Source organism: Periplaneta americana, chromosome 8 (assembly GCF_040183065.1).
Source record: "Periplaneta americana isolate PAMFEO1 chromosome 8, P.americana_PAMFEO1_priV1, whole genome shotgun sequence".
Taxonomy (NCBI): domain Eukaryota; kingdom Metazoa; phylum Arthropoda; class Insecta; order Blattodea; family Blattidae; genus Periplaneta; species Periplaneta americana.
This window is the reverse complement of record NC_091124.1, coordinates 20,158,114-20,213,948: the sequence shown is the minus strand read 5'-3', so window position 1 is coordinate 20,213,948 and position 55,835 is coordinate 20,158,114. Positions and strand designations below refer to the sequence as shown.

The following is a 55,835-nucleotide window of genomic DNA, read 5'->3' as shown; positions in this document are numbered from 1 at the left end:
CTTCGGCGACGCCAATATTAAAAACACAAATGATGAAATTAATCTCATAAATACCTTCCCCTGAGTATGGAATAGTGGAGATTAGATGTGATCATAGAAGAGCTGTGTGTCCATCCAACCCGCCTAAATAAATACCTTGCTTATATACCGAATTTGTAGTGCATGAAGAAGACCGCCATATTTCCTTAATATGACATAATATAAGAAAGGCAATGATGAGGTTTTCAGCATTACCAACTGTGGAGAAATATGAGGACTATGATTTTAGTGCAATGTATGGTCGGAAAAATTATGGGCGAATAATAATGTACACCTAATCTAATCTAATCTAATCTAATCTAATCTAACCTAACCTGTCACCAATATCGAATCTAAGTTACTAATCTCTAACGAGGTCCTACGTTTAGTTCTGTCCATCTATTTTGAGGTCTCACAATGAATTTATTCTCCTCGGTTGATAATTGAAAATTATTACCTTTGGAAACCTGCTGTTACTCATTCTGTTGACGTGATATTTACAGTTTTGATGATATCGCTAAATGTATTCCATCACTGGTCCAGCCTTGAGTTCCTCCATGATATCCTCCTTCGGCTTGTGGTCGAATTTAGTGTATCCCGCAGTCCTCCTCATGAATCTCACCTCACATGCTGTGATTCTGCTAATACCTTGGGCCCTTAAGGTCCATGCCTCACTTCCATAAGAGGGAGCTGGTCTTGCGAGAATATTATACAGGCATAAACGTATACATTTATGAACAATTGCAGGCTTGAAAACACTATCGATTATGCTCATAGTTTTAGTGCATTATTCTAGCAGTGCCGTAAGGTTGTTATAGGAACTACATTAAAAGTACGTGGAAGCGTCCGAAAACCCATGATATTATATCTAGCAGTATGGAAATTATTTTTATTTTTAAGTATGACTTTCGTATTTTTGTCATTGTTTTATTATGTATTTTACTACTAGTAGTGTGGAAGAGAAGGCCTTATGGCCTTAACTCTACCAGAATAAATAAATAAATAAATAAATGAATAAATAAATAAATAAATAAATAAATAAATAAATGTTGTTATAGAAACTACATTATAAGTACGTGGAAGCGTCTGAAAAGCCATGATGTTATATCATGTTGATTTTCTGGGAGATATCCCTTTCAGATTGAAAATATAGGTTGTACCTCAAGTAATTGAATTCATTAACTCTTTCCAGAATTTTATTTTCTAAACACATTTTACGTTGATTCTTATTTTAGCAGGTGAAATTTCCATGATATATTGACCAGAAATTATATGGAGACTATGAAGCAATCTTTGTAAATCATCTTCTGAAGAGACTAGTAGCGCCAGATCATCAGCGAAAAGTATCTTTAGAATCAGAAACAAAATAAAAATTAACATTGTGTAAAACAACAATAATTGGCAATTACATTATTCGTAATTTTCAATGTAAAATAATTTATCCATACATATAAGAATAATAAACAATATTCTACGTAATATCGAGCTAGCTAGCCTTATTAGAAATAATAATAGGCCTAGGCCTAATTTGCATTTCCAGTTTATAAAAAATATGCTTTCTATGTTCAGAAAAATAATATTTGTACTTTGAAAATGTTCGTTCTACGTTACAAGACGTAATTAGAGCAAATCTGAAATATGATACAGTATATAACCAAGTTAACAACAGCTTTGTGAATATAGGCTAATGGTGCATTTTGATATGGCACATCACATTAAACCCATAATTCGTTTCAAGAACACTTTTCATTTTTTGCTTTAATGTCTATTGGGACTTCTGGGGATTGGTGTATATATATATATATATATATACACACACACACACACACACAATAATTATTCTTCCACATATAACGATGTCAGTCATTTCCATATTTCTGGACTGCAGGAATTGTTTGAAGGGATATTGAAACATACCAACAACATACATATGTCGATAAAGCACAAAATTATGTCTATTGTGAGTCAAATTCTGAAGTAGAATGTTTCTCTTGATTGTTCTATCTATCCCTCACGCAAAGAAAAGTATTCCATATAAATATTTCGTAGTACAGTGTCCGTGAAATAATATTCCTTCTTTACATTATGTATACACATTGCATAATTTCAAGCAATATATTTGCTAATAGATTTGTATGATTACCAGTAAATCTTGAAATATTTCATTCAACTTCGTGTATTGTAAGATTTAAATTCTACCATGTTAAAAACCGCTCACTAAACTGCACAACTCCACTGAAAACATTAGCACGTAATGAAACTGCTTCTCTACTGTACATATTGCTGTAAGTAATTACGAAAGTCATCCATCCACACTCGAGGATATATTGTGAGTTGTTTATTTGAACTGACTGTAGTATACACAGAATATAGACCCCTAACTAATACAATAGAGCCGAGATTATCTATATGCGTGGCAGCACACAACCTGAAATCTATGTTTTGGTACGAACTTCCTATCTCTACTTATAACCTGTGCAGTATTCTAACCCATGAACATTCCTGCCATGTAACATCGGAGCTGTTGGTTAGGGCTACATCTCGTTTCATGTTTATTAAAAAAAATAAAACATCCGATTATGGACAATTTTCTTCATACTGAGCTGAGATTACAGTAATGGCTGGCTCGGTCAAGGTTGAACGCTCTCAAGAAACCTCTACCTGTTCCTGTAGTACTGATCGTGTCAGATATCTGACTAGGAAGCAGCAGCTCACATAGAGCCTAAATTCAACATTCATCGTCAATTGATGTTTATAAGTTATAAATTATAACAGTAGCAATTCATCTAAAATTCTATACTTTATTTGTCACGCTATTATTATTATTATTATTATTATTATTATTATTATTATTATTATTATTATATATACAATTATATTTTCTCTATATACAACGCTTAAACAAGGGGTTTCGTGTATATAACTACTGCAAAGCAATTCCCATTGTATAGTTACAGCCTGTTTATACGTCCATAGCTTATTCACGGTTTATTAGTAACGTTTTCTGTCTCAACTCTGCATAAGTCTCGTATAAAAACTATACACGGTTTATTAGTAAGACTGTTCAGATAAACCGAAAAGCATTAAGTCAGACCCGTGAACATTATAATAGTGACAGACTACAGTCACTAATAGCGATTTTCGACCTAATCGCGATCGTGGTTGTAGTGTGTCAACGTCCCGATCGTGATCCTATTATTTAGGAAGTTGCTGCTGTGGAATTTTGTTACCCCTTCCATTGTATTATGTGGAGGAAAAAAAAAGAAAGAAGTGATTGGCTTGAAAATGACATTTGGCTACTATTAGACGTATTGAAGAAATTTAATGCAGATGTGAGAAAAGTAAAAGGGAATATATTACAAATGGCAAACGAATTCTTCATATATGAAGGGCAACAGAAGTCTGCTGGAAGATGTTTCATTTGAATAAATCTTGGATTACGAAGTGTAACTGATTTCTTTGGCGGATTTTTAATTTCAGTCTCTATTACGACGATATCGTTGAGGTTAGCGTTCATTTTAAAATAGGTTTTATTACAAAATAAAAATAATATAAATCGTAGGCCTAATGATATAGGCCTAAATTATTCTAGGTTATAAAATCTCTTTCCAAAATAATATAAATAGTAATGGTATAAATTGTATGTATAAATGTTAACAAATAAATTCCCGTATCAAGCTGCAAGAAACAATAAGAAAAAATAAAAGTAATGAACAAACATTGAAGAAAGTATGAACTTCAGATGTTGTCCAAAGGGAAGTAAACGTATAAGCACAGTCTAGTATATACAGTCACAAAGTTTGAGTTGTGAGGGTGCTAGGAACAATAGACTGTGCCGGTACTATTTCGCATTCTCTGTAATGAGGCGATATTAGCGATCCTAGTGGTTAGCAACTATCTATGGATGCATATTTACTACGTACTGAGCTTCGTGACTGTATATATTAGACTGTGATATAAGCACACAACATTAATTAACCAATCATCACAAATATAAAAATACATCAGGACTGTCGCTGGGCAGTAACCTGAACACACGTTTCAGCGTCACATTGTTGACAAGTAACTCCATCTGTTAGCACAACTATAAAGCATCTAATCGATGCTATAGAGTTACCAACAACGGGGGGGGGGAACTTGTCTAATTGGAAGCTTTTAGCTCAAAATCGTGAGTAATTAGAACTTTTCCCGCAGTCCCTTAATATTTCTATACAACTCAATGTTAAAAAACGTCTAGAATTCGATTTTTTTTTGGAATTCAACGAAATTGAGTTCCAAATTACGAAAATGAGTCCCGCAATAGAACGCGAATCATAGTGCTTTGGATCAGAAAGAATTCAAAAGAAATGCATGTCTCCAGTATCATGCGTGCCTATCCAAGAATTGAAGGTGCTGTGTTGAGGTGCCGACCACACCACCTCATTCTAGTGCCGAGGTCACGGAAAGTATAGGGCTCTACCTCCATGCCCCTCAAGTGCCTTCATGGCATGTGAAGGGGAAATAATTTTCCAATCGCTTAATAAACTAGAAGATGCTAAAAAACGAACAAAAGTATCAACTTTCTAAAAACAATAAACTTTAAATATCCTATATTTTGACAATGTTGTAACAAATATTTGAAATGAATAGTAGACATATTATTCTTACTATATTGTATTGAATGCTATACAATAGGAAGCGGGTACGATTCCGATGGCAACTTCATAAATTTAGTTCGCTGGTTTGGACCGTTTCTCTCGGAAACGCTAGTACATTTAAATCAAAATGCCTCTGGCGTAGAAAGTAAGAAAACAATTCAAAGATATCTTGGATAATTGTATTGTTTTAATTGTCCCCGAATTAACCAAGTACGAATGTGTAGGTATATACATAATGTATTTGAAGGTTAAAAAAAAACAACCATAGTACAAAAATAAAAATTTTCAGGAGAAACAAAAACTATCTGGAATGGGAAACTTGACACTTCAAGTATGAAATTCATCATGCCATTTCCAAGCTTTGGAAAACTGAAGTACATTTATAACTTAAATTGCCTCATATAAATACGTGTGTAAATGCAGGTAACTGTGGACAATTGTTGTTTTAAGAAAAATACTCTGTTGTGGCTGAAGTGTGCCTCTCCTTTAATCTTCATTTTCTTTATCATATCCTGTTTCTTCTCCTTTCGTTGCTTACGTTTCTTCCATGGGGTTGCTTCTGCAACTAAAGATGACTCCATCACTAATACAACAATTCATGTGCTGAAATACTTTTCACTGAGTTGAATTTTGCCGCGTACGTAAGAAGCAGTACTGCTATACTGCCAATCTAATAGGGATAAATGTTTCAGTCTACACCTGTGGAGTAATGGTTAGTGCGTCTGACCGCGAAACCAAGTGGACCGGGTTCGAATCCCGGTTGGGACAAGTTACATGAGTGAGGATTTTTCCGGAGTTTTCTCACAACCCAATATGAGCAAATGCTGGGTAACTATCGGTGCTGAACCCCGGACTCATTTCACCCACGTATCACCTTCATTTCATTCAGATGCTAAATAACCTGAGATGTTGATACAGCGTAGTAAAATAACCCACTAAAATAAAAAAAATAAATGTTTCAAGATGGTATGAATGGGATATTTGTAAATGCTACCATCATCCTGGCCAGACAATGACTTTTCAGAAAAAAAAAGTCTTTGGACAATGGTTGTTTCATGAAAACTACTGAAATTTTCCACTCTTATAATATAGGCCTGTGATGTTTTTTTCCCCCTAACAACTAATTCAGTAGATGGCTGCTGCAATACGCTCATCATATGCTTAATTTTTTTAATTGACATTTTTTGGACTATGGTTCTTTTTTTTAACCTTCATTTGATCTAGCTATTGATTGTAGACGATTAATTGTAAGCTAAAATATTACGTGAAATGTAAGAGTGGCGTACAGTTTTTCCAAACTTGAGTCGAAGGTAAACCTAACCATAACTAACATTACTAAGAAGAGCGATGCGATGTGAAATTTATTAGTTTTTAATAAACCAATTATCGGATTCTTGAATAAGCAGCGTCACGGTCTGCTGCTTGCTTCTTGGAAAACAGAAATAATGTATTTTCTATAGCGAGAAATGCAGGTGAATTATATTGCAGTCACTTCCCAGATAAAACGAATGTTACCTTTCTGATGAACTATTAGTGAGTAGGATGTATGAGCGTAAACAGTCATGTGTAACTGTTGTATAAAATTGATTTATGTCAAAATTAAGGAAAATTATTATTGTAAATATAGTCATCATTGCTTTATTTGCTCTTGGCCGTTTTGACCTCTTCCTTTTATAGCGCCGAGTTTCTGATCGCCCATATTGAACAGGGATACCTCTAACATTTTAATGAAAAATCCCTAACCTATGTAATTACAAGGACGGGAATAACAGTAATAAGATTTCACCTGCGTTTTTCTTCTAAGAATTTCCATCGAGATCGTTTCAAACAGACATATAGCTGCTAGGATTGCCAATATACTGGGTGTTCATTTCAAAGTGTGTCATGACGTCACTGTTGTGAATCAGCGATTTGAAGCGAGTTTCAGCTTTTATGTCAGAGAAGTTGCCTATTAACCAAGGCGTTCAATCTGAACTTGAGAACGTGTACGGTATAACTTGAATGTCGTAGTAACAGATGGCGGTGTGTACTGTCTATGTGCTACCATAACCTCTTTCGAACTGTGTTTTGCGCGGGAAAGTCGTACGCAGGGTATTTGTCATCATCGGTTGCGTACGGCAACGTTCCACAATACAAATCAAATGCTCCGTGTCCATGTTGACCGTCCAAGTTAATGTCAACAAATACGCAAGAAATCGTCTTAACCCTCTCCACATATCCTGACAATAAGAAAAAAACTCACCTCAGTAGGCCTACATTTTTCCAAACAGTTCACATTCCTGCCACTACCGGCGTTACCGTACATATCAGTAAATACTCTTCAGAATGAACGCCGTACTTGCTATGCAACTTTTCTGACACATAGGTAATACACCTCTGCGGAAGTGTAGGAAGATTGAAGTCTCTAGGCTCATCGACTAGCCATATGACGGCATACAGCGAGCCATGACACACTTTGAACTGAACACCCAGTATTTGCCTACCACGTGCAACTTTAAGACAAAAGCCAAATTTACTTCATTGTTTTTTTAATTGGCTATTTTACGACGCTTCATCCACAGCTATGTTTATCTAGCGTCTGAGTGAGATGAAGGTGATGATGCCAGCGAAATGAGTCCGAAGTCCGCGCCGAAAGTATCCAGCATTTGCTCTTAATGGGTTGAGGGGAAACCCCGGAAAAATCTCAACCAGGTAACTTGTCTCAATCAGGATTTGAACCCGAGCCCGCTCGTTTCATGGTCAGATACGCTAGCCGTTACTCTAAAGCGGTGGATACTTCATTTTTTCCGTTGCAATGAAAACAACCTGTAACTAAAAGGCAATATATTCTCTTCACACTGATATTGTAATATCGACACTAAAAGATACGAATACTCAACATCAAGTTATAGTTCCTTTACTCATTCGTTTGGAGGTTGAATTAATTCTAAACCCTTCCTAATAAAATGAGATTCTAATTTTCTGCCTGGTATTAAACCGATATCACTTTTATTATATTTATTTTGTAAGCATTAAAATTTAATCAACTAACTTAAGCAAATCACTTTCATTACAAACTCAAAACAACTGAAATATAACTACCCTACCTAACAAACAATTTCATCACAAAATTAAGAGGGCAGGTACAGCTTTCGCTAGAATAATTTTCCTATAATTCAAGATTTTTTTTTCTCAGAATCTCTAGATCCTTTGGAAATAAAAATTAACATGCTTAATATACACTATCTTCAAATCACTAAGCAATTTTAATGTTTTTTTTTCAATTTCAATATTTTTAAATTTAGTTCCTATTTTATTTTATTTTCTACATTCCTCTTATATTAATAATACTATTGGCTTGTACAGCAAATGCTGCAAACCAAGTTCATTAGACGTTGAAATAAAAATTTTTCAGATTTATTTTTAATGAAGAAAACTAGACATTTTGAAAGTTATTTGCTTCCATAATAATGAAAAATATTCTCTCTGAACGTTTTTTTATACCAAATACTTTTTATAGAACTTATCCACCTTCAGGTTTTGAGTTTCAACGCGAAAACGCAAGTAACAATGTCAGGACGATCAGTGGGTTTTTCATGTGGGAGTAAAGCAGTAGCTATTTCAGATCTTAATGGATTGTAGGTGAAAGTTAAAAAAAAGTCAGGTTTGCTATGCTTTCGAACAAAAGACATAGCATCTTGGTATAGCTGCTGCATGTAGAGCTTGAAATGTAGAGGGTAAAATCATTTTATCCTGCTAAGAGATCTTGCTGAAATGAAAGGGAGACTACAAAATTTGGTGAATGTTACTTATGTCCCGACCACTATAGGAGACATAGGCCAGTTTTACACTAGTCCTAAACATATTTAGTATAACTTGTTGCTTGTGAGCCGTCTCAAACCCCGACCTCTACCCGTAAGAGCGCCAGTCCTTATATACTCGTCAGTCAAGGCCTACTGACATAAATAAAAGCATTTAACAATAGATATTTCAGTCATAACCACCTTATAAAATATCCTAAAAATTGAATAATAGATCGATCTTGCTATGTGCAAGATAATTATATTATAATAACTAATTTTTCTTTGCATTTTTTAAGTCCTCATATTAAACAGAGAAGTGGAATAACTTCACAAGGCACAGATAAATAAATATATAACGTTTAATAAATTAAATTTACACAATTCTACTCAGTAAAAAATTCGCATACAAAAAAAATCTCTGGTTCCAAAGCAAAAAATGAATGTTAATTTTTGGACACAATGAAAAATTTTGTAGACCTCTTATTTTATCAGTAAGTAATAGTATCTTTTGGTCTTTCCTTAGGAACTGTAATTTTTGCGTTCTCTCGAGCCAATACTGAAGAGAATGACGCATATAAATATCTACACCGCACCATCATTAATATATGAAAAAGACTCAACCCCACGCCCCCACTCAGTAAATTATAGTAATGAAGATCTAATTTAAGATATTCTCTACATCTACTTGTTTAACCTAAAAAACGTTTCACTTTCATATCATCAATATATCATTAATTTGTATAATTAATGAAAAACAGTCATATCATGGCATTAACTATAATATTTCATTTCTAATGGTAATAATGTCATCAAACCATTTAAAGTTTTGTACTCAGAAAATTACATACCGCAAAATCAGACCTGTAAATTATTTTTCGTAAGTCTTGAAATTTTTAATAACCAATTGAATTTGAACTCTAAATATGTCAGCAGTCTTGCAGGTCATGGCCTTCGTGTAATAGCCTATTATTTATTGTAGTGTGTGTTTTGTTTTATTCTGAAATGCAATTAGTTCTCAAAACTGACGAAAGATGGATTTTGGAAAACAGGAAAATTATGTAGGAAAACTAACGCTTCACTTTACTATTTTTCTGAAAATCCATGGATGCCAAGCTTTAAAATGATAGGTCATTCATTAAAATCCGTTCAGCCGTTTTCCCGTAATTTCCATTACCAGTTCAAATTATACACCCTATATAGATATTATATTATACGTATAATTTCATTGTAGGTGTAATTTTAATTTTAGTTCCTATTTTATTTTATATATTCCTTTTATATTAATAATATATTATCTGAACTGCGCCCGAACACGAGCGCTGCTCACTCGGTCCTCAAATTTAGTTAATATTATTATATTGTATTGTATTGTACCGAGCGGGCTAGCGACGTGGTAGAGGGCTGACCTTGCATTCGGGAGATCCGGGGTTCGATCCCAGGGGCCGGCAATCCTGAGGTTTTTCATGGTTTCCTCAGTTATTTCCAGGCAAATGCCGGGATTGTACGTCTCGAAACCTCTTGAAAGTCCGGCCATGAACGGCGATCCTTCCCTTAATCCTTTCATATGTGTGAGTGAATGCTGTGTAATGTCTTAAATGTTTGTGTTGTATCGGAGGTGCCCCTGGCATTGAACTGATCCCTCATCCGGGGAGGCCCTCCATGTCCTTGTGTGGTCATGTGTGATCCTTGTGTGGTCATGTAGGCCTATGTGATCCATAGATTAATTCCTCTCCCGACAGGTCGCGGCCTGTAAGACCCGGGTGGCGTGGGTCGTATAATAAGAACCTAAAAGGGAGAGGTTAAACTAAGGGAAAGAAGAAGAAGAAATATTGTATTGTAAAATAGAATGTTTATTTCTTTTATAAAGCTTTTTTTTTAATTATGAGCTTTGTGTAATATTTTATTCAATCGTCTACATGATAAATTACTGGTACATTTGAATTTTTATGTAATTCTTGTTTTCAGTTATTCGTAATTAACAAAGTCTATCTCTAACATTTCACTTCAATTTATTTTCATTTCTCAACTTTTAAACTATTTTTTTAAATAAAGGATTTGATCAATATTATTTTTAGAAAAATAAACTCTACATTCTACATTAAAGGTTTTAAAGTCTTTCACCTGTGAAAACTACACATGCATGGAAGATTTTATGAAAGTATTCGGCTGAACAAAATACTTCACAAATTTTTAATAATTAAACAAATAATTAGACCTATTAGTTTTCTTAAAAAAAAAAAAAACATTAATATTGCTTTGTGAGGTACAGACGGTGTATATCAAGCGCTCTAATTTTATCTGCAATGAACTTACAGATTCGGAGAAAAAATATGTAAAATGCCAAAACAAAACGCAATCAATATAGTCTTATCATAAACCCCACATACACTACATACTCAATTCAAAGAAAATCAAGCAACACGGTTTCGTTACAGAAACTCAAAGCGGTTAGAATACACGCAAGTAATAGAAATCTAAAGTTAAATCATTAAAATTGCAAACACAAAACTCAAGCGTTAGTTTCATCACGAAATTGAAGCAACATAAATATACCATATAGGGGAGAGTCGGGTAGTATCGGACATCGGATAATATCGGACAGTGAGTTTCTTTCATCTACCACACGATGATATTACCTGATTGACATGGTTACGTTTCAGTAATGTCGCATAGAGAAACGTAACCATGTCATTCAGGTACTACCATATGGTGGTAAATGAAAAAAACGCACTGTCCGATACTACCCGACTCTCCCCTACTCGTACTTAAGTTTGAATATCTTCACAGAATTAAAGCATTACAATTTCATCGCAGAATTAAGCAAAACAATTTTAGCAAGCCAACTGAAACAAGTGAAATACACTACATGGCCTACTTAAGTAATGAAAACTCATCACAAATTAAAAACATAAAAAAAATTCATCACAAGACCAAGTAAAACATGTCCCATCACGAACCTGAAATAATACACACTCAGACAAATTGAAATACACCACAAACTCAATTAATTTTTTTATATTAAAAAGTAGTAAAAACAAGTGAACAAAATATGAATGAAATGAAACATTTCATAAATTAGATCTGGATAATAAAGGATTGCAAGGTACAAAACAAAGTTGTCACTAAAAATTTAAACAGCTGTATTACATGTTTTTCAAGTCTTTCTCTGCATTCATACATAGATAAAAATTTTTCCCTTTCAGTCTTCTTCCATATGTTTTGTTATAAATTTTGTACCAGGGACGTTTTAAGATTTCCATGAATTATTACAAGTTCATTTCACTCTTGTAGTCCATAAGTAGAAATACTGTGTTACTGGTGGGTCAGATTACTGCATTATGTTACTGTAATGTTAGAAATTGAAAATCACGAGGATAAGTAGGCTACATTAGGCTGTATGGACGTGAGGGGCGTAGAAGTTTTTGCCAAATTTAGTGTACTTTATTACATTCCGTATATGATGAATGATGGTATCTCTCTGTGCACATATGGAGCATAGGTTAGTTCGTGATCTCTTTATTTTGTGGTCGGAAATTCGTCGGATTTGAACCGTAATGTTTTTATTATAGACTTGTCTAATGGGGCTGTTATTGGCGTTTCGAGATATTGCTATATTTCCGTCATTCACCCATATGAAGCCACTTGTGTAAACCAATTTACCGACAGAGTCGTTGCCCAGGGTGCGCCTTAGAAGGCTGGTCTACGCTACACCCGCGATGTGATATAGTGATGGAGATTTGTTGAGATGCCACAGTGGGACAAGAGCCCCGGAGAAAACCCTTGTGTCATCTTTGTCCAACACAGGTTATAAATCGGGGGTAGACCAGGAATCGAATCCAGGCCACAGGATTATAAGTCTTATAAGTCCAGTGTTCTAGTCATTAGACTCTGTGGCGATATCTGCTGATACGAGTATATTAGTCTTGTTGATATTAAATTCTCAGAATTTTCTAGCTGAAGATTGTCAGCACCTTTGTGATTTACGTAGACAAAATCTGTAGCTTATTGGGAATAAGGAGGAAGATGTTTAGGTAATGTTGTTTTATATATCGAGATACGCGTACAAATAAAGAGGAACACTTAGTTGGAATATGTGTAAAATCCAATCCTCCTTCATCTCTTCTCTTAAATGCTGTGGAGAGGGGTACCTAAATCTGGCACCTTTCCATAGATATCGGCTTGTATTTGTTGGGAGTAATTCGTTGGAATTGAAATAACTTGGCCCACTGACCATATGAAAGAAAGGATGTAAGTTTTAAGTATTAGGATTAGTTATGTTGTTTAAATAATTTTCTCGCGGATAAGTTGCCCATAGTTGTCTCTTAATTTCTGTTAAGGCTGATTCACAATAAACCGGGAACGGAAACGACAACAAGAACGAGAACGGAAATATTGTTAAAATAAATGTATTCAAATGTGAGCTTCACAATTAATTATTGCGAATGCTCACATTTAAATACATTTATTTTAACATTATTTCCGTTCTCGTTCTCGTTGCCGTTTCCATTTCAGATTTATTGTGAACCAGCCTTTACTATGGGGTTCCAATTCAGATCCCGGATTTTATTCCAGTTGGATGTATATGTCACAACTATAATCTTTATCTCGTCTGCTCTGGAAAGCACAAGGGCAGTGGAGAGGATTAACCCATCTGCCCACAGGTAGAACATGTGATTTATAAGCATTGATATTGAGATTAAACACTTTCGAAGTTCTGTAGTATTTGCTTCATTTGAGGTATTTCTGAGTCATTGTATAATAATACATTTAGGTCTACATCATCAGAGTAGGATACTGTTGTTAAACGAGTACTTTGCAATGTTAAACCCATTAGATTTTGATGGAGATATTCCAGCAAAGGACTGAGTAGAGTAGCCAGTGCCAGCGCGTTCGCCTTTCTGGCAACCCGAGTTTGTCAGGTCTGGGTGGAATTTGTGTTGGAAAAAAAACATGTTGTAGAGATTTTTTTGGAAGTACTTCTGTTTCCCTCCTTCATTCTACCTACTCTCTACTTTCCCCTCATTTCATCTATCTTTAAATTGACAGTATATCCTATAGGATACAACAGGTTAATAGGCTATATGCTATAATTTTAAGAGAACAATAGAAAAAAAATGATAGGAAAATTAAAATTTCACAATACTATAATATTGTACAACATATAAAATATGGACATTGCGATAGTTGTTTTCTTTACGGTCCGACAAGGTTTAACAAACTAGTGTGAGAAATGAAGCTTTTCCAAGTTAAGGGTTAATAGTAAAAATTGGTTGGGTTGATGTCTGGGAGTAGTACGGGTTTCTGATGCTGATCTAGGTTCTGAGGGCTTGGGACTCCGGTCTCTGAGTTCGGATTCGTTAATTGGTGGAACCCTTACCTGCAGGATCCAGGAAGGATGGCCCGCGTATAGGGCGTACAATGGGCTTAAACGGCCTAAATGCAAATATCAATCCTGGATCAAGCCCTCGTAAAATTAACCAATCAATCAATCAATCAATCAATCAATCAAAGTATTGAATGTCGTTATGAAAAATAGATACAGGGCAACCTAGCCGAACTGAATGATGTATGAGGATCGACTTCGAATAGTGTCCATTAATTTGTAGAACGGATGTTATATTTATGTATTGAAGATTTACCTTATTGGCAAAGTCTATGTAAAACCCGTATCGATGAAGGATAACACAGCTTATAGGGAATTATAAGTATGGACATTTCACGTCGGTACCTTTAATTTAGCAGTAACTGATTTCAATGACCTTGAAACCAGCTCGAGCGTGAGATTCTGCCTTTTACCTAGAGTTGGCGCTGACATCACACCAGCTAGCAGTCGACAAAACCATACAATTAATATATCTAATGCACTCAAATAAAATAAATTGGACCGATGAAATAATAAATCCGTCATTAGCTGTAATGTCTAAATTTTTTAGTTCCTTTATATTGAGAGTTGAGACGTTGATCCCATCAACAATTAGGTAAGGATTCATACCACTGACAATGGAAAAACGAAACTCCTATGAGAAGTAAAACCATATACCTATATATGTATTGTATACAACTTATGTTAAACGAATTTGATACATAATTTTATAATGTATTATATTATTTTATAATATAATTTATTATATATAAAACATGAATATTATTATTACAGCTAGTTATGACTGAGAAATAAGGAAAAGCTGTTAACTTGAATTTATTGGAAGCCGTTACTGTATTATGCAACAGGCGATGATTGGATCCTGTGTCTTAGCTCTTACATTCAATTATTATCATCGAGAAACTCTAGCGTGTGCTAGATTACACTAACCTCTAGCGCTTGAAAGTGAAACTACACGCCGACGGAGCGCATGCGCACAGAAAAACTGAACAGGAAAATTCGCTCAGTGTCCATTTTATATAATCCCTATTCGCTGGGTATCACCTCAATCTTATGAACGTCAGAATTACGGAAATACTGAAGGGTAAATAAATATGTGCTACAAAATAGAAAATGCTCTTTGAAGGAATTATATTGGAGAATCCTAAGGGTGTAACGAGAGGTGCAAATCGAGCGTCCAAGAAAATGTATTTCGCTTTCTTTTGTGAAGGAGACGTTTACAAGGGGCGCTGTGTCATCTTCACTCTGAAAGGCCTGGCGCAGAGTACGAGGCCGCCATCAGGTTCAGCGCTAGGAGTGGGATCCCCGTCAGGTGTCTTCATACTGAAGTTCTGCATGAAGGATGTGAAAGTCAGGAAGATATTGTTCCTCGCCAAGGATTCCCCCACGCAGGAGCGTTTGCCTGTGAAACAGTGAAAAAAATGCAATTGAAAGTTACGAGCACATAGCAATTAAGGCTGGTTCACAATAAACCGGGAACGGAAACGACAACGAGAACGGAAACAATGTTAAAATAAATGTATTTAAATGTGAGCATTCACAATACTTAATACATTTATTTTAACAATATTTCCGTTCTCGTTCTCGTTGTCGTTTCCATTCCCGGTTTATTGTGAATCAGCCTTTAAGAACTCCGCAAATGGTAACCTGTTGCTTCTAGAAAATAATACTAGTAATTACAGTAATTTTGAATTTGTTCTGTATTTACAACGTGACTATGAAAATATCAACTGAAAATTTATTTCAGAGTTGCATTCAATTATTTTCGCTTCTTTGGATTGTTAATGTGTGTCTCAAATCATACATAGTACTGACCGGAGGTGACCTTCGTATTTGAAAGAAGACCGAATTTTTTAATGATGCTTCTCTTTGTACTTTCAATTAGTTTATTCGTTTTCTTTTATTGTTTCATTTATTCATTCATTTGTTCACTCGTTCATTATTCATTGTCCATTCATTCATGGTTAATTTATTCGTTTGTTCGTTCATTTGTTCACTCGTTCATTTGTTTACTAATTCATTCGTTCATTAGTTAATTCATTTATTCATTCATTTTTAATTGTTTGCCTTCTCCTTTAATTAGGCTACGATATTCTCGACAGATTTTTTGCAGTGTTATACACAGATTAATGCACAAACACATTCTCTTCTTCTTCGACTCCACAGACTGAATTATTATCTTCACTTAAGACCAAAACCTGAACTTTTTCTACACTTAACATTAGACAGTAGACTGCCACAAAAGCGTATCTGAGTGTACTTATATACATAAATGCAAACATACATACATACATGAACATAGCGTATATAAAATGTTAGTAAGTGGAAATATTTTAACACGTGAAAGATAAAAATCAACGTGCTTTGAGAATAGCTCTGCAATTTCTTTCTTTTACTCGAGTAAGTGCCAGTCTATCGAAATAGCATGTTTATTGTTTTTTTAGTAGATTATTTTACGACGCCTTATCAACATCTTAGGTTATTTAGCGTCTGAATGAGATGATGGTAATAATGCCAGTGAAATAAGTCCGGGGTCCAGCACCTATAGTTACCCAGCATTTGCTCATATTGAGTTGAGGGAAAATCTCGGAAAAACTTATCCCGATCGGGAATCGAACCCGGGCCACCTGGTTTCGCGGCCAGACGCGCTAATTGTTACTCCACAGGTGTGGACAGCGTGTTTATCTAACGAACGTACTATAATAAGCAAACGCTTGCAGATTAATCTGTCAACAGAAAGATGCAATGTCTCTTACTTTCCGAAGATCCCCAATGAATTAGTCTCAGTTTATTTTCTCGGAAGATCAACATACAATAATATTTGAAGTTGTAAAAAAATAGCATATGTTTACAATGCATTAAAGTACTGCAGGCTATATACTAAAATGTATGAGATTTTTTGTTCTTCTGATTGACCTCAATTACTGAAGTAAATATTGGCACTTGTTCTCTAAAGCTCTATAGACCTATGTAATACACAAATAATACATACACAATATGTACAGTCTTAGAAAAAAGTTCTGTCGCACAGATACTTTTATAAGTCCCAGAAAGGAGGAAGTGCACATGACGAGATATACAACGAAACAAAACTAATGTTATTATCTCAACTAGTCCTTCTCTTATGAACCAGGTCGCTCGTCCTCTGGTCATGCGCACTGCCACCTTTCTGGGACTTCATGTATCTGTGCGACAAAACGTTTTTCTAATACCGTACTGTTCGTATATGCAGTAAATATTATATTTAACTTAAAAGTACAGAGATGCTTATTGGACAGTAGATGGAGACTCCTTATGCATTGCAGACTAAAGGAGCTTTTTTTGTGCACCCGTGATGAAATGAGTTGCATGCCGACTGTGCTGTAAGGCTAAGCCGGTTCCAATATCCGCCAAACTACGCATTCCTTCCCATCGTTCTAATCCGTATACCAAACCTGTGGTGGTGATTTCCAATTCCTCCTAGATCTATAGACTACATGTACGAGTCGTCATAAGCCCTTCAGGTAATCTGGAATCTGGGATGCTCTGGTGCATATTGCACAGATCTATGAGCAGTCTAGAACTCACCACCACTGCCATGTCTGGACAAACTGTGAGGAACATCTATTGCGGCGTACGGCGCGACGGTGCCATATTTTTCGAAAAATAGACGATAACGGAAGGGGAATGTTTGTAGAATGACAAGGAAAAACGGGAGAGCCCCAAGGAAAATCCTCACGGTTTTGGCTTTACAACTCCGCCATCGCCAAGGTTTGAACTCGGGTCTGTGATCGTCGCAAGCCAAGACGGTTTTAAATTTAATTTAATGTAACACATATAAATGACACTCGGGAGGAAATTAAACAAAGAATAAATATGGGAAATGCCTGTTATTATTCGGTTTAGAAGCTTTTGTCATCCAGTCTCTCTAAAAAATCTGAAAGTTAGAATTTATAAAACAATTATATTAAGTACCGGTTGCTCTATACGGTTGTGAAACTTGGACTCTCTGTTTGAGAGAGGAACAAAGTTAAGGAGTTAAGTTAAAGTTATGTTTTATTTAACGACGCTCGCAACTGCAGAGGTTATATCAGCGTCGCCGGATGTGCCGGAATTTTGTCCCGCAGGAGTTCTTTTACATGCCAGTAAATCTACTGACATGAGCCTGTCGCATTTAAGCACACTTAAATACCATCGACCTGGCCCGGGATCGAACACGCAACCTTGGGCATGAAAGGCCAGCGCTATACCAACTCGCCAACCAGAACAAAGTTAAGGATGTTTGAGAATAAGGTACAGTAGAATCTCTATTATCCGTGGTAATGAAGGAGGTGGGCTGAACGGTTAATCGAAAAAAATCGAATAATCCGTACCATAAAAGATTTTCGTAAATTTAATAAATAATACTTATACTTCAGTATTTTCCTCCATGATCTTGTATTTAACACGCTAGGTAGAGCATCAAAAGTTCACTAATTTAAGTCAGTTTGTCAAGAATGAGTTTTTAAGGGGCAAGGAAATTCATTTTAATGGCTGTATGTGGAAAGATAGGAATAGTGGAGGTCTCGTGTTGAAGACTTACATACTTTATACACATATCCTTAATTTATATCAAATTACACACAGTTGTAACTCTCGTATTCTGATGCTAGATGAACCATAGTTTCTCGTTCCCTAAACCAGTTAATGATTTGCACATTTTTCGATACTTAGAACAACACGATTTATTTTCGTACCCGTGAAAAATAATTCATATATAAGTTATAGAGTCTATAAAGTACAACTCGAACAGTAGACCATATTGTGTAAGAGTAAATGCTTGTAATAATACTCTCTAGAAAAAATGTACTAATATAATGTGCAGTACCTAATTCATATATTTCTGAACCAAAAAAAAGAGAGAGAGAGAGAGAGAGAGAAAGGAGAGGAGGAGGCAAGAGAAAGACAGTCGGATAATCCATCAATCGGTTAATAGACTGACGGATAATCGGCGTTCTACTGTACTTCGAAAAATATGTAGGGCTAAGAGGGATAAAGTTACAGGAGAATGGAGAAAGTTACATAACGTAGAACTGCACGCATTGTATTCCTCACCTGACATAATTGGGAATATTAAATCCAGACGTTTGAGATGGGCAGGGCATGTAGCACGCATGGGCGAATCCAGAAATGCATATAGAACCGTCAACCGGGTATACTTTACACAAGGGGGTAACTTTACACATTTCTAGAAAAATGGTGTATAACAGTTTTAATAATGGCACACACTTCAGTCTACCACACATATGTGCTGCTGTCACATAGAATCAGTTCCACGGAGTTGCTACACATTGTCTGTAATGTGCTGCCTTCTAAACATTTTTCTAGAAATGTGTAAAGTTACCCCCCTTGTGTAAAGTATACCCGGTTGACGGAATATCAGTTGGAAGACCGGAGAGAAAAATAGCTTTGTGGAGGCCGAGACGTAAATGAGAAGATAATATAAAAATGGATTTGAGAGAGGTGAGAAATGATGGTAGAGACTGGATTAACCTTGCTCAGGATAGAGACCGATGGCGGACTTATGTGAGGGCGCCAATGAACCTCCATTTGTAATTAAGTATAAGTACTGTTTTAACACTACGGCTCAAACTTACCCGTTCCAAACGGAATGAGTGCGTCCTCCTTCCTCAAATTTCCCTCTGAGTCCAGGAACCGCTCTGGTCGGAACTTTTCCGGGTCTCCCCAATATTTCTTGTCCTTGTGTAAGCCGTGCAGATTCACCACAATGCGGGCGTTCTGTGGAACGAAAACAATAAAAAATAAACTTCAATCACCATTTTACTTATAAGGAGAAACTTTTCTTATCTTTTCTTTCGGAAATATTTTCTGTAAACTTCAGTTAATATGATAAACTTGAGAAGATTCGTCAGTTATATTTAACTTTACGAAATAATCTAAAGTTAGTATACGTATATACAACCAAAAATTCGCAGCTAAGTTTAACTGAAGATTAATTTTTATGTGTTAATCTGAAGTTGATTGTTTATACAACTGGCCCTTAGTCTACTTTATTTATGAAACAATAACTGGCAGTCTACTTTATTTATGAAACAATAACTGGCTTGCAAAAGCAGTAATACTTTATGTGTGTGCCTATCCGGTGTGCAGGGGAGAGTCGGGTAGTATCGGACATCGGGTAATATCGGACAGTGAGTTTCTTTCATCTACCACACGATGATAGTACCTGATTGACATGGTTACGTTTCTGTGATGCCGCATAGAGAAACGTAACCATGTCATTCAAGCACTACCATATGGTGGTAGATGAAAGAAACGCACTGTCCGATATTACCCGATGTCCGATACTACCAGATTCTCCCCTATCTAATATTTATACGACAAATAATCCAGTACCCTGAAATTTTGTAAAAATTCTCATAAATGACGCTGAATTTTGCGAGAAGAAATGAACCACAAACTGAGAATTTTACAGAATAATAGTTTAAAATTTTCAAGCAGTTCCTTAAATTAAGTGCATATTTTTCGTTTTTAATCCATATACAGTATTTAAAAACGACGTGTTCTAGATATAAATTACAAACTTATAGCCGAAGTAGAATTTTAAACTCATTGTTTATTTATTTTTCAAAATATCATTGTTATAGATGTAGTAGAATATACTCGTATGTACTTTTGATTTATACTACTGTGTTTTTTACCTGTACGTTGCACTAATTAGTTAAAATAACACTCATTCAGAACCATTTTATGAGAACTCTGGTTGTCATGATATTTTAATAAACTTACGTATGATACCTGCATGTTCTTGTAAACATATTTCATATAGCCTACATCGGTTCCAGGATATAACACTGTCGTTTTACAGCTCATCTCATTCTTCGACATTTTCGAGGGGAAAAATTCCTAGTCACGTAGGTCTGCAGTTAGGATTAAAATGCACGAAAACACGGAATAGAGAGATAATTTTACAAAATATGTTCGGAGTCTGTTCGAAGCGAGAACGAATGAAGTGGAGAAAATTTGTAAGCAATAGTTATAGCACGGATCACAACCCGTCCACTGAAACCAACTCACGGTGTAATCAGGGAAAGGTATGATGAAGAAAAAGATCTTTAGTTCAGTATGTTGTACTTTCATTTCCATGTAAATGAGTTCAACAAAGAACTTCTGACATGATGAGTTACCATGGTAACGCATGTAACTAAATAGTAACATCAACTAAAATCTGTTTACGGGGACAAGATGTATACAAACTATATTGTTCTTCTTCTGACGCTTATCGTCAAGTGAGATGTACTGTCTGATAATAGATGTACATATCAGCCAAATCTCAATCAGAGGTAACTTTAGTGATCATGGAGTTATATTAAAAGTATGCTTTGAAATTATTGATATGTGGAATATACACATTGCATTTGAAAGTAAACATTAGGTTTTAAAATTCATTTATCCATGACCATAACGAAAAACATGCCTTTACTAAATACTTTTTCGTTTGTGAAGTAGGCTTTTATTCAACATTACTTTATTTCACTAGTGAGATAAAGACTTTACCTCACAGTTTGAACTTTATCTCACAGTTCATTAGTATTTTCCTAGTACCCGGGACGTATACTTTTCCCTTCAACTATTACTCAAGAATTTAATATATTAGTTACTAGATGTCACTACCTCTACTTCTTTATTACCATTTCTTAAATATACATACACTCAATCTCCTTCTCTTTTCTCTATCTACTACGTCGTAATTTGTGCATTGCATCCATATCTCTTTGTAAGTTCATGCATATGTATATACACTTTTTGCTGGTTGAGTGTAAGAGAAGGCCTTACGGCCTTAACTCTGCCAGCTAAAATAAATCATTATTATTATATGTATTTTTTTCTAAATTTTGTAATAATTTACCTTTTGGGGGGCGAGGAGACTTGAACCTGGGAAGTTGGGTTAATAGGATTTTAAAACAACACGCGTTAGTCAACTGAGCTAAACAGACACGATGATAAACTACGTTTTAATATTCCTCTTAAGTTTACAGAAGTAAAATGTGAAATTATTTTTATGCTCGACCATGCCGAAATGTAGTAATTATACACCTGGTAGCAGACCTTTAATGCATGTCATTAAAGTACACCTACTCATTAAAGGTCAGGTCTTTCAGCCAATGACGACTCAGGTTACAACTGTTCAGCCAATGACAGGTCAGCTTTCTACCGTTATAAAACCGCAAGTATCGATTATTCTCGGATATGCAATCGAAAGAGAATTAGCGAAAAGTCACGGAGGCTGGAAATCCAATACTGTCGCAGAAGGTTATGTTCTGTTACTATAATAATTAGCGTTAATTGTAAATAATATTCAAATAAATTCAATTTGTCATCTCGCTTTTCAATGTCTAATTTAATTTCAATGTTATCTCTGTAGGTTCTTATGGCCTAGCAAGGTCAATGTGGACATGTTCCTCGGAAAAAATCAATACTTTCGCGTCTGTGCACATCTCACAACATACGGGACATTGCTAAAAAATTAATAATATCAAGTTAGAAATATGGTCGAGCATAAAAAGTCGTATGAAACTCGCCTATAATGGTAATTAAGAAGCTCGTATGAAAATTATGAAACTCGCTTGCGCTCGTTTCATAAATATCCATACTCATTTCTTAATTACCTTCATTATAGGCTCGTTGCATAATGTACTATAATCACATTAGTCCCGTGAACACTTCTAAATAATCCCTGAAACTTCAGAAAGACGAAAATACACGTTTAAAATGAAAAAAAATATATAAAAATTATATAATCAATTATAATTTGTTATTTATCCAACACCTTAGATACAATTTTTCACTAATCATGGCCTCCTACATCATGACCTACCTAGTACACTTATCGATTCTAAAATTCATGCCATGATATGTGATTATATGAGGACATATTTTCAACATATTTTCTTTTATAAAACATAATTTTTCGTTATGGTCATAGATAAAATTACGTATGGTGCTTGTGAGCGTGATTTTTATTGCGCGAGTGGAAAGATGCACTTACCTCACAAGTACCATAAATAACTATTTTCTTTTAATTCGACGATTGCGTAAGATAATACAGTGTGAGTGTCTTGCAAAAACTATTGTCTAAATCTACATTTTTCTCAGAAGACATTAATTATATTTTCTTCAAATTTTCACAATGAGAAATGAGCCCACTAAAAACAGCATGACACAATATGGAAACTGGACCATGGAAATTTATGTCAGATGTCATAAGTGAAAGAAAAAATGTAAATTTTGAAAATTAAAACTATGTACATAATGTAAATATGTTTTAATTTTCTGACTGGGATCTCGTATGCTTTAATTTTCTGACTAGAATCTCATTATTGCACTATTCTGTTTACGCGTATTTCATTTCGTTAAATTATAAAGTCTGTTGGTCCAATGTTGTAAGTGGTACTTGTATTTGACGTACTTAATTTGTATATAGACTTTTGATTTTTAATAATTTTATAGTTGTTATTCATACTCTGAAGCTATAGAAATATTGATTTCAAATATTCTAGTACTCTGTAAATGTGTGTCTAAAGTACATCGTACAAATATTTGACTTACACATTTGCATAATAACTGTGTGTTTAACATTAGGTGAGACATACGAACTTATTGCACGTGTTACGATAACATGTTTTCGTCTTCCACGTTGGCGTTTTGCTCACTGATTTCTGTTCTGGAATAATAGAGCCGTCGATACTGATAATCTCAGTAGTCTGTGAATGAAGCTTACCTTGGGTATCACATATCCTCTGAATTCTACGTCACTGTTTTCGTTGATTATTGAATGAGGAACGGCCAGAGGTGCGACACTTGCCATGCGAAATATCTCGTTCAGAGTGGCTTCTACGTATCGCAGTCTAGAGAAACACAAGTATAGACGTAAATAAACATGTGTCTTATATGAATGGGTAAAAGATGCATTAATCCATGTATGGATACAAAAAGAATAAAGAAGTGTTCTATTTTATTTCTTCAGATTTTTATCCTCTTTTCAGGTTTGGACATAATTATATTATATGACGGATAAATATTACTATGACTAATACACTTTTACTACGTCATACTACTTTTGACCAATAAAACGATATGAAAGGACGTGTTTCAACCAATCTTGCTTGTTTATCGCTACAATTTTACCACTTCCATAGCATTTATTTGTTTTTATCACTTCTTTAGCATTTATTTCTTTGTTTGCCAACATTTCAAAATGCAAATTATTTACAATAGAAGTATAAAACATGCTTTTCTATCGTCATTTGTTTTCCGCATAGTAGTCAACTGAAAATGGTGGTTCCGTTCAAACGTTTTGATGAAGCTAACATTAGTGAAATAGAATTTTAATAAGTAAATTAATATTTTATTGTATTAGAGTACATTATTTCTTCTAATCTTTATATACTTTTTTCTAATCGTGTAATAGTCAATTAAATCCCACTCAAGTTTTTATTTTCTCTAGATAAATCAACCTGGCCCAGGATCGAACCCGCAACCTTGGGCATAGAAGGCCAGCTCTATACCAATTTGCCAACCAGATCGATGACATTTAAGTGTGCTTAAATTTAATGCGACAGTCTCATGTCAGTAGATTTACTGGCATGTAAAAGAACTCCTGCAAGACAAAATTCCGGCACACCGGCGACGCTGACAGTTGCGAGCGTCGTTAAATACAAAACATAACATTTAACATAACAAAAATTACGATCCAACTCTCAATAATTATGGAGTAAGAGGACGTTAAGGATTTGTGAAAAAACATTTTTTTCTGAGAAAACTAAGAACTTTCCAGCAATATGGTACTACAGTTTTTTTGTTACATAGAACATGAGTCATTAGGTCTAAAGATCTGTAGCATTATTTCACTTCCACCCTGTATAGTATTATTTTAACTGGCTTACGAAGAATTTTACGGGAATGACTACTGCATTTTTATGTGACTAGGTTATCAGAAGACAAATGAACTTTCTTCTCTCAAAAAAATAGTAAAGACAATCACTTGTAAATCTTCAAGAATTATACACACACTTCTTCAGTATAAATATAATTAGTTTTCTTTTTATTGATATGCATATGATCTGAATAACTTAAGAATAAGAACTCGTAAGTTTCGGGAGGGAAGACTACTTGCATAGTGTTTTGCTCGAATATTTGTGTAATACAAAATGAGTTATTCTTCATAACAGAATGCTGATACTCACTTCGCTCTATCGTTGAGAGATGGTAGTCGCTCCCTGCCGACCACGTCATCCAGTTCCTTTTGTACTTTAACCTGAACTTCTGGATGCAGAACCATATACAGGAAAGCAAGAGATAAAGATCCCGAAGTTGTGTCGCTGCCAGCGATGAACAAGTCGGAAAGCAGTTGAAGCAGCTGTTCCACTATAAAATAAAATACATTGAAATAATAATAATAATAATAATAATAATAATAATAATGATGATGATGATGATGATGATGATTTTGAACGTTAAAGTACCACTACAGTCTTGGCAACTCTTTCGCATCTCCTAAATTACACCCTATTTTATTGCGATTTTGCGAATTTCTCTTGCATTCTTTGCACTACGTAAAATATTAACTATTTTGTGTTAATAGATTTTATGTAGTAGTTTCTTTAACTGCAATGTCTTTGCAGGTTATTGTTGCTAAGGTACTGAACAAGAAAACAGCGGATATAGGGCCTTTTTCTAGTGTTTTGTAAAAACCAAAACTTGCTCAACACAGTGATTTTTTTTTCGTGCCTCAAATATTACACTAGTAACGCTTTGAAGTTTGAAGTGACTTTTCAATAACCTAACAAGAATTCCACTTCTCTGTGTTATATTTGAGGGTAAGAAGCTCTTATCTGAACCACAGTGGATGGTCTCATTGTAAGTGAATATTTCTTCTGACAATTCCTATCAAATATTATTATGATGTACCGAAGTACATATGATATTTCCGTGCAGATATTCTGCGTCATCATATGATGATGGATGAGTGGAACGGAGAAAAATTCTGTCCGGCACCATGATTTGAACCCGGGTTTTCAGCTCTACTTGCTGATGCTCTATCCACTAAACCACACCGGATTCCCATCCTGATGTCGGATCGAATCCTCTGTGGCTTAGTGAATAGAGCATCAGCATGTAAAGCTGAAAACACGGGTTCAAATCCCGGTGCCGGAGAGAATTTTTCTCCGTTCCACTCATCCATCATCAATTCCTATCAAGTTTAGATAAATTTTAAAAAATCTTCTTGTCGGAGTGCAATAATTTATAATTCCAATTTTGTAAAAGGGAAAGTAGTTAATTTTAATTTTAGTAACTTTACGTACTTCAAAACATCTTACAAGAAATAATTCAAAGTTTTGGGATTGGAGTTGACAGAATTTGTCCCATATGGAAAAGAAGAATATAAATTAATTGTGAGAGTTATATTATTTTTACTCCGAACATCTGTCCGGAACCCACCCCTGGGTACACTATTGTCTATTGGCTTATTTTGCCCACTCTCATATTTCTTGCTTTGTTTCTTTTTTCTTCCGTCAGAAACCTCAGCGGTTTCACAAGATTTTGTATTGCAGAATCATACTTTATGGGCAGATAGAATATTTTTAATACTGCGAATCAGTTACAGAAGTTTCAACATCTAGGCCTACAATATATAATTATTATAGACCGAAAAAAAATTGTGGACTCATTCTCGATTCCACAGTCCGTTTTGAGAACAGCGAGGAACAACCTAGAGAAGTCTGCAAAGAAAAACGGGCAATTTATCTGCCATGCTGCAGCGATTTGGGGACCAAATATAACATCAAGACATGGGACATTATAGGAATTATGACTGGGGCTAGAGGCACAATCCCACGGGAGTCCTTAGAAGTCTTCCGAAAATTAAAAGTTCCTGACAGCACCCTGGACATGATATCCTCCCCTGCACTGAAGTCATCGATTAGCATAATTAATCATCACTTATATTCTTTATAACATGTAATTTGTCTTGTAGCCTAAATTGTTTGCTACATTTCCAATAAATTTCTCAATAATAGCCTACCTAACTAGGGTTTGTATTAAAGAAAAAATTGAATTAAATATAAATATTAATTTAGAATTGATTAGGAGGCCGATTATTAAACCCTGGTTGGGACGGCTATCAACTAACTTTAGTGAAGTCCATGTCATGTTGAAATTTTAGAAATCGACATGTAAAAATATGTTAGCGAAGTAGAGTTGCAAATTAAATGTAGGCCTACGTTATTCAAAAGTTTTAGCATAAATGTATTATAAATGTACACAAACTTAAATGTAATAATAACATCCTTGAACATTTCATTGGAATAAATCCAAAATTCAGGGGATACCATTGATACCGTAAATCTAGTAGGCCTAGAGGTCAAACAGTTTCAAGTTTCCGATGTGCAAAATTCAGGAAAAGGAACATAACGTGTTAGAAATTTGTTTCTCGCTTTGCACCAAATATAAACTAGTGGATGCATCAACGGAACATAATTTATCTTGCAGTGTCAACACAATCATACACAGCGATCCAGAACATAAAAAATACAACCTCGTGGATTTAGTCTAGGAAGCTCCGGATAAATAGAAAGCCTAACTAATTGTAAAAATTATTTGCATCTCTTGAGATTTCGTCGCCAGCAATTGAGTTTTAAACTGCGAATTTCAAATCTAATTTTATTACAAGCATGGTAGCCGCTAAACTATGACTGTTGCCTTGTAACCACAGAAGAACAAACCAAAGAGCACAAAATAATTGAATGGGTTATTTATAATTTATTTATTTATTTAATCTGACAGGATTAAGGCCATTTATGAAAGGGCCTAAGTCGCTACTTTTGTGAAAATGAGTTTGTAATGTAATAACTGCTCTTGGGTGTAGATACATCGGTTTAGATATGAAGAGGACAAGTTTCACTCTCTAATGCTTAGTAGAATTTATGATACAATTTTTATTTCAGCTTTAATTTCAAAATTTCGGCCTGTAAGCAGTTTTTTTCCTTAAATTGCTAACAATTTAGTATTCAAGACTTAGGCTCTTTAATAAATAACCCATTCAATTAGAATAATATTGCTGTAGCTGTACTTTTTGACCAAAATATAGCGTGGTAATCGATCAGATCCAGTTGTACTATCGATACTTAGCGCAGCACACTAGCGTGCACTATAGTATGCAATAGAGAACCTCAGTTATTCTATTACCTTTCGTAATGAAGTAATAATGAGACTATGACGTAGCTGTGTAATAGTTGTATTGTTATAGACGACGTATGTAGTGATTATTTACACACGACTTATAAACGAGCTAGTCATTAATCATTGTAAGTACAGAGACATCATTTTATTTTTACTTCAACTTATATTGTACCTGAGTTTTTGAATGTACTTCACTCCCACCCCTTCTACTAACGAAGTTCTAACTGTCCACACGGAACTAAGGCCTCAGTGCTGAGTTAGTGATTATAGTACGTTTCAGAAATATGTTCGCGTTCTCCAATGACGAAAACTTCCAATGTTGAATCATATTTTCGCACAGGTACTGTCATCCGTTTGCCTACGTCGCATCCCGATTTCCCCCACTGCTTCTGCTCGCTCCACTGTAAAAACTAGTGGCTGGGCTTTCTTAGCTCTTTTCTCAAAACATTAATTTCTGTTAGGAATTAATTGGACGTCTACGTAATATTATGCAACTGTTTAAAATAACTTAAATAAAAGAGCCTCGTTAAGTAATTAACAATCACGTGATTCCACCCCCCCCCTTTCTACGATCCTGCGGCATAACCACATGGACGGACAGTAGATAGCATGTCTGAGTAATTTTATCTGTGCGGGTAGGCCAGAAGTGAAGATTGAATTTACAGTACGTAAGATACTCTTTTATAGAGTAGGTACAGAATTATTTCACATGAGTACGAAGGACGAAACTGGTAATTGGAAATAGATGCAATAATCTATAGTGCGATAATATGCACAAAAGAACTGAAGGCTGTATCGAAAGGAACGGCCACAATTTTCAAAAATGTGTTTAAATATCCATATTATGATTATTTTTCAATTTAACTTCATTCTCTATATTGTACGCTAATGTGCTGTAGACAGTATAATATACACTGCATAATGAATACGTTCGCATGGATAACTCTGTTCGTGAGTAAAAACACTTATTGTTAATACAGTACTGTATTTTGATTAAACAAAAACCTAATGAAAATGATCAAACACAAAATCGCGATATTTCCTACTTTGCGTAAATGGATGAACTACTTTCCTTCCCTCCTGTACCTAGTAAAGTGATTTGTTTGTATTTTACGTCAGTATTATCGAACTCCAGTTGTGGAAGGAGGTAGCAAACGGTGTTTCCGAGTCTCAGTCATTAATCCAAAGGTATAGCCAGGTTAATATTAAAAATGTTAGTAAAAATAAAATGATGTCCCTGTATAAGACAGTTAAACGTCTGTATAAGAGTTTTTATTAGTAAGACTGAAAGTGTTTAGTTGTTCATTTAAGTTTTTAATTATGGTTCTTTCACTTGAGGAACATGCTTTTCTTGTTGAACACGTCTTTCGATAAGGCGATAAAAACATACCTACGTAGATTCAGTGCAGGAGGCATTTGTAGAAAAATTCCCAGAAACAACGGTTCCTCATCGCATTGCAGTTCGTCGGCTTATTGAGAAATTTCGAGGGACAGACTCAGTATTAGATGGTGAACGAACTGGAACGCCACCTAAACTAAACGAAGAGAAATTGTTGAATATTTCTGACTCTATGCTGCGGACTTTCGTCTGTGGCGGGCAGCAAAATCTGCAGTGAATCGTAACCGCCCACGCACTCTTTGTGACTTAAAAACTGTAATACCTGCGTACATAAGAAACATATCACAAGCAGATCTGCAGAAAGTGTTTTATAATAAAATTAAGCGAGTTAAGGCTTGTATAGCCACTCGCGGACGTCATTTCCAACATCCGTTATAAGTGCACAGTGACTTTACTAACATTCTGTATATAGCATGATTACTTACTGTGAAAGGAAGGATGTGAGTCATTTTTGTTCATTTCCAACAGGAACATATCGATAAAATCTGAAGGATTATCTTCGTCCAGCTTCTTCTTATGCTCCTCGATTTTCTCCTGTGAATCAATGAAATACTCGTCATTCAGTGTTCCTCAAATCAGTATGTAGTTAATACAGAATGTTTTAATATCGAAGCTCAATTTTCGGCGAACGAAATATTTCAATTGCAAAAAACCGAGCACTTTTGATTTACTATTCTGTAGGCTATCCATTTTACAACCTCATGTTCGGAATAATAAAAGTATATCTAAAAAACATACAAATAAATTAGGGTAGTTTAAATATATTATATTGTATATTTAATTATTGAGTTTTACTTTATGCATCCGAAAGCTGGACTGCAAAAGATAGAAGACAAGAATTTAATTTACAGGTTACACGTTTTTTACTATATTTATTAGACACATAAATTTTAAACTGGAAAAAACTGAAGTAATTAGCGTAAATATAGCGGCAGCGGCAGAATAAATTATTGACTTGTGCATTTATAAATATTATTTTCAGAAATGTATCAGTCACTGTTTAAATGCGCACTTTAATTTCAGACTTAGTTTTAATATCAAATCCTACATAAAATCATTTTGATTTTGGTCTGAAATGTCAGTTACTTGTTTAACTTATCGTTCCGATGTCGGAATATAGGTAACCCCTGACGGAGGTTTCAGCATCTACAAAGAATTTAGTTACACTTATTTACCGACAGGAGCAGAGGGATACATGGTAAGTCATCGTCTCAAGCGCCACCTAGTATGCAACTAAAGTAGTACTAGAACGCGAGAGAGGAGAAATTTGGTCCAGATACTCTAATTTAGGCTTGGAGGTCTTTAACGTGCCGGAAAACTCCCACACGGCACACACGGATTAAAGTCCCTTCCGGAGGATTTGCGCTCTGGATTTCTGCGTCCTGAAAAATCCATCGATCCCTACAACTAACTTTTCACATTTCCAGTGTACAATAAATTTTCTACTCACAGAACATTCTCGGTTTCATTTGATATTAAGACTAGCTAGAAGTCGCAGCTAGACGGAGAGATATACTGTATCTTTACCTTTCATCCCACAAGGGAAGCTTCCTCATTATGTCGAATCCCTTCTTGTAACATAAAAGTGGTCTGTAAAAGTATAGCTTGCAATAAAACTAGGCGATAGGCAAAATCTTGTAACGATATGCTTGTGTGCTTGTTATTTTGACTGTAATTTGACAGAATGGGAAATTTCACTTTGCAGTGTTTCCACTCTTATCGATCTCTGGCGCATGAGAGCTATAGCAGCATCGCTGTTATTTCCGGCGTGACTTCTCTTTCCTTACGCCTTAGGAAGTGAAGGCTCTATAAAGTCTAAGTAGGTAGTATCGTTCGCCATTTTTGTTCTTTCGTTGCCGAGCTACTAGACGAGGAATCTATTTGCCGCACTATGAAACATTATCATAGCTCCTATGATAATAATTCAAACGCACTGTAATTGAGCAAATAATTGAGCGGCAAATAACGTCCTCGTGTGCTTAGAAAGTGCATAACGTCATCAGCAGCGAATCACAAGACGCACACGTTTAAATGTAGCCGACCTGGAACGAGATTGGCTGCCGAAAATAAGAGCGACGGGACTATAGTTACTAGTTTGTCAACGGTCGGGCGGATCGTTAATACCATAGACTTATTAAATAATCGCATTAAGACACCCGCTGTCACTTCTTCAAAGCTTTCTTCTTTAGAGACTGAAACTCCTTTCATAGGATGAGCACTGTCAGGAAGTAGCCTAGTAAGGTATCTTTGGTACGCTGGAGTAACGTGGGTTCGATCCTGATCTAATGGCAGCTTTTGACTTACAGTTTACTTTGGTTATTCAATTATAAATTTTATAAAGCTTAACCATTAAACCGTCATATCGTACTCTTAAAATAATTCTGTCGTAACTGTGAGAAGTTAATTTTCAGTAAATGCAAGATAAAATTTCAAAGTCGTATGAAAACTCAGGCTTGCCAAGTATCAGTATGAGTCCTGCAGACTTTGCGCTTGAACTTAGAGATACAACAGTTCTACTGTTTGATAGTGGATTAAAAGAAGATTACAAAACTGTCTGTAACTCAAAATTCAATTTTGGGAGTTACAACAGAATTATTCTAGGGGTGCGATATTATCATTTTACGTGATTGTAAATAATAAGGAAACCTTGCAATAACTTGGAATGAAATTCTAAAGATCATTTTAGAAGGAATGTTGTTACAGCTTTTCACGTATCGCCATTGATTATTATAACTTGTAACAGTGAGTCGTGTCTTTAAATTGCAATATTACTGAAAGTCACTCAACTGATTGTGAATGATAATTTAACCTTACTTATGTTTACACATTCTTCATATCCGAGAGATCTTATTCATTAGGTGTTATCACAGAAACATTAATTTCCTATTGAATGTTATTTCTGTTTAATTATCACTTTATGTTAACATGTAATCCTCTGCATGTTTCGGTTTTCAATTTTATTCGTTTTCAGACTTTGTTTGAATTTCCTCAAATCAAACTTTGCACAAATACAGTTTACACACGTAAGTTACCTTTAAGAGTGTAGAACTCACCGTAAGAAAAGCGAAAAGTTCCTTCCTAAACTTCCTAATCTCTGGATACTCAGTAAGTGAAGGAAAGACTCTTAGGAGGATGGGCATTGAGGATGCGAAGCCCCCGGAGGCGTCTGTAAGAGTTGTGAATTTGCGGATGATCTCCATGAGGTGGCGTAGTTTGGGGTCGCGCAGGCTAAAGCGTTCGCCTGACAGCATGTGGTAGATGACGTTGGCGCCCGTGGCAGCTACCAGCTCGCGCACCGGCACCGGTTTGCTGTATTCGGGTCCTGCATAACGTTTTACTTCGTCCATCAAGTCACGGATCTCATCATGAATGATCGTTTCCATCTCTCGTTTTCCCATGCCCAATTCTCGTAGATGTCGCAAAGAGAATCGTCGCTGCTCCTTCCAAAAGTCGTCCTCGGTGAAGACAACACCTATGGCAAAACAAGATAGTCAACTTTAATAATGGTTATTACAGTAGTCTTCATGTATCAAGACGGCCGCGTCTGTGCAAATACAGTGAAACCTCTCCTTTACGACATCGAAGGGACGTAACAATCTGTCCGCATCGAAAAAAAATCGAAAGAGAATTGGGAGGACAAATTTAAAAGGTACGCAAAACGCGTCCTTGCAAGGGGTTGGGGGCTGTACAAAACTAAATATGTGAGCTCCAAGCCTGTAGGCCATTAATCTCACTCCGGGTTACGCTGCTCCACTGAAGGAGCTCTAGAAAATTTTGAAGGGGAAGCCGAAATTGAACGTAACCTCTTAGGTACCACATACTCGAGGGGGACTGAGATTTGATCAAGTGATAACGGAACGGGGCGAGGAGGAGTTGGCTGGTGTTTGCCGTTAGGATGGCGAGACTCTGTCATCTTTTGTTCGATGACAAAGCATGTGAAGGCCGTCGGAAGAAGCGCCGTGAAATCTAAATCTGCAATTTGAGAGGTCCCTGTCCTTTCAAATTGCGACTAATTAAGTGGCCTCGTATATTTAATAGACCATTTATTGGTTCTGAACTAGGGCATACGTAGTTTATAATAAAGGGGAATATATATGGGGAAGGGCATATAGGTCCGTGGCCCATTTCTTATAGGGCTCATCCCGACAGTTGTCTTACGCCTTAGGAAAACCACGGAATACCTTAGGCAGGATGAGTTATCTCATATATAACTGGGAGGTGTCCTTTATATATGATTTTGTTTGTCGACCTGCTTCCAACTAACAAAGGCTAGTGGTACCCTACGAGACCCTTATTTTCTTCTTTCATTTAAGGAATTTCTATACTAAATTTTCCATTGAAATACAAGTTGAAATACAAGTCTTGAAATACAAGTTCTCTCCGCAGTCAGGAGGTGTAGGACTGTAAAACAGCTGTCCGTGTCCGTGTCTAAGATTGTCCGTAAACGAGAGTTAAATTTATCACAATTTATATATTATTTCAGTTGGACGTAAAATCTGTCAGTATATGAAGAGTGTCCGTATCTTGGAGGTGTCCATAAGGAGAGGTTTCACTGTATAGTTATGTGTAGAGCTCGGATAATTATGTGCTCAAAATTCCATATTAATTTAAAAATATCTGTGCTTAAAATATGTGCTCATAAAAATTTCCTCAAGTGGAAATATACCATTCTTTTATAAGTTGTGTGCTCAAAATTGACAAAAAATGTGCGTACATCTTACAAAATGCATGCTTAAATTTAAGAAATAGGCCTACACATTTTTCTCATTGCCAATTAAAAAAATACATTCGATAGTGTTTGGGGATAAAGGGAGAAAAGTCAAAGAAATGAATTTTGAGATAAAGAAAATGAAACTTCGGATCCTTATTGAAAATCATTTTCTACACAAATAAAACGTTTTCTCTTTTAATTCTGCAAATAATGACCTCAATGTTCTCTCAATATGAGCCATTTTACACAAAATTAGTATGTAACATACATACGCATTCACTTTTGATTTCAACAATGGATCGCATTCACAGAAGACGAACATAGCGTAGCGTATTATATCGCGATGTTGAGGATAGCCCCGCGTCCTGCTACTGAGTTGTAGCGAATCGACACTCCCTCCTCACCGACCTTCCCTCAAGCTTGCGAGTGCCGCTGCCTGTGAGCGAGGCCGTCGCACGTTGCTACGAGGCTTTTGCCACAAGCCTCTCGCAGAGAAATAACTGTAAACAGTGAATTTAATATATGGAAGGATTGGAGTGAAACCATGTGTTATGATACATCGTTATTACGAATTTATACTGTTACTAGATATAATAAGTCAAATTTGTTGAGTAGGCTAAGCTTCAAAAGCCTCTTAAGAGCTTCGCCACTGTGAGTAGTAATTAAGAATTACTATAGATCTATTGTAAGTCACTTAAACATCGTGTTGATATCTACTAGTCTATTATAGTCTCGACGCTGTTATTTCCGGCGTGACTCCGCCTCTTTGCTTACGTCTTAGGAAGTGAAAGCTCTATAAAGTCTAGGTAGGTAGGCCTAGTATCGGTCGCCATTTTTGTTCTTTCGTTCCCGAGCTACCATACGAGGAATCTATTTGCCACACCGTTAAACATTATCATGTCGTAGCTCCTATGATAATAAATCAAACGCACTGTAATTCAGCAAATAATTAAGCGGCAAATAACGTCTTCGTGTGCTTTCTGCGAACGCCAACGAAAGAGCCAAAATGGCGGGCGATTATATTAAGTATTTATCGAGCCTTAAGAAATGAATAACGTCTTCATAAGCGAATCACAAGACGCACACGTTTGAATGTAGCCGATCTGCAACGCGATTGGCTGCCGGAAATTAGAGCGACGGGACTATAATATGTGACATAAGTTGATGTTATCTATATATATAATTTGAACTGGTAATGGAAATTACGGGAAAACGGCTGAACGGATTTTAATGAGTGACCCCTCATTTTCATGTCTGGCATCCAAAGTTTTTCGGAAAAGTAATAGTTTTCAGTGAAATGTCAATTTTCCTACATAATTTTCCTATTTTCCAAAATCCATCTGTTGTCAGTTTTGAGAACTAATTTTATTCAATCACGGCGGACTTGATTGAATTTCAGAACAAAACACACACTACAATAAACAATTGGCTATTACACGAAGGCCATGACCTGCAGGATTCCCGACATATTTAGAGCTCAATTCAATTTGTTATTAAAAACTGATTCTGCAGTGTATAATTTTTTGAGTACAGCTGTGTATTGGATATTCAAATCTACGAAACTTGAGGTGGTTTGATGGCATTATTACCATTACAAATTAAATATTATTACAGTTAATATCATGATGCATCTATTTTTCCATTAATTGTACATAATATTGATGCTATATTGATGACACGAAAGTGAAACGTTTTGTGGTTATGTAAGTAAATGTAGAGAATATCTTAATTTAGATCTTCATTTCTATAATTTACTGAGTTGCTGCTATATATAACTACAAAACTTAAGTAAGATAATAATATTGCTATTAAAAATCAAATATTTTTATACTTATTAACCCAGTGGGGTTGGGTCTTTTTCATATACTTAATGGCGGTGTAGTGTAAATATTGATATGTGTCATTGTCTTCAGTATTGGCTCGAGAGAGCGCAAAAATTACAGTTCCTAAGGAAAGATCAAAAGGTATTACTTACTGATAAAATAAGAGGCCTAGAAAATTTTGTAGTCTCCAGATCATTTCAGCAAGATCTCTTAGTAGGATAAAACGATTTTACGCCCTACATTTCAAGTTCTACACGAAAATGCTATTGTTCGAAAGCTTAGCAAACCTGACATTTTTTTAACTTTTGCCTACAATCCACAATGACCTGAAATAGCTACTGCTATCGTCCTGACATTGATACTTGCGTTTTCGCGTTGAAACTAAAAAACTGAATTTGGATAGGTTCAAGAAAAAGTATTTGGCCTAAAAAAATCCATTCAGAGGGAGTATGTTTCATTATTATGGAAGCAAATAACTATCAAAAAGACAAGTATTCTTCATTGAAAATAAATCTGAAAAATTTTATTTGAACGTCTAATGAACTTAGTTTGCAGCAGTATTTGCTGCACAAGCCACTAGTATATATATATAACCTAGTTTTGCCATTTGTTATACACTTTTGCAAAAGAGAGCAACAGCTATTTCTTCTCGCATTCGAGTGAGGCATAAAGAAATTACATTCTCGTTCTTGTTTGTAGCTGACTGGTGGCAACAAGTTATGTGTGATTATTTTGCAAAATTTAAGTTGGTATTTAATCGTTTTACTGTGTGTTATTAATATAACATTAAATGCACGGTATTGTGCACACATTAAGAAGTTTGGGGCCACCGTGAAACTTTCGCTAATGAACATATGAGCACTCCATAAATTAAAATTGGCGCGAAGTAACAGAGCAGGAATTAAGGCCCGTGAAATAAATACGTGGAAACGCCCACAAGTTCATAGAAGTCCCTGAGCTATGAAGTGCAAATTCTGAAGCACCATATTTTTTGCAAGAAATGAAACAAACGAAAAATTGACAATTCCTAATGCAGAAAGAGCATTGGTGAACCATCAACTTCAGGATTTGTAAAACCCAGAGGACGCGGATGTGTTTTGTCTGCGAAGAGAAAATTGTTGTAGATGTAGGCCTACATGTGTGTGTCTCTTGTGAATTTATTTTTTTTATTTTATTGAATTATTTCACGACGCTGTATCAACATCTAGGTTATTTAGCGTCTGAATGAAATGAAGGTGATAATGCCGGTAAATGAGTTCGGGGTCCAACACCGAAAGTTACCCAGCATTTGCTCGTATTGGGTTGAGGAAAAACTCCGGAAAAAACCTCAACCAGTAACTTGCCCCAAACGGGATTCGAACCCGGGCCACCTGGTTTCGCGGCCAGACGCGCTGGCTGTTACTCCACAGGTGTGGACCTCTTGTGAATGTTGGGTGCACGATGAATGTGTAGGCCTCACTGAGGAACAAACTGAAGACTTTATATGCCCAAATTGTGTTCAATACTTATATTCTTTACTGTGGGCCTTATTATCTGTCACAGCAGAATATAAGGCCTTGTGACATGATGTAAATTTTCATTGCTCACAGCATTTAAGTGCCTGTGTGAATATTTATTTGAAGTAAAATATTATAGGATAACTATAAAAGCATGCTATTCCATTATTTAAAAATTGCTAAACATCTCCATTTCAAAGAAAGAACGTTCTATTCCTTAGGTGGGCCTTATTACCCCCGGTTACCTTATATATATATTTTAGATATCTCAATCTGTATAAGCTTAATAGGCTTAACTGATCCACAGGATGAGTAATAAATGAAATGCCTATATTATTTAGTAGCAGTACAAGTTTCTCATGGCTCATTCTCGATTGAACTTCACTAAACTTTCAAATTGAACATTAATTCTTTATCAAATGTTCTAGTATGACGATTAAGTTGACAAATCTCAATTTCTTCATCACCCGAAGATGAATACACGTCTTTTATGTTTTACATACATCAGCCAATTTTAGGATCTAAACAATTGTAACTTTCAATTCCGCTATTTACCCACATTAAGAGTAGAGGTAGAATTTGTTATAACATTTGTAAATTTGTAACACACAATTTGTAAAATTATAAATTCTGTCTCGTACTGAGGTTTTCGAACATTATGTGTACCAGTAGGACTGTACAGAGCAATGCACGCATTCAGTACCTTACCCAACTTCCTATTTTCCAATTTGTGGATAGCACTGGTTGGACGCCCCTGGAGCTCCGGCTTGTTAAGGGCCTCACGAATTGCGTCTGGCCCTGACACCAGAATCAGGGGCTGACGGGCTATGTAGAGTCCTGTAACTTCTCCGTACTTCTCGGCGAAAGTCCCCATGATGTCGTGGGGCAAAAGGTTTGGCGATTTTAGCTGAAATGCATTCCCAACCAGAGGCCATTTCGGCGGACCTGTGCAGCAAAGAACCACATGCATAATATAGCAACAAGTATGCAGATCAATGTAAAATGCGCATAATTTCAGATTATACATTTTAAGTTAGCTATTAAACGATTCCATTTTATTGAATTTATTTGAGGACTTGATGAGAGGAAGAAAGGTCCCTGTCCTACGAAGTGAACATTGGCGTGTGAAAGCGTAATATATAAAACATACTAAGATCGTTGATTCCAATGCAGCATAAAAGGGGACTAAACTCTCCTAAGTTTGTGAATTTGTAGACATGTCTTGGTAATTCAATTGATGAATATTTTTAACTGGTATACAAAGAAAAAATATCACCTAACACACTCTTTATCCATCACATATTCCACTTTGGAAACGTTGGGTCTTTTGGATGAATAATAATACTTGTGTTTACCGTCGATTGGAGAAATGATAAATAATTATAGCAGGGAAAACTGGTGTACAAAGAAAAAATATGACCTAACATACTCTTTATCCATCACAAATTACACTTTTAAAACATTGAAATTTAGGGTAAGTGAAGCTATTAACGCCACCAATTTAAAAAAATGGCTTAGAACTGAACAGAAATACAGACAATAATACAATAATACACAAAAAACACATCCAAATGAAATTCTCAGCACACAACCCAATTTCAGAACACACTCTTTGACTCCACATTACACTACACAAACACATCCCCACAGGAAACACAAACAAAGGGCGCCAAGAACAACAACAACCAGTTCTGAAGATAGCAGATAACAGACTGAAACATGTTAACGAGGTAATGTAAAATTTAACACAAGAAAGGATACATAATAAGTTTTCCGAAGTGATATAGTGTTAAAAGTTGTGTAATCAAGATGTATAATAATATTGGTTTTTAGCCTCTTCTGTAGAATGTACATTTCAGAAGTTGTAATTGTAACAAGGTTTTACAACAATACAAGTAAATAAAAGTATGACGCATATTGGCGCTATTACCTGCAGTGAAAGTAACGTCATTTATCTTTTAGAACAAAGAAACATGTTTATAAGCAAAAGTGATAAATGTAAGATTATGTTATATAATTAAACAACTATAAATGATTAGGCGAAGTGAAGAGAAACGAATAGAAGCATTTGAAATGTGGATAAGGAGAAGGATGGAGCGTGTGAAGTGGACAGACAGAATAAGAAACGTAGCTGTGTTGGAAAGAGTGGGTGAAGAAAGAATGATGCTGAAACTGATCAGAAAGAGGAAAAGGGATTGGCTAGGTCATTGGGTGAGAAGAAACTGCCTTCCGAAAGATGCAGTGGAAGGAATAGTGAACGGGAGAAGAGTTCGGGGCAGAAGAAGATATCAGATGATAGACTATATTAAGAAATATGGATCATATGAGGAGACAAAGAGGAAGGCAGAAAATAGGAAAGACTGGAGAATGCTGAGTTTGCAGTGAAAGACCTGCCCTTGGGCAGAACATTATGAATGAATGAAATGATCAATACTCATTAGGGGAGAGTTGGATAGTATCGGACATCGGGTAATATCGGACAGTGCGTTTCTTTCATCTACCAGAGATGGTAGTACCTGAATGACGTGGTTACGTAACTGTATGCGACATCACAGAAATGTAACCATGTCATTCAGGTACTATCATTTGGTTGTAGATGAAAGAAACTCACTGTCCGATATTACCCGATGTCCGATACTACCCAACTCTCCCCTACCACATAATTTTAAATCAATCAAGGTCACTGTCATTGAGTGGTGCACAACCGTCTTCATATTAGAAACGATTAAATTAACAGTTATTATTACATACTGAATCAAAGTTTATTCTCACAGTGAGATAGTATTATTATCTGCAGTGCCAAATTCTATTTAAAATGGATAATTACCATAATATAATATTATACATTTTAAAACAACACCACACATATAAACGAATTTCTCATAACATTTCATCATTCACTATACATTTCAAATACTTACTTTATGTAGAATACAATATTCACGTCACTCAATAATCAGCTTCTTTACTTAAAGGTTGTTAAACTCACATTAAAGCCCGAATTCAGTTTCATTGTTGGTTCCAGATGTTTAAGGAAGGTTTCTCTAAACAGCACACTTCTCTGGCTAGGTCTGCCAACACAGATTTTCACGTAGCTAATTATAAAATATTAGATGGCGGTATAATCTGCATGGCGTTAATACCTTTACTTATCCTATATATGGATCTTCGGCTTGGTAAGGTGACGCAGTAGCAGTGCCAGTAAGAAAATGGTTTTGTAACCAAGGCTACGACAAAGGCCTCTACATTAGGCTACAACCAAGGCCGCCACATTACTCCCCCCTTCCCGAAGAGACTTGCTAAAAATAGATTGCTGAAATTAAACGTTTCATTCGTTTTGTAAGTTCTTAGAGAAGGTGTCCAGTAAAAACTGATTCTTCTGTGGTTAAGTACAGGGTCCAGAACTGGTTGTTGTACACCTTCCGACTCCCCGTTTGCTTCGTAAGCTGGTTTTAGTCTTTGGACTAATAAGCCACTTTTTGTCTTCAATAAAAGTCTTGAATACTCGTTGGGTCTGCCAATTTCATAGGGCACTTCCAGTGGTTTGTCTGTCGCGTCATTCCGCAAGAGGACGTACTATTTTACTTGCAGATTTACTAAAGACTTTAGCAATAACCACAAATGCTTTTAAAAATAGACTTACGAAATTTTCTAATAGACGGTGATAGAGGAATACGTTACAAGGAGAACGAGGGCAATATATTTAGGACGAGGGAAATACAAGGAGAACGAGAGGAATATATAAGGAAATAGGGGAATACAGAGAAGAAATAGGCCTATACCAAAAGAAATCGATATCTGATAGACTGGGAGGTAGAACGTTACAAAAGGAATCAGTAACTGAAAGACTGGAAGGTAGAACATTGCAAAAGGAGTCAGTAACTGAAAGTAAAGGATTGCAATGGTACGGTCACATTCAAAGAATGCCAGAAGAAAGATGGCCAGGGCCGGATATTTATAGAGATCGCAAAAATCACGACATAATAGATATACAATAGATTTTTACTAATCTTTACGAATTAAGTGATTCTGATTAATAATATGCGGATAATACAATTGCAACAAATTGCGAAATAGAGTTCTAATAGCGAAATATGAACACATTCGCGAATTATTACTATTGCGTCGTTTTACAGCAATTTCATATTCTGAATTTTTTTTTCGGATTTTTTTTTTCATTTGAATTTGTTATATATCCAAGTAGGCTACATTATGTGGTATTCCATGTTCTGTTTACATGAGTGAACTAAAAAGACGGAGAATTCAACATTTCACTAATAATTTGAAAGTGTTAATTTGAGGGCTGCAAGTTTTGTCGTTTTTAAATGAATGTGTTTTTAATACAGTCTCAATCCAGCAGATATTGTCTATTGACCATACCGCACCTTTACTAGAATCCAACGAACCTTTAATGTTAATTATTTGAAAAGTAATATTCATACTGAATTAATACTCCAATTCACAAACAATTGTATTTTCCAAAATTTCCATTAATCTCTGCCGAGAGTACAAATCAATCTCCGCCGACACCAATGTTAAAAAACAGAAATGATAAAATTAATCTCCATAAATACCTGCCCCTGGAGATAGCTAAAGCAAGAAACGACAAAGACTACAGATCACCTGGAGATGAGGAATGTCAGGGCAATGCAAGAACGGAATCTTGATGAGGGCCAATGGAATGCCAGAAGATATGGTGTCATGCAATAAAAGACCCCATACAAGGAAAGAAACCTTTGAACTGAAACTGAATAGGGGAATACAAGGAGAATAGCGAATACAAGAAGAACAAGGTGGATTCATGGAGAACAAAGAGAATATTAGGAAAGCAACGCTAATAGAAGGAGAAGAAGGAAAATACGAGGAGAACAAGGGGAAGACAGGGAATATAAGATAAATACAAGGAGAACGAGGTAATGCTAGGAGAACCTGGGAATATAACGATAAGAAGGGTTATGCAATGAGGACATAGAATACAAGGAGAGGCAGGAGAATACAAGGAGAATAATGGGAGTGCGAGGGAAAGAAAGGTAATGCATGATTATAGAACAAGAAGAATATCAAGAGAATAAGGAGAAGAAGATAAATAAGGGGACAAGGAGATGGATAAAAAAAGAACTAGAGGAAAACAAGAAGAATAGTAATACAAGAAGAACAAGGAAATATAAAGAGAACAATGGGAAGACAAGGAAAATAAGGGGATACAAGGAGAACAATGAGGTGTTGCGTTTTCATGTGACAATGAATTTTCATTTTACTCAACCATAGGCCTACTTAGTGTCGAGAAATACGTAGTTCTACGTCACAAAATTTCTACGCATAAGTAACTACCATACTGATATGTGGAATTCAGCAGTGGGGATTGCATTACTAAGCTTTTCTTAAAAAACGGAGAGTTCGCAGTCCTTAGCTAATTGGAAACCACTGGACTAGGAAATTAGGAAAGACGATTATCAGTATCACTTTTAATACATTCAGTAACATTATAGGATATGTAACTAATGCTAATTGGAAAAGTTCTAACATGTGGCTTAGTGCATAAAGCGTCAGCACGTAGAGCTGAAAACCCGGGTTCGAGTCCCGGTGCCGGTGAGAATTTTTCTCCGTTGTACCCATTCTTCACCATATGGTAATGCAGAATTCCTGCACCGAAATTATGTACTTCGGTACACCATAGTAATAATGTAACATTATTGTTTGAAATTCACGGACATGCGTTCGAATTTTGTCCAAGATTTGGGAGTTTTCAGTTAATGTCTGGGGGAAATAGGTTTCATACTTACCACATGGAACTGTCTGGTCCAGGTCGAATTAAAGTTCGAAATATATGTTTTGGTTATGCCCCGCAATGAAAACAAAAAGATCCAGGCAAGCAGAACCTTCGAAAATATTTTCGACAGCTACAGCTCTGTCTTTCTCGTGATGCCATATTTTAACTTTGAACCAAACACGGAGTTATGCAATGTTAACTCAAGGCCGTCTGAAATTGCGTTGCGTAAAAAAATTCTATTTTTACGTCCAGTAAGGTTTATATTTTATAGTTCTGAAGGAAGTTTACCTTACAGAAAATCAGTTAAAAGATTTTATTTTTTTAAGGCTGATGCCTTGGTCGGCATAACGGGAATTACAAAGCTCTTCGGTTGAAAATAGATTCCTATAACATGTAAAATAGGGTTGGGATTATAAATGTCACTATCATCTTACACTGTTGGTTGTTAGGCAAATCTGACTTTCAGGTAGTAGCTCCCGTAAAGCAGGTTTGAATAACTTAAAGGAAAAATTGTTCTGGGGCCGAGTATCGATCCCGGGATCCTTCGCTTAGCGTGCGAACGTTCTATTTTTCATATACTGTACCATATTTTAAGCTTTTGTTGTATAAAGTCAGATTCTATACTATCATTTGTATGTTGACACATAAATTTTTGTTTTAATGTACAAAGCGAATGATTATTTTACTCATTTCACTTTTCTTTATATTTTGATGCGTGTAATTAAGGATCCCAATGGTCAACCTTACTTGAGGACGGATGATTTTAAATAAATCTTAGTAGTAAAATTCTAGATATACTTGGCTATTATCTAACCATATCAGAGATGTAATAAAGAGAAGTCATGTATGAAACTTAAATTTTATAAGTGGTGATAGACTTTGAAAATAAGATTTTATTTTTTAAAATTTTGAATAACTTAAAAACCACCCACCTTACCATAATGGAACTTATATGCAAAAATGCTTGTAAGAAGGGGATTAAGTGCAAAATATGAAGTAGGTATCTACCTTAAAAATCGTAGAAAATAAAAATTTCATCCATCACCTTCCTTAACTCTACAAATGTGCATGAGTGCACTTAATAGCCGTCAGATAACTGAAACTAATTACAGGAAGTCAGAAGGAGAACAGGACTATACCTTTCAGTTAGAAAAAAATACTAGTTAATTAATACGTGATTATACTACTTAAACACGCAAAGTTAAGCACGCAATCGTCGCTTAATTTAAGCGATCGAAATTTGACCATCCTATACATAGGCTATTATGTTTGGTAAAGGAAGACATAGGTTCCTATTCGCCGCATCTGTAGGTCAAACTAGTACACTGATCCTTCCATCTAGGCGGCCAGGGTTTGATCCTCGGCCAGGTGGTGATGAAATTTGTGGTGAACGAAGCACATGTTACAGAGGGCTTTTCTCATGGTACTCCTGTTATACTTTTATAAATACACTCCATCTTCCCCATATTTAATCTATAATATACAATCATTAAAAATTGGCTGGGGTGAAGTCTTGGGGGTAGCACGGGTTTCTGATGCTGATATACAGTAGGAAGGACTTGCTTGGGTCTTACCAGGCTCTCGTCTGAAGTTGGGATCTGACTGGAAGGGTTGAGGCAGGATGGCCCACCTGTCAGCATCGGATTCACGAATGCTATCCGGACTACCTGTTAGACCTGGACAATCATCGCATTTAGTTGTATAGGTCGCAAGCCGAAGTGCAAGGGAATAGGTTCAACCCTCGTAATTTTTAATTGCTTATTTTACGACGCTTCATCAACTGCTATAGTTATCTAGCGTCTGAATGAGATAAAGGTAATAATGCCAGCGAAATGAGTCCAGGGTTCAACGCCGAAAGTTAATTAGCATTTTGCTCTTAACGGGTTGAGGGAAAACCCAGGAAAAATCCTCAACCAGGTAACTTGTCCCAGGCACCCTTCGTAAAACCAAGCCTAGCCAAGTAGATGCTTATTCAATGATTTTTCTAATTGAACCTTGGTCAAGCCTTGGTATTCTCTGAGTGTGCTGTTCAATTAATAATAATAATAATAATAATAATAATAATAATAATAATAGATGTAGATTCATTTTCCGGGCTGAGAGGCCGTGGTCTATTGGTTGGTTTTATACCAGACGTTACTGGAAAATGAATCTACATCTATAGACTCCGGCCGTGAAAGCCTACACTGCAAGAATAATAATAATAATAATAATAATAATAATAATAATAATAATAATAATAATAATAATAATAATAATAATCTTAGGTTAGTGTTTCATTGGAATTTTTAGTTTCTGAAAAACAGTGGTATTGAACTGATTCAAATTTAGAAAAATGTGTCACTTTAAGTCCTTTAATAGTATGAAATAAATAAGATCATAAAATGATACATTTTTAGAGTAGGTAGTGTGCATGTTAACTGAAATAACAACCTGTTTACGTATATAGATCTATGTGTCAGACTTTTCCCCGATCAGATACTTTCATATTCTTATCCGTTTGCAGTTACAATAAACCTACTTGGTTTTCTTTACAATTATTTTTCGTGTAAAAATTGTATTATTGCTCATAAATTTGAACTGAATTGACTCGCATATATACAGGGTGATTCACGAAGAGTTACCGCCACTTACTAAGCTTATTTCCGAAGACATTCTGAGTAAAAAAATGTCATATAAAGTAAACATGGGTCCTATTATGAATATTTTCAGAGTTACACTAAGTTGAAATTGTTTGTAAAGTACCTTTATTCTTTAGTTTTAAGGGTAAAAGAATATTACAATTAGAGAATGAAATATTCAGAAGTATCATTTCTTTAATCGGCTAGTATTGTAAAGCTAAAAATGTGTTGTTAATTTCTTAGTTGCTTTGGAAAGAATTCTCTTTTTTTTCTATTTTAACTAAAAATACATTATTCTTACGTTCTTATCACAACAAATGTTACAAATCACATAACTTCTATCAACTTGTTTCTTTCAAGCTCAATTTTGCATTCTAATGAACAGTATTAAAGAGTTTATAAGAGTGGCGTGATTAGTAGCAATAATTGTGAGAAGCGCGTAAGAAAAATGTAATTTATTTATCTGTACGAAGCAACTATGGAATTAATAACACATTTTTAGCTTCAGAATACTGGCCAATTAAAGAAATGATACTTCTGAATAGTTTATTCTCTATTCAGAATAATCTTTTACCCTTAAAACTAAAGAAATATGTATTTTACAAACAATTTATAGTTAGTGTAACTCTGAAAATATTGAGAATAGGACCCATGCTTATATGTCGTTTTTGCTTAGATTATCTTCGAAAATACACTTCGTGACTCACTCTGTATAAAATAAGAAACATTTTCATAGTTCAGGAAAAAGGCTATGCAGATAGAAGGAGAAACATACAAACAGACAACGAGTACACCAAGAGACAGAAATAACTTCCATGGACACACGATTACTAAAGTGAATTTTTATGTCACCACAATTTTATACAGGTTAGTCTATAAAAATACTGCTGTATCAAATTTTCACTCACCTGGTGGAAATTTCTTCGGTTTGCTCGTCATTTTCCATAAAATTAGAAGAATTACAGCGACAAATAACAGAAGCGTTAACATTTTGTATCTGGAAACGTGAAATACATTGTATTAGAGTTAATAAACATTTCAGAATTAACATGTCTTAAAATACTGAAAAAGAAACGTGCTTTAATACGTAATTTAATGTAAGTGTTATAGAATAAAAGTGTAGGCCCAGTGGCACACCCACGAGGTAGGGAGCTAAGGGGGCTCAAGCACCAGATGTCTGTTGTGTATTTCCAGTGAAATGGAAAGAATTTCTCATTCTCAAGCTAAGTTCTCGTATTTTCACTCCTGCAGGCAATTTTAGTGATGTATTTTTTTTCCTTTGTACGGAAGAGGGACCCGAAGGCTTACACTGCAGCCTGGGGCTTATTGTGCTTACCACTCCTATTCTTGTGAATGATTGAGTAGTCGAACGGCCGCGCTCTTGTACAAGTACAGCACGCCGCACCGTGAACTTAACCTAGGCTATTTTATGGATGATGAAAATTACTCAGTAATTCTGCTTCAATTTGTTGAGGGAAAACCCCGGAAAAAAACCCCAACCAGGCAATTTGTCTCAACCAGGATTTGAACCCGGGTCCGCTTGTTTCATAGCCAGACGTGGTGATCATTACTGCACAGTAGTGAACTTAGTGATGTCTTAGTGGTTTTATAATTTAGCAATCTTTGAATGTTGGATACCCCGCATATTATCACTGAAAGCACTTGCAACGCTCCTGTTGGTAGCTCGAGAACATGTCATAGCGGGCACGAGGCGAAAAGTTAGGCCATCCACAGCAGTGGCCCTATCGTATCCTTGACCTCTTAGATATTGTGTGTTGATATTAAACTCTTTTAGCCCGGCAATTGTGTCTACAAAACTTTCGCCTTTTACATTCTCTAGAGGCATAAATTGTAAAAATCTCTCATATACTGTAAATACGATCATCTTTCACGTAGGCCTACTGCACACAGAGAGAAAATTGTTCACATCTGAAACTATTTTTCTTTTAAATACAGAATCACACTAATTTAAATGGTTTGTTCAAGGTACGAAAGCAGTGTTGTCTCGTGTGCCAAAATTTACGAGAATTTCATACAACCGACAATAATTTTTGTTAAGTTATAAAAAGTGATTACGTACACAAGTTTTACTACTTTTAAATATAATAATAATAATAATAACAGTAATAATAATAATTTATTCCCAACAATAGCGTCAAATAATTATATGTGTACAACCAAGAGATTCTATGATTTGGATTTGGACATTCCAGCTTACGTAAGTAGCATTTCTACCACAACTCGAAAAATGCCCCGTAAACACACTGTCTTCCGCCAATACAGGCTAATTATATTTTGAAATTGGGGTTGCAATTTTTGCAGGGAAAGTTGGTTTCACTAATACTTTGTATAATTTTGAATATATTTTAAAATGATTTATTCTCAATTTTATTCCCGATGAATGTGTTAATACATTCTGCCATTATCAGCTGAATGTATTAATAAGAAATGTTTTTTGCCATGAACTGTAATTTTTTTTTGTTACATAAAGAATCGTGTCATGTCCAGCTCTTTCCTCTAACTAAATCCACTGTGTGTGAGAAATATTGGAGAGCAAGAGAGTTAATGGCTTTATGGCTAAGAATTCAATATTAATCGTCAACAAAAACAATAACAACACCAAAAAGAATAAGTATTATTAAAAAAAAACTTGAAATGATAAGACAGTGCTGAAGGCAGGATTTGTACTCCAGTTCGAAATATAGTTGCATACAAAATTTCATGAATTTATCTGAAAGAAATATATGATTTATGAGGAAAACGGATATGGAAAAATTATATTACGGGAAATGGCCTACAAACTTATGGAATAAAACGTTTTGTTCATATTTAAACGATTAAGTAATTTGACGCAGTCTCATGTTTTAGGTCATAACTCGAAAAGTATTGTAGATATTTAAATATTTTTTCACCATATTATTGAGAAAAATCCATTAAAATGTTTTCGACTTCCGAAGAACATATATGCCTCCTTATGAGATAAGGAATAGAACTTATGGTGAACAGCAATGGGCGGATAATTTAAGAAACGATTTGTTTATTTTTCAAGCGATTATTTCATTTGTTTGTAGAACATATTTAATTTCACAAATATTCAAAATTATGGTCGAATTTAATGAACACTATTAGGCCTATGTCTCATCGTTAATTTGCTAAATTGTTACAAGCCAAGAAGATACAGTCCACACCTGTGGTGTAACGGTTAGCATGTCTAACCGCGAAACCAGGTGATCCGGGTTCGAATCCCGGTCGGGGAAGTTACCTGGTCGAGGTTTCTTCCAGAGTTTTCCCTCAACCTAATACGAGCAAATGCTGGGTAACTTTCGATGCTGGACCCCGGACTCATTTCGTCGGCATTATAACCTTCATTTCATTCACACGCTAAATAACCTGAGATGTTGATACAAAGTCGTAAAATAACTCACTAAAAAAAAAAAAAAAACTAAAAGTTTGACAGGTGTAAACGGGAATGTTTAATATAAACAAACGGATGGATGGCCTCACAGACATAATTAAGATATTTCGTATGTATGATTACATAACGTTAAAATAAATCTAGAAAATATTATACATAAGTATATTCTAAAAATAGCGATAATATGTACAAATAACTAATTTAACTGGTGAAAAACAGCAACAAAACTTATTCTAAATACGTGGCACATAGACTATGTCACATAAAACAATCTCAACTTTGTGGGGTTCGAAATGGCATTCTGTGGTTACAGCACAAAACAAGAATACAACTTACAATCACGCCCTCTTCTCAGATGAATTCTTCAGATAAGTGGCTTCCTCTTCCACCAGACGCAAATCGCTGAAGCTCTTCGTGATCTGCAGCCTGTGTGTCGAGTAACTGCGTACGCCAAGGACAAGCCCACCTCTTTTAATGAAATATCCCACGGCCATACAGCATACGAATTAAATAAGCATAAGCCTTCAGCCACTACAACGCGAGTACAGATGCGCTGTTGCCACATTGAACGCTGCGAAAAATAAGGCAACAGAAGATTCGCTATGCCTTACTTTGGGTTAGAACGCAAATCTAGCTGGATAAAATTAACAAGTACTCTTCTATGTAACAGATGTTTATGGAACTTTGTACAGGAGTTACAGACAGCATATATTGTTTTGCGTATAAGTTCTGATGACATTTGTGTAAGAGAAACTACCCCTTTGTAGAGGGTGGTTTTAGACAACAATAATTACTTCTCTCCTACATAACAGATTTTTATTAAACTTTGTACAGTAGTTACAAGTAGCATACTTTTTTGTATATAAATCTTGATTACATTTGTATGCTAGCTGTAACTTCTATATAAACTTTCATAAAAACCTATTATTTAGGAGAGGTCATTAATTTTGTCTGTGTAAATCTATAAAGAGGTATTTCTTTTATACAAACATAACCAGAGTTTATACACAAATAATAATTATATCGATGGTGTTTAGGTGAAAGGGCTTATCTCAGAAAAGAAAAAAAAATCAGAAACAGTCATAATTAAATTTTAACACATTACTTTACTTTATAGTAGTAGTAGTAGTAGTAGTAGTAGTAGTAGTAGTAGTAGTAGTAGTAGTAGGGTTTAAGAAGGGCGCGTCAGCTACTAAGGCTATTTGCGCCCTTATTTAAAATTCTTAATATAACAAAGATATACTTTACTTTATATGAAGGAATGTAAACATAATTGTCAAAAACACGTATCTTCACCTTTTTGTAATTAAATTTTATAATAGATTGTTTATTGTTTGAGATAATAAGGTTTACCATTCTTGACAAGTCACTAAGTCTGGATTTTTAAAACAGTTTCTTTAAATAGTGCAAACACACATATTATAAACATAAATATCTGCATATAGGCTTAATAAGCTCCGTGTTCAAAATAATTATATTGCGGGAGTGGGAGAACGTTGATAACTTTTAGATTACGGAATACCTTTTTGAAGGAATATATATATATATATATATATATATATATATACACACACACACACACACACACACACACACACACACACACACACACACACACACACACACACACACACACACACACACACAGGATTATTCACTAGGAATTACCGTCACTTACGGAGCTTATTTCTGAAGACATTCTGAGCAAAAAATGTCATATAAACATTTGTCCTAATCTCAATATTTTCATAGTTACACTAATTTGAAGTTGTTAGTAAAATACCTTTTTTCTTTAGTTTTAAGGGTAAAGAAATATTACAAATAGAGAATGAACTAGGCCTATACAGAAGTGTCATTTCTTTAATTGGCTAGTGTTCTAAACCTAAAAATATGTTGTTAATTGCTTTGTACAGATTTTGTTTTTGAATTTTTAACTAAAAATGACATCATTCTTACGCACTTTTCACAAAACTTGTTACAAATCATTTAACTTTAGGAACTTGATTCTTTACATTTCATTTGTGCATCCTAACGTACAGTCTTAAAGAATTTACAAGAGTGACGTGATTTGAAACAATTGTTGTGATAAATGCGTAAGAAAATATAATTTTATAGTTAAAATATCGGGGAAAAAAATATTGTGCGAAGCAACTATGGAATTCACAACATATTTCTAGCTTCAGAATATTAGCTAATTAAAGAAATGATATTCCTGAATAGTTAATTCTTTATCTGTAATATTCTTTTACCTTTAAATCTCAAGAATAATGGTATTTTACAAACAACTTCAAATTATTGTAATTATGAAAATATTGAGATTAGGATAAATGTGTATATGACATTTTTTGCTCAGAATTCCTTCAGAAATAAGCTCAGTAAGGGACGGTAATTCCTAGTGAATCACTCTGTATATAAATACGGCATAACGTACAAACTGGCAACCCTATCTTCGAATGGAAGTGTCTCATACATACTGATACGTCTTGTGAACAGATGATAATATTCACAATGATCTAATAAACTTATACCCTTCGTTTATTCTTCGTGTCATGTAAGTTATCTCTGCATCCAAACTGTGAAAATTTATTATTTTCCTAGCTTGGGCTACAGGCATCGTAAAAATATGATTCTTGTACCGTAGTCTTCAAAATCTTCAGCTTTGTTACCTGACACAATCGAAAATGTCCTATTATCTACAATTTATTAGCGCGCAAGGAATAATCCAAAGGATAGTGCGTCAACTACGCTTTACGTTATTCCAACTGTACAACACCGCATCGCTGCTATAGGCTACCCGCCAAAGACGAGCATCACTTGTTAGCTCCGCCTCATGTCCCTAGTTAATCTGTATGCCCTTTTCTTTTTAGTCATTACATGCCACAAAGCCAAGAATGACCGAGCACATTATTCGTGAGGAAGACGTTATGCTCTTCACGATGACGGGTATATTTTTCACAGTTAACTAGAATTAGAACTGATCCACACATTTTTTTCTAATTATTTAGCGAAACCAAAGGAGAGGAGATAGAAGTGAAGTCCAGTAATGATGACTATGCAATGTATTCCGAATAATTATCCCTGAACCAAAGACTATGGTTTGCTTAGTACAGTGGTTCCCAAACTTTTTGAAGACGCGACCCGCTTTTGGTCGAGACTTCTGTGTGCCACCTCCACTACCGAACTACTTAACCCTACTCACAAAATACAAATTCGTGTACAACAATGACACAAAATATTACTAGAACATCATATCTAGTAGCTTAGTTTGCTGATACTTTCGAACATTTAAACACTTTGAATATTAGTTTGAATAATAACAATCAAGCATAAAATCAAAGGATTTTGTCCACATCTGTGGAGTAACGGTTGCGAGTCTGGCCGCGGAACCAGGTGGTCCGGGTTCGATTCCTGGTTGGAGCAAGTTACCTGGTTGAGGTTTTTCCGAGGTTTTCCCTCAACTCAATATGAGCAAATGCTGGGTTACTTTCGGTGCTGGACCCCGGATTCATTTCACCGGCATTATCACCTTCATCTCATTCAGACGCTAAATAACCTAAGACGTAGATAAAGCGTCGTAAAATAACCTACTAAAAAAATCAAAGGATTTTTAAAGAATCTTGATTTCTGTCCGACATCACTTGACTAATAATAATAATAATAATAATAATAATAATAATAATAATAATAATTAGAATAATAATAACAATAATAATAATAATAATAATAATAATAATAATAATAATGTTGATGACGATAATAATTATTATTCTGAGCTCTGACTAGTGTAATATGTAGCTCATCGGCGACGTATGCAATGGAGAGGAAAAGGAACTGGCTACCCTATCCATTATCTCCTGCCCTAGTTACCTCATAAGTGGTGCCTTATTGGTATCACTTGTGAGGTTCAGACCTGTCTTCGGGTAGTTGACTAAATAACAATCACTTGACAAAAAGGACTGTGATGCATTTCAGAGTATTAAAGAATTTGTGAAAAATTTAGCTACGTGTGATACGACAAATACTGAATTTGCTTTTGCGAACCTGCAAATAAGTTTGCATAATTATTATTTTAAATAACACCTTTCGATTATTTTGCGGAAGATACTCAAAACAATACGAGTCGCATGTGGATATTAAATCCATTTTTAGACAAATGCGTTCAACTGTCTGAAATAGGAATATATATATGAAGGAAAAATTAATTTACATATATGTATATACCTACAGTATCTACCGATGGAATGTTGAAACTAGGCTTCTCGCAGAGTGTAGACCAGTTCTGGATCAGAAGAATTCATGAAAACTTCGAGCTTTGGAAAAGAAGCTCTTAAATCTTTGTTAACATTCGAAACCCCATATTTATGCAAAATAACCTTCTTGGTTATGATTACCACCAGAATTAGAAACTGATATCACTATGTGTGTATCGAATACGAAGTCCAGATTTGAGAGCTACTTTCTAAAATCAGGCACATTTGTCGCACTAATAAAGTAATTTTTTACTTCTGAGCAATTTTTGTTTAATTTTGTAAATATCTCGCAACCCCCTCAGCTATTTACACGGCCCCTTTGAGAATCACGACCCCCAGTTTGTTAACCACTGGGTTAGATGTTGTTGCAAAATATCAAGTTAAAATGAGTAATATGTTTGATCAGCGAATAAAGACGAGTATTTTTCGCGGACCAAAAATTGTACTTTCGCTTTAAGGGGATGCGATACTGAATTTTCTAATTTCTACATTTTAAGAGATAATGTATTGATATTTGAACAGCATATTATGATTATGATTTTGAATTAATCTGGAAAATTTCAATGACCTAAGTCAAGAAATAACTTAAAAGAAATTGAAAGTAACAGGTTAATTTTTGGAAACCGTTTTTTGGAATCTAAAACAAGAGTTTTCTATGTTTTTATAGTGCATATTATAGCTGAAAGACAGCTTGTGCTAATGGAGCATTGGAATTTAGCATATGAAGCAAGGGTAATGTTCAAAATTTCGTTTTTTGGATCTCAAAATTCAGAATTTGATTTATTTCACATATTATATTATATTTGCATGGCTTGTAAGTAAAATATTTTTAGAGTAAAAGAAAAACATGAAATTTCTTCAAAAACTGATATCTTTCAGTAGCGCATCCCCTTAAACAAATCAGCGAATGAAAGGAAAGTATTTTCCCTGGAATGATTAGGCATGCTTCACAAACTTCTCTGTACAGTTGGCCTTATTTGTTTTGTAACGTTGCGGCATGGCTTTTAGCTACAGCTCATGCATTTTGTCAGGATACTCCCCCACTCTTCCTACAGAGCTCCGCACGAGATCCGATGAGTCTACTTACGAATTATAGGGGAATGGATTAGGTTTTGCCTTGAACTCGGTAAACACACGGCCGACCTTCCCTTCTACTCCTAAACCCTTCACACAAACGTTTACGTACTGCACATCGCGAGTGTCTTGACAAAATGTATTAGCTGTACTTACCTATATTCTAGAGTTGTTCCGTGACAAGTTAAGGAATTAGGTACAGCTTACAGCAGTAAATTTTTTGGAAATATTCAACATTTTTTTCCTCCATTATTGTATCTTGTACAATAATGAAAATTGGTATGTGTAAAACATTGTCCTTCTGCTACATGAAAAAATATTTTTACGATTTAAAAATAAATATTTATATTTTTGCTCGAAATTGAAAATGGTGGCAGTTTACTGTGCAGTGATGAAGCGTTTCCCTCATAACTCATAAACTTGTTAACTTTTTCATGCTCTCTCCCTTTTATTTTATTGCTGAAACTCATGTTTAAAATATCATGCTCTTTCAACTACATTCCTTCATAAATACTATTTTTTTATTTTATGTTAGAAGAAAATATTGATATTTGACCATTTTTAAATGATTTGTTTTTTCATCAGACAATCTATCAAAGGTAGATAAGTGATCTTGCATCATATTGTAGATATGACATGCATAAATATATACAAAGATTTCATCACAGAATGTTGGACAGTTTTTCAGTTATGTGGGAAACGCTTCATCACTGCAGGATGAATTGAATTTTGGAAAAATAAAAAGTAAATATTTTTTGAAGTGTTTCACACCTACTAATTTTTATTATTGTAAAAGATACAGTAATGGAGCAAAAAAATGTTGAATATTTCCAAAATTTTACTGCTGTAAGGTGTACCTAAGCCCTTAACTTAAATACCCATTTTCAGTAAAAAATCGTGGTATGACCGTGTCGGGGACATGGCCGTGGGTTTTACGTTAATACGTATGGCTTAAATAGACAGATCTCTGAAATATGTCGTTTGACTCCAAAATCAGCGCGTTAGCATATCGAAATCGCGAGATATACTGCCCTTAAATTTTCGCCTTCGCCCAAAATGACCGCCATTCGCCACGGGCCCTCACCGGCATCTCGCACATGCGCGGCACCAACTCAAGGTCATGCTCGTATCATAGACGTATACCCGATCGAACGGACCACATTTATTTCAATCTTATTATTAGTCACGAAGTTAGTGTCGGAATTTATCACCGTGCAAACATTACACCGCCGTTTC

The 55,835-nt window shown here is 35.3% G+C and overlaps 1 protein-coding gene across 1 annotated transcript; it reads right to left on the bottom strand.

Annotated features, from left to right (window-relative positions):
- Positions 1-10,671: 10,671 nt before the first annotated feature.
- On the bottom strand, positions 10,672-49,794 carry LOC138704538 (methyl farnesoate epoxidase-like). Its single transcript, XM_069832534.1, has 9 exons — positions 49,612-49,794; positions 46,769-46,857; positions 38,178-38,414; positions 32,493-32,911; positions 29,865-29,973; positions 25,046-25,226; positions 23,581-23,707; positions 19,436-19,577; positions 10,672-15,222 (listed from the first exon to the last, which is right to left on the bottom strand). Exons 2-9 carry the CDS (start codon positions 46,848-46,850, stop codon positions 15,038-15,040), a joined length of 1,482 nt encoding a protein of 493 aa, XP_069688635.1. The 5' UTR covers positions 46,851-46,857; positions 49,612-49,794; the 3' UTR covers positions 10,672-15,037.
- Between the last annotated feature and the right edge of the window lie 6,041 nt (positions 49,795-55,835).

Excerpts from the sequence above, each read along its gene's own strand:
- LOC138704538 (XM_069832534.1), bottom strand. The coding sequence starts at position 46,850 with ATGTTAACGCTTCTGTTATTTGTCGCTGTAATTCTTCTAATTTTATGG. Across the intron at positions 32,912-38,177 it reads ATTGGAAAATAGGAAGTTGG|GTGTTGTCTTCACCGAGGAC; the intron begins GTAAGGTACTGA and ends GTTTTGCCATAG. Across the intron at positions 15,223-19,435 it reads ACTCATTCCGTTTGGAACGG|GCAAACGCTCCTGCGTGGGG; the intron begins GTAAGTTTGAGC and ends ACTGTTTCACAG.